Below are 72089 nucleotides of genomic sequence, written 5' to 3'. Positions count from 1 at the left end.
AAAAAAATGAGTACATGAATAAATTAATATTATTCTTTTTTATTTTCTGTTGGAATATAGCCAGTTAACAATGCTATGATAGTTTCAGACAGTCAGCAAAGGGACTCAGCTACACATATACACATATTCGTTCTCCCCCAAACTGCCCTCTCATCCAAACTGACACAGAACAATGAGGACAGATCCTTATAGTTATTCCGAGTACACACGTGCACTAACCTTTATCACTTCTTTCGGATGCTCACAGAAAAGAATGTAGTTAACACAGAGGGCATCAGAATATGTGTGAAGAACACATATAGAATATATGGGAACTCCTGCAGTAAGAGAAGTGTAGCTTTAATCACATCTCATTTACCGTAAAGTGTCTCCTGCTTGTGGATGGCTATCTTCATACTGTACTGCCAGTTTTCATAATGGTAAATCCAAAACCTTTTTACATTTTTACTTTCTCTATTGGGGCACATGGACAGAAAGTAATTCCTTGATTTCAAAAACTGGAGACATTTTTAAGCTGGGTGTATATATCATGAATGTATTCTAGAAAGTATCTTAACTTTAAAACTCTGAGTTATTTTAGAAGAATATTAGTAGATGATAAAAATTCTATATATAGGTTTGACTTGTTTCTAGTTCAGAGCGGATTATTCTCATATCATATGAGATTTCATATTATTCAATTTCTTGGCTCCCAGAATCCATTTATTATTGCTCCAACTAAGTTACAATTTTTGAACTTAATAAAATAATTAAAGTAGAAGAAATATTCGTAACTTTTAATATAGGCAGTTAAAAAAAATCATGTGAGTCAGTGAGTTCCTGGAAATTTACTAAAGAATAGCAATTCTTTTTAACAATAACCAAAAGGTCATAATTTATGAATTATATATTTATTCACATGTTCTTCTAAATATCCATGAATAAACAGAATACATAGGAAATATGGATGTCACACCAAAGTAAGACTTAGACAAAAATGGTAATCACTACTTATTTATCAGGAGTGTGGAAGAGGAAGGAGAGAACAAAGAAACTTACTGATATCGATGATTTTAAAATCAAACTGAAAGTTTTGCCCCAGGATCTTAGTAGGTCCCTCTAGGGAGAATGCTTGTATGCTTTTCAATGCTTAGAACAGTGAATCTGATAAAGATCATTTGCTGAGTCTAACAAAAATGTGGCTTCAGTTTTGTTTGCTAGAAGTTTAAATTTATCATTTCTACTTCCATTGCCTTTTATTTTTACTCCTATTCCACACTCCTGTTTCTTCTGCTTCAGCATGGTGATGTTTAAGGTAGCAAGATTAAAGTTTTTTGTACGTCTTCAGAATTATTTAAAGAAAATATTCATTTAGTGTCCTACACAAACTGGTTTTTTGATGATGAGTTAATCTAATGGTAAGAATTACAAAGAAGGGAGGAATTATTTAAAAGCATATATCTAAGAATTCACAATGTTCTTTTCTTCGTAATCCTGCAATATAGTTTGTACCTCTTCATTAATATTGTACCACTATTATTGTGGTATTATCTCCCAAAGGGCTTGAAGAAGTGACTACGCAACAATATGAGGATGACAAATCTGCCTTATTCAGCACATTCAATATGGAAGGCACTGTGCAGGAGAGATGAACTAATGACAAATGACTTTATAATAAATAAATAAATAAAGCAGATAAAGACTCATATCCATGTTATGGATATCCATATGGATATCCATGTCATATCCATATTCTTACAACCCCAGGATTAAATCCCACCAACAAAGACAAATAAGCTAACAAATAATTAAAGCATCCCCTCTGTGAAATAAAGAAATTCTACCTACTCTCCAAATCTTTGAAATAAATGTAGCTTTAAAAAATCAGAGGAAAATAAAGAACAAATGGGTTTATAAGAATGGAGTGCTCAATACCAGGATTAAATCATGGGGTTAGCTGTGATTTAGAACTTTATGTACAAGATAATATTGAGAAACCTGTTAACTTTTACTGAAAGACAACAAAAAATTGCTTGAGTACATACAGGTAAATTATATGTAGGTGATCAATGCTGCAAAAATATCAATTATTTTGAAACTACTATGTTGATATGATTTTAATTATAACAAGAAAGTACAAAATAAGGTTTGAATTAAAAATAGAGATTATGAAACTAAATGTACACTTTGACCCTTCTTTGGAAGACATGTATACCACAGCATGCATAGAAACAATGATAGCAAAATATTACAGGTGATTGCGTCTTAATGAGAATATCACTGCTGACTATTATACATATCATGTAGCATATTTAAATGAAGTGGTTACCTCATAGAGTTCTTGTAAACTTCATTGTTACAGTGAAGTTTAATGGAGTGTAAGTGTAAGTGGTCTATAAACTCTGCAATATTATATGAATATGAAAATTTTGAATTAGATTATATAAAAAATGTTAACCATTTGATTTTTCAGTGTTACTGATGATAATTGCCTTACTAACTCTATATGGTGTATGACTTTCTTCTCAACTTTTTTATCTCTTAATATTCTTAGAGTACTTGGAAAAGAGTCTGATACTTAAATAATATCTCATCTATCTTTCTTAGCAAATGGCTTCTCTTCTGCTTTATCTAGAAAAAGAAGCCCTCAAGTACCCTTCCACACCACACAATGTATTCTGTGAGACTAGGTTCTTGAGTACCAATTTATCCTCCCATCTTTTCTCTTTTTACATTTTAAAGGAAAGATAACCCCATAATTCACAAGGTTAACCTTCCAAATCTTTTTCTCAATAAATTTAGCAATGCAATATTTAATAAATTACTCTCTCTTCTCAGGAAGCTTTAACTCTTCATATCTTTTCTCTCACTTTCCCCTCAAAACAATATTTCTGTTTAGATTTAAAAATACTCAGTTCTTCCCTTTAAATAAATCTTTATTTCTCACTTTCCTCTGCTTTCTCCCTAAATTTGTAGTTAAATTCTTGAAAAGTGTTTTTTGAAAATATCGGTTTCCTTGATTTTCATTATTTGTCCCACTCAACATTAGTTTATTCTCTCATCCATCATGACCCTTGTTAAGATCACCAGTGACCCAGGTCTCTAAAATCATTGACCTTTTCCCTACTGTATATTAAAAGAAACTTTATTTTTAGCAACTTTTCCTGAATTTCCTATAATGATCGCATTTGGCTTTGATCATCTCTATATGTTGCTGCTTTTTCTAAATCCTGCTTGAACATCTGGAAGTTCACAGTTCACGTACTGTTGAAGCCCAGATTCCAGAATTTTGAGCATTTTGAGCTTTGCTAGTGTGTGAGGTGAGAGCAATTGTGCAGCAGTTTGGATATTCTTTGTCATTTCCTTTCTTTGGGATTGGGATGAAAACTGAACTTTTCCAGTCCTGTAGCCACTGCTGAGATTTTCAGATTTGCTGGCATATTGAGTTCAGCATTTTCACAGCATCATCTTTTAAGATTTGAAATAGCTCAACTGGAATTCCATCATTTCCACTACTTTGTTCGTGGTGATGCTTCCTAAGGCCCACTTAACTTTGCATCCCACAATGTCTGGCTCTAGGTGAGTGATCACTTCGTGGTTATCTAGGTCATTAAGAACTTTTTTGTATATTTCTTCTGTGTATTCTTGCCACCGCTTCTTAGTATCTTCAGCTTCTGTTAGGTCCATTTCTGTCCTTTATTGTGCCCATCTTTGCATGAACTGTTCCTTTGTTATCTCTAATTTTCTTGAAGACATCTCTAGTATTTCCCATTCTATTGTTTTCCTTTATTTCTTTGCATTGATCACTGAGGAAGCCTCTCTTATCTCTCCTTGCTGTTCTTCAGAACTCTGCATTCAAATGGGTATATCTTTCCTTTTCTCCTTTGCCTTTCACTTCTCTTCTTTTCTTAGCTATTTGTAAGGCCTCTTCAGAAAAAAAATTTGCCTTTTTGCATTTCTTTTTCTTTGGGATGGTCTTGATCACTGTCTCCTGTACACTGTCACAAACCTCCATCCATAGTTCTTCAGGGATTCTGTCTATCAGATCTAACTCCTTGAATCTATTTGTCACTTCCACTGTATAATCCTATGGGATTTGATTTAGGTCATACCTGAATGGTCTAGTGGTTCTCCCTACTTTCTTCAATTTAAGTCTGAATTTTGGAATAAGGAGTTGGAGCTCACGATCTGAGCCACAGTCAGCTCCTGGTCTTGTTTTTGCTGACTGTATAGAGCTCAACAGTCTTTGCCTGCAAAGAATATAATCAATCTGATTTCAGTATTGACCATCTGGTGATGTCCATGTGAAGAGTCTTCTCTTGTGTTGTTAGAAAAGGGTGTTTGCTATGACCAATGTGTTCTCTTGGCAAAACTCTGTTAGCCTTTGCCCTGCTTCACTTTGTACTCCAAGGCCAAATTTGCCTGTTACTCCAGGTATCTCTTGACTTCCTACTTTTGCATTCCAGTCCCCTATAATAAAAAGGACATCTTTTATGAGTGTTAGTTATAGAAGGGCTTGTAGGTCTTCATAGAACCATTCAACTTCAGCTTCTTCAGCATTACTGGTCTGGCATAGACTTGATTACTGTGATATTGAATGGTTTGCCTTGGAAATGAACAGAGAGCTCTCTGTCATTTTTGAGGCTGCACATAAGAACTGCATTTTGGACTCTTTGTTGACTATGAGGGCTACTCCGTTTCTTCTAAAGGATTCTTGCCTACAGTAGTAGATATAAGAGTCATCTGAGTTAAATTCACCCATTCCAGTCCATTTTAGTTCACTGATTCCTAAAACGTTGATGTTCACCCTTACCATCTCCTGTTTGACCACTTCCAATTTGCCTTGATTCATGGACCTAACATTCCAGGTTCTTATGCAATACTGTTCTTTACAGCATCAGACTTTACTTCCATCACCAGTCACATCAGCAACTGGGTGTTGTTTTTGCTTTGACTCTGTCTCTTCATTATTTCTGGAGTTATTTTGCCACTCTTCTCCAGTAGCATATTGGGCACCTACCAACCTGGGGATTTCCTCTTTCACATTCTTATCTTTCTACCTTTTCATACTGTTCATGGGGTTCTCCAGGTAAGAATACTGAAGTGGTTTGCCATTCCTGTCTCCAGTGAACCATATTTTGTCATTTGGATCACATTTTGTCCATTGGATCATTGAAAAAGCAGGAGAGTTCCAGAAATACATCAACTTCTGCTTTATTGACTATGCCAAAGCCTTTGACTATGTGGATCACAACAAACTGTGGAAAATTCTGAAAGAGATGGGAATAAAAGGGAAATATTCTTAAATAGATGGGAAAACTGTAATGGGAAACTCCAATGGGAAAACTCTGGCCACCTGATGTGAAGAAGTGATTCATTTGGAAAGACCCTTATGCTGGGAAAGATTGAAGGTGGGAGGAGAAGGGGATGACAGAGGATGAAATGGTTGGATGACATCACCAACTCAATGGACATGAGTTTGAGCAGGCTCCGGGAGTTGGTGATGGACAAAGAAGGAAGCCGGGAGTGCTGCGATCCATGTGGTCACAAAGAGTTGGACACAACTGAGCTACTGAACCGAACTGAACCTACCTGCCTCCTGTGAAATTTGTTTGCAGGTCAAGAAGCAACATTTAGAACTGGTCATGTGACAATAGGTTGGTTCCTAATCAAGAAAGGAGTAGATCAAGGCCATATATTGTTACCCTGTTTATTTAACTTATATGCAGAGTACATTATGTGAAATTCCAGACTGGATGAAGCACAAGCTGGAATCAAGATTGCTGGGAGAAATATCAATAACCTCAGATATGCAGATGACACCACCCTTATGGCAGATAGTGAAGAAGAGCCTCTTGATGAAAGTGAAAGAGGAGAATAACTAAGATCATATCCTCTGGTCCCATCACTTCAGGGAAAATAGATGGGGAAACAATGGAAACAGTGACAGACTTTATTTTGTTGGTCTTGAAAATCATTGTAGATGGTGACTGTAGCCATGAAATTAAAAGACACTTGCTCCTTAGAAGAAAAGCTATGACCAAACTAGACAGCATGTTTAAAAGCAGAGACATTACTTTGCCAACAAAGGTCCATCTAGTCAAAGCTATGGTTTTTCCAGTAGTCATGTATGGATGTGAGAGTTGGACTATAAAGAAAGCTGAGCACCAAAAAACTTTGATGTTTTTGAACTGTGAAGTTGGAGAAGACTCTTGAGAATCCCTTGGACTGAAAGGAGATCCAACCTGTCAATCCTAAAGAAAATCAGTCCTGAATATTCATCGGACAGACTGATGCTGAAACTCCAATACTTTGGCCACCTGATGTGAAGAACTGACTCATTGGGAAAGACCCTGATGCTGGGAAAGATTGAAGGCAAGAGGAGAAAGAGACAACAGGGGATGAGATGGTTGGATGGCATCACCGACTCGGACATGAATTTGAGCAAGCTTTGAGAGTTGGAGAAGGACAGGGAAGTCTAGTGTGCTGCAGTCCATGGGGTCGCAAAGAGTCAGAAATGACTGAACAAATGAACTGAACTGAACTGATGTTGCTGCTACTCGTTAGTTGCTCCTGTTGTGTCTGACTGTTTGTGACCCTATAGACTGTAGCCTGCCAGGCTTCTCTGTGAGGTTTCCCAGTGGAGTGGGTTGCCATTCACTTTTCCAAGGGATCTTTCCAGCTCAGAAATTGTACCTGGGTCTTGTGCATTGCAGGCAGATTCTTCACCTCTGAGCCACCAGGGAAGCCCCATCCCTCTGCTAGATACTTTCAAATCCATACCTTCTAACTTCTCTTTTGAATATAGAGCCATACATTATTTGCTCTTTTTGAATGTCCAAAAGCTATCACAAATGCAATACGTCCAAATTAGTGACTTCCTCACCCTACTCAATCACCACATTTAAGACTTCTGGTTATTTATACATTTATAAAAATTTTTTTTATAGTGTAGGATTTAAGAGCATGGGCTTCATCAAATATCTGAGTTCACAGGCTACTTCTAACACTTAAAAAAAGGAATATCTTAGATAACTTAATCTCTGACTTGATCCTGTCATACAAAAACATTCAAAATCATTTTGAGAATTAAGTGACTTCAAGTAAGAAGTGTTGCGGACATAACATGGCACAGTAAATGCCTAATGGATGTTAAGTATCATTGTTATTTCTTATCTCACGTTTCTCACACTTCTTAGCTAGTTTTACCTGAGAGACAAATCTCAGAGTCATGCTTGAATTGTTCTACGCCCACACCTCCATTCCAATTCTACCACCAGAGCTCAGCATTTAAGTTCCTGAAGAGTTCTCAAAGTGCCCACCTCACTCTGTTCCCATCAGACTGCTATAAATATCTTTATTCTACTTTACTATTGCCAAACCAGAGTTCTCATTTTCCTTACCAGAATCTTTTCTGAGGAAATAAACCCTGTTCAGTCTCCACTTCATTATTAAACGAGCTGAAGCATTCAATTCCAAAAGTTTATTTTAATGATTCTATATATTTGCAATATTTCACCTAGTTATAAGGCTTCCCTGGTGGCTCAACAGTAAGGAATCTGCCTGCCAATGCAGGAGACATAGGTTCAATCCCTGGGTTGGGAAGATCCCCTGAAGAAGGAAATTGCAACTCACTCCACTATTCTTGCCTGGGAAATCCCATGGACATTGGAGCATTGTGCACTACAGTCCATGAAATTGCAAAGAGTTGGACATGACTTAGCAACTAAACAAAAACAATAAAAATAAGGTCTACCGACAAAGAAAAACAAGAATTTTATGTTGAAGAAATTTTGGAAAATATCGTATACTATTCCCTTTCTTACAGATTTACCATCAGTTTGTTCTAGGAAAGACACTACCAATATTTGTGTAAGTTAGCATTTTCCAATGTTTTTCAGGGCATCATACTTCATTGTAAAGTAACATTAAGTACTATTAGCACATTTTGGGAAATGACATTCCACATAATAAGAATCTATAGATATTTTACTAGTGAAGTGACAGGAATAGAGCTGTGTTTTAAAATATAATTGGCAGTAACATGATGAACGGACTTGATGTTGTATGAAAAAGAAATATGTGTCTCCCTAAGGGCAGTATTCTATGATTTTCCTTTCATATTTTCATATAAACTACTAATTCATCCTTTTCAGATGCTAATGTAAAACATTCTCTTCAGGTCTCTCTAGTCCCATTGCTGTCACACATTATCTTCAGAAAAATAATTAAATAATATCCTGAATTCAACTTCTATCCCATATAGCATATCTGAACTCAGCTTTATTATATTAAAGCAGTTATTGAATATATAATTTCCCTACAAATGTCACAAATGTCTTTTCAAAATTGATCTGTGGGAGGAAGGAAATTGTGGGCTTTAGGTGAGAAATAAGATCACATTCAGAACAGGCAAAGGGCTTCCCTGATAGTTCAGTTGGTAAAGAATCCACCTGCAATGAAGGAGACCCTGGTTTGATTCCTGGGTTGGGAAGACCCACTGAAGAAGGGATGGGTTACCCACTCCAGTATTATTGGGCTTCCCTTTTGGATCAGCTGGTAAAGAATCCACCTGCAGTGCAGGAGACATGGGTTCGATCCCTGGGTTGAGAAGATCTCCTGGAGAAGGGAAAGGCTACCCATTCCACTGTTCTTGGGCTTCCCTTGTGGTTCAGCTGGTAAAGATTCTGCCTGCAATGCAGGAGACCTGGGTTCAATCCCTGGGTTGGGAACATCCCCTGGAGAAGGGAAAGACTACCCACTTCAGTATTCTGGCCTGGAGAATTCCTTGGACTGTATAGTCCATGGGGTCGCAGAGTTGGACACAACTGAGTGACTTTCACTTTCAGAAGAAGCAAAGTGTAAGGTGGAGATCCAGAAAACATGCAAACAAAATTCAGTGACTGCTAGGGAAATAGATGGGGAGACAGTGGAAACAGTGTCAGACTTTATTTTTTTGGGCTCCAAAATCACTGCAGATGGTGATTGCAGCCATGAAATAAAAAGACACTTACTTCTTGGAAGGAAAGTTATGACCAACCTAGATAGCATATTAAAAAGCAGAGACATCACTTTGCCAACAAAGGCCCGTCTAGTCAAGGCTATGGTTTTTCCAGTGGTCATGTATGGATGTGAGAGTTGGACTGTGAAGAAAGCTGAGCACCGAAAAATTGATGCTTTTGAACTATGGTGTTGGAGAAGACTCTTGAGAGTCCCTTGGACTACAACGAGATCCAACCAGTCCATCCTAAAGGAGATCAGTCCTGGGTGTTCATTGGAAGGACTGATGCTGAAGCTGAAACTCCAGTACTTTGGCCACCTTATGCGAAGAGTTGACTCATTGGAAAAGACCCTGATGCTGGAAGGGATTGGGGGCAGGAGAAGAAGGGGACAACAGAGGATGAGATGGCTCGATGGCATCACCAACTCAATGGACATGAGTTTGAGTAAACTCCGGGAGTTTGTGATGGACAGGGAGGCCTGGCGTGCTGCGATTCATGGGGTCGGAAAGAATCGGACATGACCGAGCGACTGAACTGAACTGAACTGAGGGAAATATCAGCAGAACTAGTTGCAAACTGTGACTTCCTAGAGGAAATTTTATTAAGTATATATCTCCAGTTACATTTGCCCATCTTGATTGCTGTCACCACTCCAAAGCATAGCGCGTCCATCCTCCTGAGGATGAACCGAGGAGCTTCTGAGGCTCATAAACCAATGGGTTCCATTGATTATAAGGTCAAGCAAAAATCCTTTTGCCCAACAATCAAGGTCTACCACAATCTAGCCATAGTCTAACTTTTCAGTTTATACTTCTACAGTGATATAGCAAAATGCTTCTCAGTCAGTTGTACTTGTTTGCAGAATACAGCAGATAGAAAAAGTTAGAACACAGCCACGTCCAGTACTTCTTTCTTTCTTGATCTCTTGGGTGATTAAACTTCCCAATGCTCTTGCAAATAGGCAGGTTATTGCAACAGCTGTGGCCACTGGGCTGAAGTTGGAAGTGATGTGTATCTCTGCTAGGCCAAGCAGTTACTTGCCAGGGCAATATCTTCCAGTTCTTTTTTTTTATTTATTGCTACAGAGACTAAGAAAAACACCTATTCTACACAACTTAGCTTCAAGATGGTGGAGCCATTGAAGTCTGAAGAGCAGACTTAAACTCTGTGGAGCAGAGTCCCCCAACTGATCCTTGCAGAACATTTAAGACTAGGAAGAAATGTGCTTGCCCTATTCAACCACTGAAATATGGTATTAGTTTGTTATCTCAGCAGAACCTAGCCTATCCTGACTAATAAAACAACTTTGTTAATATCACCTCTAAATTTTTACAGGAAACATAGCTATAAATTATTTCATCCTTCCCCTAGTAAAACAGGATTATATTAGAAGAAATAGGATATGTTAACTCAGATGAGAAAATTTAAGAAGTCACATTAAAAGAATTCTAAGATTACCTTGGACTTCCCTGGTGGCCTTGGGAAGTACCTTCTAGGAAAGGTCAGTCATCATAGAGGAATAGGTGAATTCTCTTTTTCTCTTCTTTCTTTCTTTTCCTTGGTTATCATACTATATGGCTATTGAGAGGACATCAATCTTAAGAATATCAATATTCTAAGCAATTAATTCTGCACATTTTATTACAGTCATTTCAGTTAAGGACAATGAATTGTTTCTCAGAATAAAAATTCCTAAAAGAAAGGATGCTCACAGGAGACACATCAGAAAAATATCAAAGAGCCAGACAAATGAAGAAAGAAGAATCCTCTCTGTGCTTACAGGAATAAATCTTTCACATTCTGTTTTGAGCTTTAGGACAGTTTAAAGTTAGTATCTTATTGTTATCAAGTATAGAAGCCTTGATTGTTCTCTGGTGATTTAGATGGTGTATTGTCTAACATGAAAGAGGTTTTTCCCTCTTATTTGTATTTACCTTCTTAGGGATTCTCTTTGTACTTAGCTATTTGACGTATTTGGGGCCACAGAGAATTGAGAAGGATTACTGCTCACTGTTTCTTTTCTCTGTCCTACGTGGAGTTCTCAAGTAGTAAAAGGGCTTTATGCCTTTCAATTATAGAAAGGTTGTCAACTCAACTTTAAATGTTGTGTTTTTTTATTCCTTTGTTTAATTAGAACTACTATTTCCCAGTTGTGTGGTTGCCATGACATTACATTCCACTCTTTGAGCTTCTAAGAAAACCAGTTGGATCATACCCTAGAAGAAATTGTTAGTGTGGGAAAGTTTTCCTTCTATCCTTCTAGGTTCTTCAGCTGATCTAATAATTAAATTGGCATAAGACAAACTAGGGGTTTCCCAGGTGGTATAGTGGTAAAAGAATCTGCCTGCCAATATAGGAGATGCAAGAGATGCAGGTTTGGGCCCTGGGTCTAGAAGATTCCCTGGAGGATGAAATGGCAACCCACTCCAGTATTCTTACCAGGAAAATTCCATGGACAGAAGAGTCTGGTGGGCTATAGTCCACCAGGTCTCTAAAAGTCAGACATACAAATGAACACACAGGGACCCTGCCTAAGACAAATTAACAAGAGAAAACCATGTTTAGTATTGTGCATACAGTATCCTTATGAACTATGAGCTCAAAAGCAGTCAGGCAATTGAGGTTTATATGCCACCCTGAGCTAAGGAATTGGATAGGGGCCTGGGGCTTCAAAGCAGAGCAGGGCCATTCACAGAATATAACAAAAGCACACATTTGATAGTCAAGTGTTTGTCCTGTGAGGGAGGTAGGTCTTTCAAATAAATATTATCCCTGGTCATACTCTATTTCTGAGCCAGGCTCCTATCTAAATTTCTATAGGAAATTAAGGAAGAGGTACTAGTTGTTCTTGAGACAGCTGGGTCTCGATTACCCTCAACTCAAAATAATCCACCTGTCCAGGTGGTACAATTTGGGGTGGCATATTTGCTTCCCTTCAAAATAAAGAGAGACCACTGCATGCTTCCATGGCTTCTCCTTTAAGGATACTGGAAATAGAGAAAGCAGATCATTACCAACAACATATAGACAGATATGTGGCAGTGGTTTCAACTTTCTTCTCCATATCTTGATCCTATTAATTTGCAAAAAAATTACAGCATCCCTCCCCTCACTCATCCAGGGAAAAACTGAGGTGAATTATTTTCAAAGGTAAATTGACCTCATATACAAAATATTGTAACAAAATTGGATCATTTTCTAAATTTTATTTTGCTTTAATAGCCTTAGGTTAAGAGTGAAAGGACCAATTCATTGGAAGGACTGATATTGTCCAATAATTGGACAATATCATCATTGTCCAATTGGAGCTGAAACATCTATTGTCCTATCCAATATCCATTTGGAGCTGAAACTCCAATAATGTGACACCCTGATGCAAAGAGCCAACTCACTGGAAAAGACTGAAGGCAAAAGAAAAATTGAAGGCAAAAGAAGTGGGTAGCAGAGGATGAGATGGTTAGATAGCATCACTGACTCAATGGACATGAATTTGAGCAAACTCTGAGAGATAGTGAAGGACAGTGGAACCTGGAGTGTGGAATCCTTGGCGTCGCAAAAAGTTGGACATGACTTAGTGACCGAACAAGAAAGAGTGAAAACTTAAAATATGGCCTTGGCTTGACCTATGCTTTCTTATTTCAGTTGATCTTTGTGGAAGGCTTTCAATAAAAGATGGTCATGTTAACTGTGTGTGTGCTAAGTTGCTAAAGTCATGTCTGACTCTGACCCCATGGACTGTAGGTTGCCAGGCTCCTCTGTCCATAGGATTCTCCAGGCAAGAATACTGGAATGGGTTGCTACGCCCTTCTCCAAGGGATCTTGCAAACCCAGGGATTGAATCTGCGTCCCTTGTGTCTCCTGCATTGGCAAGCAGGTTCTTTACCACTGGTGCTGTGCCACCTGGGAAGCCCTCATATTATTAAAGCCTTTTTCAAATGTCAGCTTGTCTATTTCAATTGTTCAGCTATTTAAAGACACAGCCATGTTTTCATTTGGGGGCCATCCATATGCATGACTAAATAGTATTCAGTTTCAAAATTGCAGCTCCATGGTTTTGTTTAAAACACAAACCATCAGTTAGAAAACTTCAATCTGCATTTCCTGTGTTCTTTGCTGTTATAAGAGGTAGCCTAGGCGATGAGGAAATAGTGGCTTCTTCGGGAAACAGAGGGAAGTGCTCAAAGGATGTGTGGAGAGAACACAAAAAGAGACTTTGCCTACTTCTCAGTTTTTTTGTTTTTTTGTTTTTTCTAGGAATAGTCCTCTCTACATTAACAGGGTTTCTTTTTATATACTTACAATATAAGTTGAAAGTCACTTAATAAAAAACTTCTGAAACAAAGTCCAAACTGAAAATTAACTCCATATTAAAGGAAACAGGACTATGAATGGTGCTGGAAGAAAAATAAGTTGACTTGAAAATACTTGGTTTGAGATTATTGACCAGAAATATTTATTCAATGTCCTCATGAGCACGAAGCTGCGGTAAGTTAAATATTGTGTGGGGGCAGAGGTAGGGAAGAACATATTTAGAATGGTTTTCTGAAGAATTTCCTTGAAAAGAGGAACCTCACAAAATTTTGCTTTTTAACCAAAAGGAAACAAATTAAATTATACAACTACAGTAATACTCTCAACTTGAGAATATTAAAGTTTTGGTTTTCTTTATTACATTCTGTTTAGAAAATAGCACCACCCCCCCCAAAAGAAAATACTCCCCAATACCGTTGCTTAATGCATAGAATCAGAAGACAGAGGTAAGCTGACATTGGGCCCTGCCCTCAAGGAACTTAAAGTAAACAATACCAACGGCAACTGCCAAGTCATCAGAAAAGGACTGCTATTTTCTGGTACATGACTCATATTGTATTACTGTGTTGTGAATTCTGGTATGCATCTTCTTTTAAAAAGTGTGATAGCCCAACCATTCTAAACCTATCTTACTTTATTTGAAAGAGCCTGATATTGCAAGATGGAAACACAAAAGAACTGTAATTTTGTAATCTTTCAAAGTGCTTTTCTTTCTGGGACTACAAAAGTGATCAACCTGAAAGTTAGAAATGATTTCTAAATGACTTCGTATCATACTCCTGTGTTCACATAATGTCCTGAGTCATAGAAAGGGAAATAAAATTTGTCAGAAAAAAAAATTCATATCTGTCAACATTGAGCTTTAAGGGTGCTTAAGTGAATTAAATTGTTTTCTATTTTAAGGCAGACATACATGCATGTTATGTGGTCACATCTGTAACTTAAAATGAAAGATATTTTAACATTAAAACTAAAAATGAAATAATTTCTTCCATAGGATTCTCAAATTTTATATAAAACATTATTTTATGACTAGCAAACAAGGCTCAAGGAAAATAGTTGGAGCTTTCTTCCTTATAACAGTATGGTATAAATGTTTGGTTCAAATTTATTTCAAGCCCATTGTATATTCATGTTATGTACTTGTATCCTATACACATTTATAAAATCATTCAGTGTGAGTGAATCTATAGTAAACTGTCATTCTGAAGAATAGCACTGTTAATCAGTTCAGGAAGGGTCATGCTTTGTTTGCTTGTTCTATAAATCATGCACACATTTCTTCTAAGTGGCTTAAAGATGTGCAAGGTCTCAATTCCACCAAGCAAAGTAACTGCATATTTTTGGATGAAAATCTTCAACAGCTGTAATTGAAGAAGTGGCATAGTTCACATTCTACATAAGCACAATGAATACTACCTTCAAGGGCAAAAATCAGCCTGTGAAAATGAAACCAGAACGACTGGAAACGGAAAGCACACACTAAGTTAGTCATTGATTGATTTAGTTGGGAGAGTCCCAGTAAAAAGCTGACATTGATTTATCTTTTAATCTAAGAGAATAACAACAAATCTTAAAGCAATCAGTTTTAATGGTCTTAATAACTCCAATCAAATTATTCACCTTCCACATTAATATAGGAGGTTGGCTTCATATTTATTCATCAGATTTGTCAAATAAATATCACTGTTTGCCAAACTAAACCCAAGTCCTTCAGTTCTAATAGATTCCATTAGCATTCAGTTTTAATTGCCCTCCCCTCGTAATTAAGGTGACCAAAGGTTTCAGTTTTCCAGGCACGGTCATGGACCTGGTTTATGCTTTTTGCACTGGCATAATTTTTAAAAGAGTCTTTCTATTTTTTTAAGTGTCCTGATTTCAAAGATAAAGCCTCCATGCTCATAACTGCTTTCATGATTCCCTGGTTCTTTAGGGACTATTAAAGCTGAAAGTCTTTAAGATCAGTATGAGCAAGTACTTGAAAATACCAGGACTGAAAAAATCTATCTGATATTTCCTCACCTACGCAAAGAATGATCTTTTCCTCAGCTACAACACATATCTGTGTCCTCAAAAATAGAAGCCTTGACAGGCTGTAAGCTTTTCTTTTCAAGGACTCTGAAAACCAAAAATATTTTGTCCTTCTGACAATAGAAAAAACGAAGACAGTCCTGGTGGGTGAATTTAGAAAAGGACCACTGTTTGATTTTGTTTATTTGACCTGAACTTTGCTGATATAAACTTGAAAAGTCTAAGATGGTGATGAAATGAAAGCAGAAGCACTGTTTACTAATATTGATTACATTTTGCATTAGTTTTAGGTACTGTAATTATAGGAGTTCTATTAGTGAAGAAAATGGTGGGCACACAGGTATCTCCAGGACACTGATGGAGTCATACTGATGAAACTTTTAGCATCTAAGTCATGGTTCTACACAGAGATGTACTACGCGGAGACAGAGCCTTACAGGCTCTCAAGGTGATGATAGGTGAGTAAAGTGGACAGACAGATGAGAGAGTCTGCTAAGGGGTATGGGCAAGGTTGATACTGGGGAAAAATGAGTCCGTCCACAGCAATACAACTGTCTACAGAGCTTCTAACCGAATAGATTTCTCATGTAGCTAGCCTGAAAATGTGATCCTGTGCAACATTTACTTTCTTTATTTAGATCAGGATTAAAACGGAACACCTAAAAAGGCCACATAGGGTAAAGAGACTGTGAGATGCCTTCAAAGGAATGAACATTTCCCAGTGGATATAAATAGATTGTTGTTTTGATCCCTTGAAAAGGTCATTAGTCAAATGTTCTGTTTCTTTCTCTCTCACTCTCATTTCTTTGCATCTCTATCTCAAACACAGAGGCGTGCTTTAGAAAAAGAAATTAATCAACAGGCCAACCCATCCCTAGCTCAAACAGCAAAACACAAAACTTAATTTTTTTAGAGTTTTTAACACTCAAGCTCCACATGCATTTCCTGTTTCAGATAAAGCAAGTTTTTTCTATTTAAGTAAAATGAAAATAAAATTCCAAAACTAGGAAATAATAAATTTAAAATCTCTCTCACCAAAGAATTTGAGAAATCATATTCCAACTTTTGCCCTCTTGCTAAAATCATAACCAGATAATGCTACTAAGTTGAAGCATTCTGCTCTTCTATTTAAAATTTTATATAAAGGATCTAACAAATTAATTATAGCTGATAATCATCAGGTTTTACCAGGTTTACAAAGCCAATTTTGAGGTCCTAGTAGGTCCTCATGGAGAAATCAGTCCTGAGTTAAATACACAAACCATTTAGGTTTGCAGTAGAATATTTAATTTGGAAATACAGTGCAAATTTCATAATCTCATTTATGACTTAAATTATTATTTAGCTGAATGCTATACAAATGATCTGAATACTATTTCAGACAAGATGAGCAATCCCCAAAACATAAAAAATATAGTCCTCAACCTTGACTTACTTATATTTAACTGGGAGAAGACACAAGCATAAAGCTATAAAGAATGATTCCAAGCAAATCACGCAACACTTAGATTTGCCTAGTGTGCATGACCTATGTCTTAAGGAAACAACATTTAATATTTAACAAATGCTTATTAAATACTCATTATCAGGCACTGTATTGGGCGCTGGGTTTATGCCAGCAATAAAGATACAGTCTTTCTTATTGATGAATTTCCCTGTTCTTAGGTGGGGTGGAGATAATGAATCTTGGAAGTCTTGCTTGTAGAGGTGACGTATATCCTGAGGCCAGAGGTAAGGAAGGGAATGGCCAGATTGTGAAAGTGTGAAAAGGCGGGGCATGTGAAATTTAGAATTTTTCAGAGGTGAGATGGAGCATTACTAATGCTACAGAGAATCTGACACATCTTAAAAATAGAATTGAAGGGACATAATCTGTGCCTTTTGCTTCCACTGCAGCTGAGTAAGGACTGTGATAGAAAGTACATCCTCAATGAAAACTAGTTTGAGTTAAGTATTGGTAAGTATTTCTATTTAAAAAGAAAAGCACCATGTAAGTTATATAAACACCTTGAAGTCATCATCAGTCTATTCTCCTCTGGAAAGTGGCATTTCCAAGTTCTCCCTCCTATTTGCTTGCCCTATTCTGAAGCCATGTTATTTCCTTGGATTCCTCTGCAAAACACAGATAGCCTCTTGAGTGTTCCACTGAAATCCCAAACTTGAAGGATCTGAGAACTGGGCTCAATATTTATTATTCCAAACCTATCCTTACCTTGCATCCCAAATGCTAGTGAAGACAGCTGTATTCACCATGAATCCTAGCAAAGAACTGGGTAATCTTCCTAGGCTCTTCACTCTCCCTTATCTTACCACTTCATTAGATCACCAAATTGTCTCAATTCCAGAGCCTCAATATCTCTAATTAGGTGATAAGATTAGTATGATACTACTTAGAGAAAAATAAAAATGCAAATAACTTTATTTAGAGAAATGTATATACATAATAAAATATTAAACCATAGATAGAAAAGAATCCATGCCAATATTCTGTTTCTTTGGATTTTCAGTTTCTCTCTGTATCTCTCTGTATCACTGTCTCTCTCTTCCTCTCTCTCTTTATATATATATATGTATATATATATATACACACATACACACACACATATATATACTGATATACATTATTTTGAAGAATAAGGAGAGGATATTTGAACTAACAGTAAAACTTGTAATAAAGATATAGTAGTATTAGCAGAAAGACACACACATATATATGCAGAAATATGCACATACATGTATAGACCTATCCTACAGCATACAGAGACCTGTATGCACATCATAAGATAATACCACTATGGACATATACATACATACATGCAGAGATACATATATGTATGTGATATGGATGTGTATGCTGCAGTACATACATGTATTTGCATATATATGTTTCAATATATATTTATATATGGTGGCTTCCTGATTGGCTCAGTGGTAAAGAATCTGACGGTGATGCAGGAGACACAGGAGACACGGGTTCAATCCCTGGGTCAGGAAGATACCATGGAGGAGGAAATGGCAACCTACTCCAGAATTCTTGCCTGGGAAATCCCATGGATAGAGGAGCCTGGCAGATTATAGTGAATGAGGCTTCAAAAGGATCAGACATGACAGCAACTAAACAAAAAAGTGTAAATATCCTTTCCTTCTTCAAAAACATCTTCACTGTTCTTTTTCATATGAAATTCAGGATTAAGTTATCACTATCTACTTTAAAAGATAACTCTGTCGGAAATTTTTTAAATAACTGCATTAAATATATACATTAACTTAAGAAGAACTGACATTGTCATGATCTTGATACTTCCTGGCTAATAGCATGGCTCTCATTTTCATTTAATAAATGTATTTCAATTAAGTTTTATAGTTTTCTCCTTCCAGATGATTTTGCATTTTGGGGTAGAAATACTCTAAAGAAATATGTTATTTGAATAATGGGATATCTTATTATTGCTATTATTTAAGATTTTCTAATTATCTGTGCTAATTCTGATGCTATTCATTTTTACATATCAATTTGGCTAAAGTCTATCATTAGGTCTAACAGTTATGTGGCTAGTTTGGATTGTTACAAAGGCATTCTTTTTTCTGTGAATGATAGCAGTTTTTTTTTTTTTTTTTTTTTGAATGATAGCAGTTTTATTTCATTCTTTCCCATCTAAAAGTCAGGCCTATCTTTCCAGAGGCATCATTCATAGCATGATCCTTATCGTTACTCATTGTGGCAGTATTGATTATAACTCTTTTTCATTTCTTTTCTTTTTTTTTTGCAGTGATAGGTTAGAGTCAATGATTCTAGATGCTGTGTTCTTGGTCTTGACATTAAACAGATTGCTTCCAAGGATTCACTACTATCAGTGATAAATAGCTATATGCATATTTTTAATTTAAAGCCTTCACTTGGTTAAGGAAATTTCTGTCATTTTCTGTTTTTCTAAATATCTTTTTGCAAAAATGAGTGTTCTACTTTGTCAAATAAATATTTTTAAGTAAGACAACTATCTATGACCCTTCCTTTTTTAATCTACATGAGTAAATGGACTACCTTAAAAGATGTTAAACCATCCTCATGAACCAACTGAACAATTTCCAGTTGGTCACGAAGTAAATTATTTTTATACATTGGGAGATTTAATTTGCCAAAATTTTTACATTTTTATTATTTAAGGTTTCTGAATATTTACTGTTCCGATTGGCCTATAATTTTCCTTTCTTGCACATTTTTGTTCCTGTCTCTGCTATTAAAGAAGCCACATCAAAGTAATTGGAGAGCATTCCCTTTGTAAATTTTCTTTGGAAATATACAATATTAACAAAAACAATAGATAAACTTTCAGTTCTCCCTATGTGCCAAGCATTATTCTAAGCTCTTTAGATATTTCATTCAATCCTTATAAAAATCCTATGTCATAACCTTTTATTATTCCAATTTTATAGATGAATAATCTAAGGCTCTGAAAGTTTAAACAACTTGGTCGAGATCAAATATAAGCAAATTCAGTTCTCCAACTCTAGGCAGTCTGGTTCCAAAATTTACATAACAGAGAAATCATTACCGATTGAAGTATACTCAATTTCCATAGAGAACAAACTCTTGGACACTGACTGTGTCACTTCCTACTTCTCTCTTTGAATATGCTTATCTTAAAATGATTGCATTTAATGGGCTTCCCTGGCAGTCCAGTGGTTCAGCCACCAGGCTACTATTGCAGTGGCTGCAGGTTGCACCCCTGGTCAGAAACCTAAGCTCCCACATGCTGTGTGGCCAAAGACAAAATAAATAAATAAAATGAACAATTTACTAAAAAAAAAAAAAATTACATTTGTCTTAGTTTCTGTAAAATAGATTATGGGTGTTGCAAGCTTGTCTGGCACTTCAGTTTTGGTTTTTTTTTTTCCTGAGGACATCAGAACTTGAACTTTACAACCTTGGCTCATGACTGTTAAAAAGTCAACTGTCATTCAAATTGTCTCCTTTTTATATAAGAATATCTTTTCTCTTTATCTTTAAGTACACTGACTTTGCTTCTATTTGATTTCTATGTATTTACATGTGAATTTCTTTTACTTTGTACTGCTTGGTAAACACTATGCTTTATATATTTGGATATATCTTTTTATTGTATAATAGTTCCAGTATTTGTTATTTTGAATATTTGTTCTTCCCGATTTTCTCTGTTCTTTCATTTTTTTCTGTAATTCCAATGAGATAGATGTTCATAGTGATTCTTAAAATTCTATTCCTATTCTTTAACATAATTTGGCCAAACAAAAGTAAACTCACTATGGCTGTCAAAACAGAAACAAAATCTAATTTGATGTACCTCAACAGAAATAGCTTTAAATGAGTTTTCTACATGTATGTCTTAAAACACAAAAAACATTTCATTTCTCTTGAAGCCTTTCTCATAGCTATGGCTCAACACTCCTGAATTTTTTGATTCTTTTAAGCAGCTCTAATATTACCTCCAAAGGCAGATCAAAAAAGTCTCCATTTTCTAATTTACTCTCTTTCTCTCACTGATGGATGCTTTGAAATAAAGCTTTGGGATCATGCTTTCAATTTTCATTATATCTAACTTTCAACATGTGATCATATTTTCTGTAGTATGAGTCAAAAGACATTATCTATCAAAACCAAATATTACTTTTTTCCTACACTTAATTTTATTTCATGAGGAGCAAAGCTTTCAAGTTCACTCTAAGTCAATGCTACTACATGTAAAAATTAAAATTAAAACAAGAAAGGAATATTTTCCTGAATATGAAAATATAAAGCAAGGAATGAACATTTCACTAATGATCATGTTGTGAAGAGCAGGAAAAAGGGTGTTTATCAAGAACACTATCACTCATTCTAAAATTCCAATTCCCCTTTGCTTCATCCCTTTTTTTTTTAGCTGACAACTCTTCTCTTGTTTTTCTTCCCTGTTCTTCATCAACCAAGACTCTTAAAAATATCAAGGGTTTCTCATCCCTATCTTTAGCCCAACTGAACAGACACAACCATCAACAGTGCCTTAGTATCTTCCCAGACCATTTCTCCATTCTTTTTCTCCAGTGGATCAATTTTTGCTTTCTCTTCTCCAATTTAATGGCCAGAGATTCTGCCTTCCGAATGAAGGAGTATATATGACAGTAACCATTGCTTTTCTAGGACATTGTAGACATCAACAATATCTTCTCATTTTAATGGATTAGTGAGTAAAGTTTTAGTACCAGAAAATTCTGTCTCCCAAAGAAGCAAGTGGTTAAATATGGTCCTTCCTCTCTTGATCCAGTAGGAACAACCCTGCTTCCCACTGAATCCCTTGTGTTATTTCCAGGCATTACCGAAACATACCTCAGAAAAGCCCACCAAGTTGCCAGTTTTCCAACATGAGCTTCCATCAGAAATCCACAGTATAATGTTATTGTTTCCTCCATGTGTTGCAAACGTTACCCTGAAACTGATTGAAAAAGACATCAATATCCCTGTCCAAAGCGGCCATTGTGAAAGTGTCAAATTCAAGGCCAACCAAGGCTACTCTCTATGGATGTTTTTAAACCATCAGCAGTCAGATGTCAGTGCAACATATATCTCCACATAGATTACTATGGAGTTAAAAAAAAATAATAAGACCTTATATTATCATTCAAAAAACACAGAATGTATATCTTAATTTGGTTTTATAATAGCCCTTCTGAGGCTACAGACAGGTTAAAGAAATATAGAAATTATGTGTATTTCAGCTAATAAGTCACAGGGTGGGGACTCAAAACCATGTTTACCATATGCAGCGTTCCAGTGTTTGTTTTGTTTTTCACCTTTTAGTAAACTAAAATTTATTGATAGATTCAGTTCAGTTCAGTCGTTCAGTTGTGTCCGACTCTTTGTGACCCTATGTACTGCAACATGCCAGGCTTCCCTATCTTTTATCAACTCCCGGAGCTTGCTCAGACTTATGGTCATCCAGTCAGGGATGCCATCCAACCATCTCATTCTCTGTAGTCCCCTTCTCCTCCTACCTTCAATCTTTCCCAGCATCAGGGTCTTTTCCAATGAGTCAGTTCTTAACATCAAGTGGCCAAAGTATTGGAGTTTCAGCTTCAACATCAGTCCTTCCAAAGAATATTCAGGACTGATTTCCTTTAGGATGGACTGATTGGATCTCCTTGCAGTTCAAGGCACTCTCAAGAGTCTTCTCCAACAGACAGTTCAAAAGAATCATTTCTTCGGTGCTCAACTTTCTTTATAGTCCAACTCTCACATCCATACATGACTACTGGAAAAACCATAGCTTTGACTAGATGAACCTTTGTTGGCAAAGTACTATCTCTGCTTTTTAATATGCTGTCTAGGTTGGTCATAGCTTTTCTTCCAAGGAGCAAGCATCTTTTAATTTCATAGCTGTAGTCACCATCTGCACTGATATTGGAACCCCCCAAAAATAAAGTCTGTCACTGTTTCCATTGTTTCCCCATCTATATGCCATGAAGTGATGGGACCAGATGCCATTGATAGATTAGATAACTATTTTGAAATTTGCATTTTAGCAAAATTGTTAAAGAAAAATTAGTGGACATCAATCAGTTTAAATAATATAAAATGATTGGATTAATATAAATTTAAATTTTTCAGTTTAATCAAATTAATGAAAATTTTTATGCCAACTAGCTAATAAGCTATTTTGCCCATGTAACAATTCTTTTGATCTGCCCTGTTCTGCCCGTAGTCCGAGTCCCCGGTCGGGAAAGAAGAATCCTCGAAACAATGCAACTCGCAATAGGGGAATTTATTACTGACTCAAGCCAGGGCCTCCCGCCCTCACCAGGTGTGTGAAGACGAAAGGCTCCGAGCCCCAGTTCTCTCGGGTATTTATTAGGTCAAAATAAGCAGCAGGTAGTTGGCGCAATCGGATTGGTTACACAGTGGGTAGTTGGTGTAAGCGGATTGGTTACACAGTTGCAAGGTAATTTTTGTTGTCCCAACGTGGGGCTTTCAGCTTTCCCCTGATAGGTTCCCTTTTCTCTGGCTAGGTATATGTTGATTGGCTGGCTCCAGGAGGCCTGATAATTATGTTACCCCGGGAAACCAGGCCTACTCCTAATCTAGGCTGCCTGCCATGGAGTTAGCCGTGACAGCCTCACATGCCTATAAGCTAAAATTAAAAAAAAATAAATTTCTAATATTATTATAATTTTCTCTTATGGTTCAAGTAGATAAATCACTTTAAATGTACAAAAATCATTTAAATAATTTACTAAGGAAAATAATTTTGAAAAATTTAAGTATCATAAATTGTTTAATATGAATATAAATGATACTTCTCTATTGAAAAGTACACAGAAAACTCAAAAAATTTTTTAAAAAGAAAAATTGAAAAATTGATTCTGCCCTCCAATGGCAAAGTGTGACCCAAACTTTTATTAAATACTTTTACACTGGAATAAAATATATATAGATACTTATACTACCTAATAAGATCAAAGCAATATGAAAGCTTAGGAGATCATTTCTAAAACAAACATACAGAAAAGGCATTAAAATACAGAGAGAAACCTTGTGTGGTATCACATTTTATTAAGCTGTAATTTATAGAGGGAGTAGAATATTAGATTTACTTCCAGAGTATAGGTATTAGAGATAATGACTGCCTATTGAACTATTTATGACATACTAAAGTTGGTTGTCTAAAATCATGAGAAATTGAAAAGAAAAAACACTTTATCCTCTAGGGATGACATGAAGGCATTAGAGAAAAGAGGAGAAAGGGAAAAAAAGGAATCCTGTTTGTTATAAATAACTAGGCTGGCAGTTGCATCTCTGTAGCAATAGATAAGAGGTATCACTTGTCCAAAAGTGATTCCCCATTGACTTGTCATATGGTCTGAAATCCCACTATTAGAAATGTATGTTTCTGGCTCTTAAAGATCTTAAATGGATTTTCCTATTTAAATAGAAGTATCCTGACCATCCTGGTGGCTCAGCTGGTAAAGAATCCATCTGCAATGTAAGAGACCCCGGTTTGCTTCTTGAGTCAGGAAGATCCCCTAGAAGAGGAATAGGCTACCCACTCCAGTACTCATGAGCTTCTCTGGTGGCTCAGAGGTAAAGAATCTGCCTGCAGTGCAGGAGGCCTGGATTCGATCCCTGGGTTGGGAAGATCCCCTGGAGAAGGGCATGGCAACCCACATCAATATTCTTGCCTGGAGAATCCCCATGAACAGAGGAACCTGGCAGGCTACTTTCCACGGGCTCACAAAGAATCAGACATGACTGAGCGACTAAACACAGCATATCCTGACTGTAATAATTTGACCTTTTAAAATAACTTTTCTAGGGGCTCAAATTATTTATTTAGGACACAGTCAAATGACAATGGACATTGTATATCAGTTAGGCAAGATGTCCTGACAGTTAATTGCTTCAAGTCCTTCCTCTGAACTCAGTTAATGTATTAACACTACCAAATGTGTATAAAGTGAAAATCAATATGCTAATACCAAACTAGATGAAGAAAAACACAAGAAAATAGTATGCCTTCCCAAGGAATTTACCTTCTTGTTGGAAAAATAAGACTCATACATTTGAAAACAACAAGAACATCTTACCAATCTTAAGCATTAACTGGCAAGTTACACAGATGTGCATGAAAAATAATGTCTTATAAGAAATGAAAGGCACATTTTAATTGCATCCAGCTGGAACACTTCATCAGAAATGAGAGAAACAAAAGTAATTCAGTGTGATTTCAATTAATTTAAATTGCAATAAATGAAATTATTTAGTATGATCTAGAAAGCTGTATATCTACCAATATAGATATTGATATCAAGATACACACAGGAATTTAGTATAGATATCCAGACATAAGAAGACTCCTGAAAGTCCTTTGGACATCAAAGAGATCAAAGCAGTCGATCTTAAGGGAAATCAACCCTGAACACTCATTGGAAGGATTGATGCTGAAACTGAAACTATAGTATTTTGGTCATCTGATGCGAACATCTGATTCATTGGAAAATTCCCTGAAAGATTGAGGGCAGAAGGAGAAGAGGGCGTCAGAGGGTGAGATGCTGGATGGCATCACTGTAGCAATTGTCATGAACTTGGGTAAACATTGGAATATGGTGAGGGACAGGGAGGTCTGGCTCACTGATGTCCATGGGGTCCCAAACAGCTGGACACAGCTGGGTGACTGAACAACAGCAGCATTCAGACATAAATGATGAAAACAAACAACAGTATCTATGATAATTCCTACATAGTCATGTTAATTCAAGGTCAGAAAGGCCCTGCTAAACCTGTGATGGCCTTGACTCACCTTTCTGGCTTGGAATCGAAATGAAATGATCTCCTATGTCCCCTTCTCCAGGGAAAAGTAATCCTTGAAAGAATAGGTAAGTATTATGTTTTTCAGGCTTTTAAACATGTTCTTTGTCTTTCTATTGTGAATGCTAGTTTAATTCTAACCTGTTTCCCAAATGAGATCTGCTCACAGGAATCAATTGATAAATGTTATTGCTACTGTTATCTATGAATGCCTGCATCTGGTGTGCTATTGAAACTAAGAAAATAGTTAATCATATATCAAAGCAGTAAAAGATGAACTGGCCCCCTAGCTAGTTCAAAATTGCACTGGATCTTTCCTTCCTATTTTGTCATTTCACAATAGGTATAAATCATTGCTGTCTGGTTTAATCAAATCCCATTCAAATATATATTGCACAGTTTGGGAGATGTGATATATCTTACAAAATTGAAACAGTTCAGGTCAAATTTGATGGCTTTAAGTGGAAAATCAGTAGTCACAAAAAGCAAAGCAAAATTGATCAACAGGAGGTGTATTTGATATGGACAAAATGATCACTGGTCAAAATAACTGATTTCCAAAGTTAAATTAAGCCAAAAGCTCAGGAGCTATTCTTGTTTTTTGTTTTTTTTAATTAATTAATCCTTCAGTTGTTTTCTTTCTATACTCTCTATGATTTTATCTTTCCAGTTGAAAATATGGCGATCTGTGGCAAAAAAATAAAAGCTCTAACTTGGCTTTCTTGGCATTTCATTCCCTAAAACTTCAGCCCATTAGAATATTGGGCCTGCCCTTTCTATTACAGACATCAAAGCTAATGGATGTGGCCGGGATTAATTCTTGGTAAAAATGCATCATCTAGGGATCGAGTATCTGACTTTTTGTTCTATCATATATGACCAAAGCAAACTAAGCCATAGATGAGTTCACATGAAGCACTGACATGAGATTCATCACCACAGTTCATTTAGCATGGAGGAAAAAAAGAGTTGAGCCCTAAATTGGTGATTCTGAAAGTGATGGGATATATAAAAATGTTACCGTGAGAAACTTTTTTTCTATTTTCAACATGGCAGCATAACTCAATGAAAGAATTATTTTAAACCTAAATTGTATTGTTTTGTTATAAGTTTTGTATCAGTAAAATGGGTCTTCCTTGGTGGCTCAGTGGTAAAGAATCTGTCTGCCAATGCAGGAGGTGCAGGTTCAATTCCTGGGTTAGGAAGATCCCCTGGGAAAGGAAATGGCAACCCAGTCCAGGACTCTTGCCTGGGAAATTGCATGGACAGAGGAGCCCGGCGGTCTTCAGTGTAGGCACTACGTGCTGAAGTGAAGTGAAGTGAAAGTCACTCAGTTGTGTCTGACTCTGCGACCCCATGGTCTGTAGCTGGCCAGTCTCCTCTGTCCATGGAATTCTCCAGGCCAGAATACTGGAGTGGATAGTCGTTCCCTTCTCCAGGGGATCTTCCCAACCCAGGTATCAAACCTAGGTCTTCCCCACTGTGGACTGATTCTTTACTGTTTGAGCCACAGGGAAGCCCTCAATCCCTTCAATTGTGTCTGATTCTTTGCAGCCCTACAAACTGTAGCCCGTCAGGCTCCTCTGTCCATGGAATTATTCTGGTAAGAATGCTGGAGTGGGTTGCCATGCCCTCCTCCAAGTGATCTTCCTAACCCAGGGATCGAACTTGCATCTCTTACATCCAAATCGTACGTTAGCAGACAGATTCTTTACCACTAGCACTGCCTGGGAAGCCTGAAAGTGAAAGTGTTAGTAATCACCGACTCTTTGAGACCCCATAGGCTTTAGCCTGCCAGGCTCCTCCGTCCATGGAATTCTCCAGGCAACAATACTGCAGTGGACTGCTATTTGTTTCTCCAAGAGATCTTCCCAACCCAGGAATTGAACCGGGGTCTCCTGCATTACAGGCAAATTCTTTTCTGTCTGAGCCACCAGAGAATCTCTCACAGTCTAGGGAGTCCCAAAAGACTCAGATATGACTTAGCAACTAAAAACAACAGCAATAAATAAGTAACCAGAGCTTACTGTAAAAAATCATGCCATGAAAATGAAAAAAAGTAGAAAAGAACAAACACATTTTCAAATATTTAAAACCCCCACATAGTATTAATATGCTGCCAAGATTGAAAACTAGACTAGTGGCTTAGGTGATTAAAGGACACATGTTGGGTGGAGAGAGAGAGAGAAGAATGTGCCTTTTTTTTTTTTCACTTTTGATGATATAGTCTTTCCTTATACTAAACAGTACAGGTTCTTGACCATAATTTTAGCATAAAAGGAAAAAGAGAGAAGGTTAAAGTTGATACAGAGAAGGTACCATTGGTGGAACAGTCTACCTGAGAAGGTAGGCATCAACATGAGCATCAAGAGATATTGGAATACTTGGTCTTGGGCAAGAGAATGAATACTCTTCTGATCGAGAGGGAAGAAACAGTATGGATTGAAGAGTAGAAATGGGGAAAAGCCATGAATTTGAAGAGGTTTAGCTTAGCAGTCTCATTTACTAAGAAAGCAAAGGCAAAATCAAGTGGTAAGAGAATAAAATAGAAGTTGTTTTAGAAGTCTTTAAATGAGTAGTGAAAACATAAAATAATTGTTGAAGGGACTGAGAGTGGGATATGAATAAAAGATTTTAAAGTCTTATAAAATAATTCATATTGCTATTTTGAGGGAAAATATGATAAATACAAAGAAATTTATCCTTGTCTAAGTAATATAATCAATGTTAATGACTGAGTAAATATTTAGTTTCTGAAACTTACAACATAATAGTAGAGGGTAGAAAAACAAGTGATAAAACTGTTCAAAGAAAAAAAAAGTGCTCAAAACTTGAATCAGGTATATCTGCTTTTTGTGTTTTTAAAGTTAATATATAACAAAAAGAGAATTTGTACAGTGGGAAAAACACAAAATTTGGATAGGAAACACCTGAACTTTTTACGTATTTTCTAATTTTCATAGTTTTGTAATCTTGAGTGGGTTACTTAGACTCCAGGATCTTCATGCTCTTAAGCTGTAAAATTAGGAAAATGTCTACTCTCCAGTCATTTTGTAAGGTTACATATGACAAATGTATCCTGCTGCTGCTGCTGCTAAGGCGCTTCAGTCGTGTCCGACTCTGTGCGACCCCATAGATGGCAGCCCACCAGGCTCCACCGTCCCTGGGATTCTCCAGGCAAGAACACTGGAGTGGGTTGCCATTGCCTTCTCCAGCAGTGTATCCTAGTGTTTCTCAAAAACTGAGAGTAAAATTTCTTTTTTAAAAAATATGTATTTATTTGTCAGAAGCAGGTCTTAGTTATGGCTCTCAGGATCTTCAGTCTCCGTTTCAGCCTGTGAACTCTTAGTCGTGGCATGTGGGATCTCATTCCTCAAGCAGAGATAGAACCCCGGCCCCCCGCATTGGGAGCCTGGAATCATAGCCCCTGGACCACCAGGGGAGTCCCAAGGGTAAAATTTCCTGAAGGCTCATTCTAGGGTGACTGATAATTTGATTTGACCTCTGCAACAGTTAGAACTGGACATGGAACAACAGACTGGTTCCAATTTGGGAAAGGCTGTATATTGTCACCCTGCTTGTTTAACTTATATACAGAGTACTGAGAAACGCTGCACTGGATGAAGCACAAGCTGGAATCAAGATTGCCGGGAGAAATCTCAACAACCTCAGATATGCAGATGACACCACTCATGGCAGAAAGCAAAAAGAACTAAAGAGCCTCTTGATGAAAGGGAAAGAAGAGAGTGAAAAAGTTGGCTTAAAGCTCAACATTCAGAAAACTAAGATCATGGCACCTGGCCCCATCACTTCATGGCAAATAGATGGGGAGACAGGGGAAGCAGTGACAGACTTTATTTTGGGGGGCTCCAAAATCACTGCAGATGGTGATTGCAGCCATGAAATTAAAAGACTCTTGCTCCTTGGAAGAAAAGTTATGACCAACCTAGACAGCATATTAAAAAGCAGAGACATTACTTTGCCAAAAAAGGTTCATCTAGTCAAAGCTATGGTTTTTCTAGTAGTCAAGTATGGATGTGAGAATTGGACTATAAAGAAAGCTGAGCGCTGAAGACTTGATGCTTTTGAACTGTGGTGTTTGAGAAGACTCTTGAGAGTCCTTTGGACTGCAAGGAGATCCAACCAGTCCATCCTAAAGGAAATCAGTCCTGAATATTCATTGGAAGGACTGATGAAGAAGCTGAAGCTCCAATACTTTTCACCACCTGATGGGAAGAACTGACTCGTCGGGAAAGACCCTGATACTGGGAAAGATTGAAGGCAGGAGGAGAAGTGAATGACTGAGGATGAGATGGTTGGATGGCATCACCGACTCAATGGACATGAGTTTGAGCAAACTCTGGGACAGTTGTTGATGGTGTATTGCAGTCCATGAGGTCACAAAGAGTCAGACATGACTGAGTGACTGAACTGAACTGATCTCTGCTCTTTAGTATTTGAAAAACCTACTCAAAGGATGAAGCAACTTCGCAAGTACAAAAACAAGCAAGATGCCCAGTGATTACTTAAAATATTTCTGATTATTAATAGTTTTGGAGATTACTTTTGGAAAGAATCAAACTAAATCAAGATAAAAGTATCCTTTATATCTTCAACAATTAGTGATATAAATAGTAATATCTTCCTGGGATAGTTTTTTGTACTTGGTAGAAGCTGAGAAATAGTTCAATTTTCCCCAAATATTATTTCCATGATAAGGAAGGAAGGCTCCAATAACTAACACTCTTGTTTTCCCACTCTGAGTTCTAAATCATGTGTTAAATGAGAAAAAAAATGAAGTAGGTAAGAAATAAAATAGCGTTTGTTACTCAGGAAGGCATGCCCATAAGACATAGAAACTGAGTTATGTTGCACATGGTCTTCCTAAAACCAAGTGGCATAATTTGATACATGTTTTCCCCACAATCCTCCCAGTCATAAGAAAGGATGTACAATTCATCCCAAATCACTTTGCTGATAATACATTAAAATTCTGGCATGGTGGAGGAGCACAGAAGCCACATTCCTGAATTGAAGAGAGGGAGAGAAAGACTGAGCTATCCATGCAGCTTATCTACCAAACTTATAACTGAAGTAAATCACTCTCCCCTCCCCTTTTCCCCAAGAGAAGTCAGGGCTATTACTGACCTGGACAGTAATGCTGTCCCCTGTACATGAAAAAGCTGACCCCTATACATGAAAGAGTACATTGTGTGTGACAAATAAGTATTGTCCTCAAACAGGAAAGCTCTTCAGGTATCAGTCAACCCTAAACCATGAAGGCATGGGGTTCCCAACACAGCTGTAGATTATTGTTTTGTCTCCTCTCAGCAATTACTGAGCAAATATTTGTGGACACAGGGAGAGGAAGAAGGGCCTCTAACCCCAAAGCAGCTGAGTTAGCTACAATCACCAAGTGTAACCACCTCTCCTGGGGTTTGCATGATTTGAGAGAACAGCTGCTATGCTTATTCTAATATTGGTGTCAGAACATGGGTTTAAGGGCAAATCAAGAAGGTTTTTCTCATTTTCATTCTCTAGGGAGAATGCATAGTTAGCATCTTCCTAAACCCAGAATGAGGGAGCTTCAAACTGAATTAAAAAAAAATACACTCTACATATTCCTATAAACATGTTTCTAATATTTGAAAAGAGCTTCCATTTTCCCTTCTACTGTTTAACCTGAACATTGTTTCTTTACATTTGAAATTGTTACTTTAAAATTCTGCCTTAGTAACTATAGTAAACACATTTTTATTTTTCTAATAGTCTAAAAAAAAAAAAAGTTTTATAGCCTTGTGGATTACCATCATGTATTCCCCTAGACATATCTTTGCTATGATCGTATCTCTCCTAAGCTGCTATCCTAAGAGGTCCTCTAAACTTTGCTAAGAATGTTTGGCAAAATACTCTGTTTTGAAACACAACATTTATTTGTCCAGGCTCTATGTAGCTGTTTGATTGTTGTTCAGTTCAGAGTTACACGTGCGTAGGTTTATATCATGCAGTAGAAATGCTGCACAGAGTAAAAGGAGTGATGAAGACCAGTTAGACTCGGAATGAAGCTGAGGATTGTGGAAACCAAGAGAGACCTTTCCAAATGGTGTTTTGGTTTCTGTTTTATCAAACCTGTAGGGTTATATTAAATGAACAGCTCAACACCATTGCCCTAAGGAATACAAAGACTAAAATAGAAGATAAATATCAGATAGAAGGTGACAGATTGCAATTCTTAGCCAAGACGTGTATATGGAAGGCTCTACCAGTACTAGTAATCATCTCCCTAAGCAAAACCAGACATCCACCTCGGAATTGTCTTGGTTTATTCCCTGAAGACTTTATCAGTGAGCTCAGTATCCAGCCACCATCCCCTCAATTCCCAGGCAAGCATTAGCTTCGTTCTGCCTCATGGAACCTAAACAAATTAAGCATGGGTCTCTAAGATCCTTAGCTTGACAAATGTTTCTAATCCTGAAGGGCCTAGCAAAAGGATAGAATTCTGAAAATGTGCAAAACTAAAATAATCAGTATTTCAGAGAAAGAAGAGCAAGTTGGACATAAGCATATTTAATCTTAAAGGGTAAAAATAAAAGATGGTGAAGGTAAAAATTCTAACTTTTTAATTGACCACAAAGAAACATTCATCTATAAATCAAAATTATTTTATAAGGCTATTTGAAAGAATATAATAATTCTAAAGTAGCTGCTTCATAGATAGATCAACATAAAAAGCAATTTATGAAGATTCTTCTCATGCTTTTGGAAAACAAGAAACCAATACTTCACATCATAGAAAGTTGAAATTAACCTAATTGATTTTATTAGAATACCTAGAATGCAGCAAAATCAGGAAAGAGCTTAGCTAAAGTAGCATAAAAACAGACTATCAGAAAGACACTTGCCAACTTGAGAAATGGCTACCTCAAAAAGGAGACAAGCTTAAATAGGGATAGTCCAATGCTTTGAAGATGACATTTGAAGATGGTTCCCCATTGTGTTGTGCTGAAATTAATGTGTGTTTGTCAACTGCACAGTAGAATTGTGCAAGACCAGTTGATGTCACCATGATAGCTAGAAATAAGCCAAAGTCATTTGCATTTTAGGGAAAAAAATCCTATAAATCTGGGCCTATTTTATTCTTCAATAAAACTGATTTTAAGCATTTACCAGAATAACAATGGAACAACCACATCCTAAAACAACAAACTTTACATTCAATAGGAGAGAGTATAGTCCCTACAATATAACAACTACATTAAATAGTTAACATATATGTTTTGGTTAGCCAAAAAAGAAATATTTGGTTCAATCTGAAATACCAGCACTAAAATTGGCCCCATTCAACCAGTGAGCAGTAGTAAATCATGTAAGAGTGTAAGCACAAACCTAGCTAAATGTGTCAGAAAATAGTTGACTGCAACTAAAGTAGGAAGAATGGTACCCAGTGGGAGTATAAATAACACAGTGTGGAAATGTTACAAGACTTTACTTGTGCCCCTCCCTGAGGGGTGATGAAAATGTAAAAAACAAATACACCTGCAGGTGAAACTATTTGATTTTACTGTTGTTAGAAATTAAATAATGCTGAGTCTAAAGGATTGCTTTATCTGGATTTTATCTCATATGTGATAGAAACAGAAGATGCTTTGTAAAGTAAAAATACCACAAAGTTATTAATTTATAAGAACAGTGGCATAGAACAAATACGGCAGTGTTGACTCAGAACAAATAACTTTCATACGATGTTATAAAAATTATCCAGGAATATTTCACATCCCAAAAGAAACCTAGAAAACACTAGAAGAGCTTGTAACTTCAACAGCTTACATACACTGTCAAATAATGACTAAAAAAACAAAATGCTGTGATTTTATTTATCTCAACTGAACTGCTATGTAAAAATGAAATGAAGATTATTAGCAGGCATAACAAATATATCTTTCAAAATGAGAAAATATTATGAGTGTTTTCAATTCTCTTTTAAAAGTTATGATTTTATGGACAAACCCATTTATGAATAAATTGAAACTTGTCCCCAAAGAAGAAATAAAATGACTATAGGAACAACATATACTTTGAATCAATTCATAACAGATCCACTGTCAAGTATCTAGTAACAAACAATGTAAACTATTAATTGATTAGACTCTATGCCTAGTATGTGTTATTAGAGACCATTAAATTTACATTTATTTTGGTTAATGTAATCAGCATATTCTGATGAAAATAAAATGAAATAAAACAAAGAAGAATCAAGCAATATGGAGGAGCATGAGAAAATAATTTCAAATCTCTTCATTTTGAGATTACAGTGCCCTTGTTTACTTGAAGCAGTTTTGTGCACATAGACATATACATGTACTTTTACATAAACTATTGTATATAATTTTTCCATGTGGGAATTAATTTTATATAATATTTTAAAGTATTTATCTGAATAAAACCTCGGTTCCTAAGTTATAATATAATATAATATAATTTTCTAATGAATAAGAGATCTAAATGTAAAATATAAAAAAATGAAAATTATGAAAGACATGAGCAATTATCAAAATATGCCAATGATGCAAGAAATCATACAAAGATACGCTTGACTACATAAACTTTAAAAGCCTTTGAACAACCAAATATTGTGATAGAAGTAATAACATATAAAAGAAAAACTGAAGGAACAGAAATAAAATACAGTATTTTTGTAGGGGTTTAAGAAAATCCAAAAAAAAAAAATCCTACAATTAGTGAAATATAAAACTATCAAGATACATTAAGTGAAATAACAATAAGGTTTAGACCAGTCTCAATTTGTATACTATAATTTGTTCTAGAAAGAAAAGAGGATATATATATGTGTGTGTACATGCATAGAATATGTATGACAGTCCGCCCAAGAAACTATAATGGCTATTACCTCTGAAGACTAAGACTGTAGGTATGAGATGATGGAGTACCTCTCTTTTCATTGTGTATATTGTTAAAAGGCCTTTAATATAGTTATATTTTAAAACAAAATATTACAGCTGCAATATAATATCAAACAAACAGGATATATCTATTCACAGACATAGAAATTAAATGACTGTGTTGATGATTATATGATAAAACATACATAATCACATACATTGTTGGAAATTTATATTGGCACAAGTAACAGACAGAGGGGTAACAATAGAATCAATAAAACACTTTAAAAACACCCCTTCCTCCAGTAAACCAGACAGTAACTGAATTAATTTTTTCAACAGTTATATTTATCCATGTATTCAAATACATATACACATTATTGTATAATATCACAGCACTGATCATGATTTTTAAAAAAGTAACAAAACAACTTAAGAATCCATGAATAAAAAGGCTAGTTAAATTTACACAAGGCTGCTAAAAAGAATGAGATCTTCCTATATTTAGTGAAATATAAAACTGTCAGGATATATTAAGGGAAATAACAGTATGATATAGGCCAGTCTCTATAAAGATGCCCTAATATCATGAGAAATGCTGGGCTGGAGGAAGCATAAGCTGGAATCAAGATTGCCAGGAGAAATATCAATAACCTCAGATTTACAGATGACACCACCTTTATGGCAGAAAGTTAAGAACTAGAGCCTCTTGATGAAAGTGAAAGAAGAGAGTGAAAAAGTTGGCTTAAAGTTTAACATTCAGAAAACTAAGATCATGGCATCAGGTCCCATCACTAAGATCATGGCATCCGGTCCCATCACTTCATGGCAAAATAGATGGGGAAACAGTGGAAACAGTGGCTGACTTTATTTTTTTGGGCTCCAAAATCACTGCAGATGGTGACTGCATCCATGAAATTAAAAGACGCTTACTCCTTGGAAGGAAAGTTATGACCAACCTAGACAGCATTTTAAAAAGCAGAGACAGTACTTTGTCAATAAAGGTCTGTCTAGTCAAAGCTATGGTTTTTCCAGTGGTCATGTATGGATGTGAGAGTTGGACCATAAAGAAAGCTGAGTGCCAAAGAATTGATGCTTTTGAACTGTGGTGTTGGAGAAGACTCTTGAGAGTCCCTTGGACTGCAAGGAGATCCAAGGAGTCCAACCTAAAGGAAATTATTCCTCAATATTCATTGGAAGGACTGATGTTGAAGCTGAAACTCCAATACTATGGGCACCTGATGTGAAGAGCTGACTCATTTGAAAAGACTCTGATGCTGGGATAGATTGAGGGAAGGAGAAGAAGGGGACGACAGAGGATGGGATGGTTGGATGGCATCACTGACTCAACGGACATGGGTTTGGGAGGACTCTGGGAGTTGGTGATGGACAGGGAAGCCTGGCGTGCTGCAGTTCATGGGGTCACAAAGAGTAGGACACGACTGAGAGACTGAACTGAACTGAACTGAATATGTGTTAGAAAGAAAAGAGGAAGCATTTATATGTACGTGCAAAGAACATGTCTAACACTATGCCCAGGAAACTACAGATGGTCTTTATCTCTGGAGACTGGGATTATGGCTATAAGAGGAGTTTGAGCCTCTCTTTTGTGTTAAAAGTTGACTATGCATAAGACACAAAAATGATTTAAGAATAACAATCACATAATAGTTAAAATCTAAAATACCATGGTATATTTTAGTATGACATGGCAATAGCTAGTATTTATTGAAGTTTATTGTGATTGCCACTGTTCTAACAGTTCATGTATATTCATTTATTTATTGTAAACATAACTTTTAATATGATTACTTGCAACCAGTCATTGTATATTTTATAGTTGGGAAAACAAAGTACAGAAAAGTTAAATCATTGGTCAAATAGCTAGTAAAATTTTCTAACTTATGCTGTAAAATCCAACATTGAAATCCTTAGCCACTAAGCTGATCATTGAGCAAATTCCTGGCATATGTTAGACTGTCAATAGGCATTCACTTGTTTGTTTGAGATTCTGTCTTTATTTCATGATTGAATTGAGTCATGGATCAATGTCAATCTAGAAAGGGAAGTATATCACCAAGCCACAGTACTATTCAATTTAATACTTGTATTAACTACCTGGATAAGGGCACAGAGTGCAAGTGGGTTATTTAATGGAAAATATTAAAGACATAAATGAAAGTAAGCTTATTCAAATTATTAAGTAATGAGATATTGCTGAGATAGCCATGTGCAACGTCATAAGGAATGTAGAATTTTGGTAAGAAATCTTGGGTTAACAAATATATCTATACCCAAAGTCACAAAAATCAGATTTTGACTTTATTTACATAACTTTGGCAGAAAGATTTAAGTGTAATCCAGACATAGAATTTAAATAATCTCATTAATCACTCCAGATATTTTTGGTAATGGTAGGAAACATTTCAAGAAAGAAACATTTTTCCAATTTTCAAAAGTTTTGTGTGCTTCATAGTATGTAATAAAAGCAGAATTTGTTTCTGTTCTAACAGTGTGATATATTGAATTTGAATTCACAGTATAAAAAGATTCAAAATCAAAACTGTATAGAAAACTCAACAAATTTGATTTGATAGAGTTAAAATAATTCTGTAAGACCCAATTAGGAAATGTAAATTAAAAAAAAAAAACTGTCATCATAACCACATTATTATTCTAACATTCTATATTTTTTGCCAGTAACTGAAGGGGGTCAGATACCAGCTCAATTTGGTTTCTTTTAGACAAGTCACTCATCTAGAAAGTTATATTTCAAATAACTAAATTTTAAAGAAATATTTAATTTAAAATATTTTATTTTTATACTACCTATCTTTTGCTTTTGCCTTTTATATATAACATAAGCTAAAATTAATGATTTACTATCCCTCTATGAAAGACCATTGAAAATAATAATTAAAAAAAAAAAAACAGGTTAATGATTTTGTACAGAGAAGGTCAGATGCCAGAAAATTTTTATAGCACTTTCTTAAAACAACTATATATCACATCAAAAGAGAGTCAATGAAGCCAGACCATAAATTTGCAAGGTGCCTAGGTTCAACAGACTGAAAATCAATAAAGCCATTGAAATCAATACACCATTCTCATGAACGCAGCCTGTTAACTAATCAGGGTCTAAATGATCCTTCCTGCTGGAATATAAATGTCTCACTGCTTTGGATATAATATTCAGATCAAGCCTTTGTTCATTAAACATTCCAGCTTCCTTAGAAATGACCATGGATTCCACCATCAGTAAACTATATTCACAAATTCCTGAAAGGATTATTTATTAAAGTCCTCTATTATAGATATACTCAATGATCTCTGGCTATTTAGATAATTGGTAAACTGAAGGTTTTCATACTTTTAAGTCCCTAAAAGATGGAGAAATAATTTAATACTGGGTTTTATGTCTTCGTAAAAATATTTTTTTCTGATTCTAAATTTAACAACTGTTAACTGCTGAACTGTTTTAATATATATGGGAGGTCATAAGAGAATAAAAGTTTATGAATCACTCCACTATCTTCCACATAAACACATATGCATACTTCTTATGCCTAAACACATAGATGTTTATGTGTGTATGTGTGTATGCATTTGTATATTTTTAAACAGAAATTAATGCTTATTTAAATTTAACTTTTAATTGCATAAGTTTACTTTAAGCATACAAAAAGGAGACAGAATAGTGTAAGGGACCCCATGATATGCATCACTCATCTCCAGTAATCATAACATTTTTCAAATATTGATTTATCTAGCTCTCTCCTTGCTGACTTTGATAGCATATCTTATAATGGAATCTGGATATTGTATCATTCAAGATATCTTTTAATGGGACAGATTTTTATGGCCATTTTATTATCAATATGTTAAGTTCATTTTTTTTCTGTAAGGAAATATTCTTATACAGTGTAATTTCAAAAAAGTTGCAGTGTATTTAAACTTACAACTGTCATATAATTTACGTAGCCCTTACCCTATTGGTCATTTCGTTTGTTTACTTTTCTCTATTTTAATTTTAGTTTTGATCTATATTCTTTTCATTAGACCTTTGTACATATTCATTATGATTTCCTTAGAGAAAATTTCCTAGAGGCAGGATTTCTGGTCAAAAGGCATACTAACTCTAAGGAGTTTTTTGATATATATTTGACATAAAGCTATATTTAAAATGAAAAGGTTAATATTAATAGATTAAACATTGAATTATTCATTAAAAAGAAAATTCTGACAGATAATTTTTAGATTGAATAGCTTAGCTTTTTAAATACAGCATCATCTAGTGTTTTGAAGGGATGTTTGCATTTCCTTTATGATGTGTGCATTGCTATGGGGAAAAAAAAAACCTGAATTCTTATTATATAATTAGCTTCACAAGTACTAACTAATTAGTTTTCTCAATAAACTTATTTGGTAGGCAATATTATTACTAGTCTCCCATCTTGAAACTATGTTAATGAAATAGTCAAGTTGAGTGTCCTGGAACCATCTCCTACAGATCTTTTAATGCAGATGATCAGAGCACAGGGATAATTCACATATGAATAAGGACTTCAGAACCGATTTTTAGATAGGCTTCCACAAAAAGAAAAAACAAAAAGAATAGTCAGAGCAAGAAAATGAAATTGGAATTGGTTATTAGATCATGATGAATCGACCATAACTAATAAATATTCAGAGTGACTGAAGCCTAGTCAAGCAATAGACCACAGGAGAACATAAGAAATGTCCTCACAGCTTAAAACATAAATAAATAAAAATAAATAAAATATAAATAAAACTATGATTTTTGGTAGCATTAGCTTCAACAGTAATTGATTAATCAAAGTAATTTTTAATAAAAATGTAGCATTTCAATCTCCATAATGTATATGCAAAATGCTATGAGGAAATAGTTTTAGAAATTGGCACGGCTTTCAAAAATCCAGTTTTCCACTTAAAATTTTAGGTATTTTTTATGTATTAGTCAGTATTTGGTGACATGTTTCAGAACAATAACAGAATGAATAGTTTGTGTTACTCTCTGTTCTTTGCTAAACTTTTCTACAGATTTCTCACAATTGCAAGTACGTCTCCCTAAAAAGCAATTAAAAAGGAAAAAAACACCACAGAGACGGAATGTTCTTTGCAAAATTTGGTGTACAAGTCATAGGGAGCAGGTGGTTGATTCAAAGAGCCTTACACTTGAGTATTAAACTATGCAGTATTGAAGTGGGAAGTAAACAAGTTTTGTCCAGGAAGAAGGGCTTCTGGAAAGGCAAGGAAATAATTTCCAAGAGGGAGTCAAAGCCCTCCAGGGCAGATGACTTTGTAAGTATCTTTTACTGCCTTCTCTTAACCACAAAGGATAGAAATCAGCTATTTATGAATTGAGATGAACATAATTCTTTAACCTTAGGAAATGTGGGAATTTAAAGCTAGAAACTCATTCATTTTCTACAGCCCATACAAGAACAATGTGACAAGAGGGAAAATCTAATCAGTCTGAGAGGAAAGGGCCAGAATTTGACCATAGCTCTGATTCCTCGAGAGAGACTGGAATTATGGATTTTTTTTTCATGCAAATATAACCTAGCTCATTATAAATATCTTTTGGAAATGAACAAATCTCTATGAAAACATTTTAAAGGACATAAACTGCATCATTATAATAAAAATATCCTAATTACTTTTATCAATCTCATTGCCACTCAGTGTGGGTGGTGAAAATAAAAACGCGCTGAGAATTCAGATTTTATTGAACAGAGATGACTACAACCTTACTCAGAAATACCAGAAATATTAGACATACAAAACTGGTACTTAATATATCATTGTGTCTAAACATCATTTGATTTTTGTTAAAATCATCTGAGTAGATCAAGAAGGGGCAGTGCATACAGGAAACTTGAACTACAAAATAGAATAGAAGCACATTGAATGTGTTGAAGTTTCCGTGTTAAAACTGGACTATAGGCATCCCAGAAATATTTCATTTCAAAACCATAAATAGAGACACAGTATAATATCTCCCAGATACTACCAGCACAAGTTGGAACTTACACTACGTCTCATATGGACTATTTCAATAGCTGTGGACTTTACTCTGCTTCCATTGTCTACATATTGGTCAGAAAAATCTTATGGAAAAAAAATTCAGATCAGTTAAGACTCTTATTTAATGTTAGCTACCTCACAGAGTCGCTGTCAAGATTAATTGGGGTAATATGTAAAAAGTGCTGAACAAGGTGCCTGGTACACAATCATGGTTGTAGTCACAGCTGCAGAGAAAGGAAGAACTACCATCATTGTCATCACCATCATCACATCGTCATCATATCTAACACTGACTAGTGGCTGATCATTTTAGGTTGAGACTGGGCTTCCTAGTATCAAGCAATGTGCGGAGTCTGAGGTTTTACCTTACTTACAGCTAAAATGCCTGCCCATTCTTGGGTAAGAGACTAAAGACACAGACATTGATCACAGCAAAAGCAGTAATCAGAGCTTCATTTTTGTTTGTGACAGTTCCCCTTACCTCTGTTCAAATTTCACAGGACAAACACAAAGGGCTGGTATTAGTCTGGTGGACTAATACTACAGGTTGTGTGGCTTAAACAGCAGGAACTTCTTTTCTCATATTTTTGATGCACGTGGAGTCCCAGATCAAGGTGCCAGCAGGGTTGGTGTCTGGTGAGAACTCTCTTCTTGTTTTGTAGATGGCTGCCATCTCCCTGTTATCTCACATGTGTGGAGAAACAGAAAGATCTCTCTCTTCCTTTTCCTGTAAGGGTACGTTTCTATTGAATTAGGGGCCCATTCATATTCTTTCATTCAACCTTAATTATCTTGAATAGAGTTGACTTTCAGATACAGTCAGTTGGGGCTTGGGGCTTAGCATAAGAATTTTGGAGGGACACAGCTCAGTAATGGATGTCTGCACATGTAGTGTGTTGCATTGTCAGAGAGAACTACTGATTATTAGGACTCCATTGCTTTTTGGATGAGTAGAAAAGGGCCTGCTCTGTGCCTGGAGGTAGATAGCACTCATCCTACAAGGCTGCTCACTGCAAATCTAGATAACAGCCTTAAGAAATGGTCCAGGAGAAGAGTGTAGTCAGGACATGGCATCCTTGGCAGTCACAGCAAGAATAAGAAAAGAAATTCGAGACCTGTAGCAGATTACATTTTCCAATACCAAGATGGAACTGAGCCACGCTGCTTGTATTTCTGCCTACCTAGGACTTTCAGTATAGGCCTGGCTTCCCTTGAAACCATTCTGTCAGCAATGACTGTCTTTGGTGTTTATTGAGGAAGGAGGAAAAGCATTCCCCCAAAACTAATACTTCCCAGCGCCAAACTGTTAACAGTGGATCAGTGAACAAAGGATGACTCAAACAGAACACGGAACTGCAGGAGAAAGAAGGGAGTGTTCACTTTAGTCAATTTGCCCTCTGAATGGAAGGTTTCTCTTCAAAGAGAAACTGTTTACAAGGAGGAGGGGAGATATCTAACCCAGAGTGGCAACTTTTGCTTGTGACATTATTTATTTTTCTTGGGTGTTTTATGTGAGTAATAAAGTTCCTGATCTCAGAAACAAAAGTGATCATTCCAATCAGAATCTGACAGTCTTGAAAGTAAAATCACAGATATACCTAAACTAATGTCTTGGTAGAAAAGACCAAGTATTTTTGAATATTGTGATTTTATTCTTAGTAATGCATTAAAAAGCCATAAGATCTGCCAGTGTTATACATTAGTTTGAATGTTTTTGAAGACATTTTTAATCCTAAAAATCGTTTTTTTTAATTCAAATTTTTTTTCAATAACAAGGTGTTATTGGCATATCTTTAATAAATGTAAAATATTATTTGTCATTTGTTTACATTTTTTATGCTTTTGATGCTTTTGTTGGAGAAGACTCTAAAGAGTCCCTTGGACTGCAAGGAGATCAAACCAGTCAATCCTAAAGGAAATCAGTCCTGAATATTCATTGGAAAGACTGATGCTGAAGCTGAAATTCCAATACTTTGGCCACCTGATGGGAAGAACTGACTCATTGGAAAAGTGAGTCAGTTTCCTGATGCTGGGAAAGATTGAAGGCAGGAGGAGAAGGGGACGACAGATGATGAGATGATTGGATGGCATCACTGGCTTGATGGACATGCGTTTGAGCAAACTCGGGGAGTTGGTGATGGACAGGGAAGCCTGCAGTGCTGCAGTCCATGGGGTCTCAAAGAGTCAGACATGACTGAGCAACTGAACTGAACTGAACTTGTTTACACACCAATCTTAATTTAGATGGGGACAGATTCTTAGAATAGACTATGAAAGGGTGTTGAGAAGACTCAAGCCTCCTACTTGGTACCATCTATTTTAAATCTGATGCTTTTTCTCGTATTTTTTATATTTAAACATGCTAACATTGGGCTTCCCTGGTAGTTGAGTTGGTAAAGAATCTGCCTGCAATACAGGAGAACTGGGTTCAATTCCTGGGTTGGGATTATCCCCTGGAAAAGGGAATGGCTACCCACTCCAGTATTCTGGCCTGGAGAATTCCATGGATGGAGGAGCCTGGCAATCTGTAGTCCATGGGGTCACAAAGAGTCAGACACGACTAACAATGACAGAATCATACTAACATTATAAACATTTAGTTTGCTTTTTTACTAGTTAATAGGAAATTTAAAAATCCATTATAGTTGTGTTATTAGCTTATCATAAGTGATGTGCCAATAACATTAATAAAACAATTAATCTAATTTGTTTTACTTTTGATCCATTATTCCTAAATTGCATTTGCTATTATAACATCTCTAGCTTCATTGATCAACATTTGGTTTGTATGCTTATTTTTTTATACATTGTTCATTCAATGTTACTCGAATTGAGAATTTCTAGTTCTAGCGGTCATTCTATATGTTGTTGTTATTGTTGTTCAGTCACTAAGTCATGTCTAACTCATTACAACCCTATGGACTGCAGTATGCCAGGCTTCCCGGTCCTCCACTATCTCCTGGAGTTTGCTCAGATTCTTGTCCATTGAGTCAGTGATGCTATCTAACCATCACATCTCTGCCACTCTCTTCTCCTTTGGCCTTCAATCTTTCTCAGCACCAGGATCTTTTCCAATGAGTGGGTTCTTTGCATCAGGTGGCCAAATTATTGGAGCTTCAGCTTCAGCATCAGTTCTCTATATATAAACAGGAAAAAAAACTCTGATTATGTGTAAACTGTAGTGTTGGTTTGTTATTTTAGTCACAAAATATGTATCCAAAATAATTTCCTTTTTTTATCTCATCATGAAGTGTTTTTCCATGTTTCTAGAACAATATTAAAAGAATTAAGGTTCATATTCCTCATTTAATTTAATCAAAGTCATTAGGGAAACAATATACTGCTGATCACACAGAGATTAGATGTATGGATACGGTAGAAGCATGCAATAAACAGAAGTTCATTTGTACAACTTAATAGAGTTATAAGTATTTTTAAGTTAATTAAATGTGAGAAGTTATGTCCATAAAGATTCATGCCCACTGATTACAAGTTTACTTAAAATAGATATACCAATGTACCTTTAAAAAATAGTGTTTATTAAATTCACAAATATAGCTTCTGTATAAATATGTGTAAATAAAACATAGATATGTGTTACATTTCAACTATATCACATGTTTAGCAAAAAAGTTATCAAGTAATATTTCAGCTATATCAGAAAAAATATTATTAAATTTAAATATGATTATTTCTTTCTATGTATTCTACAGTACTCTCAAACTACACATTTTATTATCTAGAGAAACTACACACACACACACACACACATGCACACACACACAAATACAGGAAGAGACAAATCAATGAATTAAAGTTATTAAAATAAGACAAAACAAGGCAGAAAATGAACAAAGGAATGAAGAATAGTAAAGGGACAAAGAGAAAACTATGAATAAAAATGATACATAAATCTAATCATATGAGGAATTGCATTAGATGTAAATGGTCTAAACACACTAATTATAAGACAGATGTTTCAGATCAGATAGAAAAGAAAACCAGATCCATCAATGTGCAGTCTATAAAAGCCCACTATAAATATAAAGATGAAGGTTACAAATAAAGGGATGCCAAAAGATTTATCATGCAAGCATGATTTATTTAAAAAGAAGCTAAAGGCAAAGCAGACTTCAAAACTGAAAAACAATCACTATGGGTGAAGAAAAATATCACGTAAGGATATAAAGGTCAACTGTCAATTTTTCACGAAGACATATGTATCCTAAATGTGTATACATCCAATGACTGAACTTCCAAATACATAAAACAGAAGAACCTGAAGGACTCAACAGGCAGGAATTATACTTAGAGACACAAAGTTACCTGTCTCAGTAACCAGAAAAAAAGGTAGAAAGAAATCACAGAAACACACCCAGAGAAGCGAATGTGGCTGGAGTGAGGAATTGCTATGAAGACTCAATGGGGGAAAACGGTCAGTTTTGAAAGAGTCTTAATACTAATGAAAATGGAGAATCAGGACACCATTTTGAACAGCCACATGGCTGGTAAGAAAAAGTCCTCACAGAAGGTAAATTATTAGTGCAAACTGATGTTTAGTGAGACACTACAATTAGGAAGAGAGGCTCAGAGAATTTGGTAAACACTGAACAAAGTAAAAGTGAAGTCGCTCAGTTGTGTCTGACTCTTTGTGACCCCACGGACTGTAGCCTACCAGCTTCTCAATCCATGGGATTTTTCCAGGCAAGACCAAAGTGGGTTGCCATTTCCTTCTGCAGGGGATCTTCCCGACCCAGGGGTTGAACCCAGGTCTCCTGCATTGCAGGCAGATGCTTTACCCTCTGGGCCACGAGGGAAGCTGTGTTTCGGCATCTCCTGTAGAGGCACGGGTCAGCAGTGGACTGCTGCAGGGGCAGGGGTTCTGAGCTCAGCAACTTGGGTATGGCTGGGTGCAGCAGACTTGGGTATGGCATAAGCCATCTTGGGGGAGGTCACCATTAACCCCACCATAGAGCTTCCAGAACTCACACAGGACTGGGAAATAGACTCTTGAACGGCACAGACAGAACCTTGTGCACACAAGGACCCAGAGAAAGGGGCAGTGACCCCACAAGAGACTGACCCAGACTTGCCTGTGAGTGTCCAAGAATTTCCAGCAGAGGCATGGAAGGAGGTTGCCATTATCTTCACTACCTCCACCATAGTTTGGCCCCAGGTAAATAACAGGGAGGGAACACAGCTCTACCCATAAACAGAAAATTGGATTGAAGATTTACTGAACATGGCCCTGCCCATCAAAACAAGACCCAGTCTTTCACATCAGGAAGCTTACATAAGCCTCTTATCCTTCTCCATCAGAAGCAGACAAAATGAAAACCACAATCACAGAAAAATAACCAATCTAATCACAAGGATTAGATTAGCCTTATCTAACTCAATGAAACTATGAGACATGCAGTATAGGGCCACCCTAGACAGATGGGTCATGGTGGAGAGTTCTGACAAAATGTGGTCCACTGGAGAAGGGAATGACAAACCACTTCAGAATTCTTGCCTTGAGAACCCCATGAACAGTTTGAAAAGGCAAAAAGATAAGACACTGAAAGATGAACTCCCCAGATCGGTAGGTACCCAATATACTACTGGAGATCAGTGAAAAAATAACTCCAGAAAGAATGAAAAAATGGACCCAAAGCAAAAATAACACCCAGTTGTGGATGTGACTTGTGATAGAATTAAAGTCCAGTGCTGTAAAGAGCAAAATTCATAGGAACCTGGATTTTACATCCATGAATAAAGGTAAATTGGATGTGGTCAAACAGATGTCAAGAGTGACCATCGACATTTCAGGAGTCAGCGAACTAACATGGACTTGAATGGATGAATCTAACTCAGATGACCATTATATCTACTACTGCGGGCAAGAGTCCCTTAGAAGAAATGGAGTAGCCATTATGGTCAACAAAAGACTCTGAAATGCAGTACTTGGATGCAGTCTCAAAAATGACAGAGTGATCTCTGTTGGTTACAAAGGCACCATTCAATATCACAATAATCCAAGTCTATGCCCTGAACAAAAATGATAAAAAAGCTGAAGTTGAATGGTTCTATGAAGACCTACAAGACCGTCTAGAACTAACACCCAAAAAAGATGTCCTTTTCAATATAGGGGACAAGAATGCAAAAGTAGGAAGTCAAGAAACACCTGGAGTAACCAGCAAATTTGGCCCTGGAGTACAGAATGAAGCAGGGCAAAAGCTAATAGACTTTTGCCAAGAGAACCCACTGGTCGTAGCAAATACCCTCTTCCAACAACACAAGAGACGACTTTACACATAGACATCATCAGGTGGCCAACACCGAAATCAAATTGATTATATTCTTTGCAACAAAAGATGAAGAAGCTCTATACAGTCAGCAAAAACAAGACTGGGAGCTGACTGTGGCTCAGATATGAACTCCTTATTGCCAAATTCAGACTTAAATTGAAGAAAGTAGGGAAAACCATGGATAAACCATTCAGCTAAATCAAGTCCCTTACTGTGGAAGTGACAAACAGAGTCAAGGGATTAGATCTGATAGACAGAGTGCCTGAAGAACTATGGATGGAGGATTCTGACATTGTGGAGGAGATAGGGATCAAGATCATTCCCAGGAAAAAGAAACACAAAAAAGCAAAATGGTTGTCTGAAGAGGCCTTACTAATAGCTATGAAAAGAAGAGAGGTGAAAAGCAAAGCAGAAAAAGAAAGATAAACCCATTTGAATGCAGAGTTCCAGAGAATAGCAAGAAGAGATAAGAAAGCCTTCCTAGGTGATCAGTGCAAAGAAATAGAGGAAAACAATAGAATGGGAAAGACTAGAGATCTCTTCAAGAAAATTAGAGATACCAAGGGAATATTTCACGCCAAGATGGGCAAAATAAAGGATAGAAATGATATGGCTCTAACAGAAGCAAAAGTTATTAAGAGGAGGTGTCAAGAATACACAGAAAAACTATACAAAAAAGATCTTCATGACCCAGATAATCACAATGGTATGATCACTCACCTAGAGCCAGACATCTTGAAATGCAAAGTCAAGTGGGCCTTAGGAAGCATCACTGTGAACAAAGCTAGTGGAGGTGATGGAATTCCAGTTGAGCTATATCAAATCATAAAAGATGATGCTGTGCTAGTGCTGCACCCAATATGTCAGCAAATTTGGAAAACTCAGCAGTGGCCACAGGACTGGAAAAGGTCAATTTTCATTCCAATCCCAAAGAAAGGTAATGCCAAAGAATGCTCAAACTACCACACAATTGCATTCATCTCACATGCTAGTGAAGTAATGCTCAAAATACTCCAAGCCAGGCTTCAACAGTATGTGAACCATGAACTTCCAGATGTTCAAGCTGGATTTAGAAAGGCAGAGGAATCATAGATCAAATTGCCAACATCTGTTGAATCATCAAAAAAGCAAGAGAGTTCCAGAAAAACATCTATTTCTGCTTTATTGATTATGACAAATGCTTTGACTGTGTGGATTACCACAAACTGTGGAAAATTCTGAAAGACATGGGATTACCAGACCATCTAACCTGCCTCTTGAGAAATCTGTGTGCAGGTCAGGAACATGAGTTAGAACTAGACATGGAACAGACTGGTGCCAAATAGGAAAAGGAATACCTCAAGGCTGTAAATTGTCACCCTGCTTATTTAACTTATATGCAGAGTACATCATGAGAAATGCTGGGCTGGAAGAAGCACAAGCTGGAATAAAGATTGACGGGAGAAATATTAATAACCTCAGATATGCAGATGACACCACCCTTACGGCAGAAAATGAAAAAGAACTAAAGAGCCTCTTGACGAAAGTGAAAGGGGTGAGTGAAAATGTTGGCTGAAAACACAACATTCAGAATACTCAGATCATGGCATCTGGTCCCATAACTTCATGGCAAATAGATGGGGAAATAGTAGAAATAGTGACAGACTTTATTTTCTGAGGCTCCGAAATCACTGAGGATGATGATTCAGTTCAGTCCAGTTCAGTCGCTCAGTCGTGTCTGACTCTTTGGAATCCCATGAACTGCAGTTCGCCAGGCCTCCCTGTCCATCACCAACACCCAGAGCTCACCCAAACCCATGTCCATTGAGTAAGTGATGCCATCCAACCATCCCATCCTCTGTCATCCCCTTCTTCTCCTTCCCTCAATCTTTCCCAGCATCAGGGTCTTTTCCAATGACTCCATTCTTCACATCAGGTGGCCAGAGTATTGGAGTTTCAGCTTCAGCATCAACCCTTCCAATGAACACCCAGGACTGATCTCCTTTAGGGTGGACTGGTTGGATCTCCTTGCAGTCCAAGGGACTCTCAAGAGTCTTCTCCAACACCACAGTTCAAAAGCATCAATTCTTCAGCACTCAGCTTTCTTTATAGTCCAACTCTCACGTCCATACATGACCACTGGAAAAACCATAGCCTTGACTAGATGGAACTTTGTTGACAAAGTGATATCTCTGCTTTTCAATAGCTGTCTAGGTTGGTCATAACTTTCCTCCCAAGGAGTAAGCATCTTTTAATTTCATGGCTGCAATCACCATCTGCAGTGATTTTGGAGCCCAGAAAAATAAAGTCAGCCACTGTTTCCACTGTTTCCCCATCTATTTGTCATGAAGTGATGGGACCAGATGCCATGATCTTGGTTTTCTGAATGTTGAGCTTTAAGCCATGTTTTCCACTCTCTTATTTCACCTTCTTCAAGAGGTTATTTAGTTCTTCTTCACTTTCTGCCATAAGGGTGGTGTCATCTGTATATCTGAGGTTATTGATATTTCTCCCATCAATTTTGATTCCAGTTTGGGCTTCTTACAGCCCAGCATTTCTCATGATGTACTCTGCATATAAGTTAAATAAGCAGGGTGACATATACAGCCTGACATACTCCTTTTCCTCCTTTTCCTATTTGGAATCAGTCTGTAGTTCCATGTCCAGATCTAACTCTTGATTCCTGACTTGCATACAGGTTTCTCAAGAGGCAGTTCAGGTGGTCTGGTATTCCCATCTCTTTCAGAATTTTCCAGTTTATTGTGATCCACACAGTCAAAGGCTTTGGAGTAGTCAATAAAGCAGAAATAGATGTTTTTCTGGAACTCTCTTGCTTTTTTGATAATCCAGCAGATGTGGGCAATTTGAGTTCTGGTTCCTCTGCCTTTCCTAAAACCAGCTTGAACATCTGGAAGGTCACAGTTCACGTATTGCTGAAGCCTGGCTTGGAGAATTTTAAGCCTTACTAGTGTGTGAGATGAGTGCAAATGTGCAGTAGTTTGAGCATTCTTTGGCATTCATTTCTTTGGGATTGGAATGAAAACTGACCTTTTCCAGTCCTCTGGCCACTGCTGAGTTTTCCAAGTTTGCTGACATATTGAGTGCAGCACTTGCACAGCATCATCTTTCAGGATTTGAAATAGCTCAACTGGAATTCCATCACCTCCACTAGCTTTGTTCACAGTGATGCCTCCTAAGGCCCACTTGACTTCACAGTCCAGGATGTCTGGCTCTACATGAGTGATCACACCATCGTGATTATCTGGGTCATGAAGATTTTTTTTTGTACAATTCTTCTGTGTATTCTTACCACCTCCTCTTAATATCTTCTACTTCTGTTAGGTCCCTACCATTTCTGTCCTTTATCAAGCCCATCTTTGCATGAAATATTCCCTTGATATCTCTAATTTTCTTGAAGAGATCTCTAGTCTTTCCCATTCTATTGTTTTCCTCTATTTCTTTGCATTGATCACTGAGGAAGGCTTTCCTATCACTCCTTGCTATTCTTTGGAACCCTGCATTCAAATGGGTGTATCTTTCCTTTTCTCCGTTACTTTTTGATTCCCTCCATTGCACAGCATTTTGTAAGGTCTCCTCAGACAGCCATTTTTCTTTTTTGCATTTCTTTTTCTTGGGGATGGTCTTGATTCCTGTTTCTTGTACAATGCCACAAATCTACATCCATAGTTCATCAGACACTCTGTCTATCAGATCTAGTCCCTTAAATCTATTTCTCACTTCCACTGTATAGTCATAAGGGATTTGATTTAGATCATAACTGAATGGTCTTGTAGTTTTCTCCACTTTCTTCAATTTCAGTCTGAATTTGGCAATAAAAAGTTCATGATCTGAGCCACACTCAGCTCCTGGTCTTGTTTTTGCTGACCGTATAAAGCTTTCCCATCTGCAGCCATGAAATTAAGAGACGCTTACTCCTTGCAAGAAAAGTTATAACCAACCTAGACAGCATACTAAAAGCAAAGACATTACTTTGCCAACAAAGGTCCAACTAGTCAAAGCTCTGTTTATTTTTTTTCCAGTTGTCATGTGTAGATGTGAGAGTTGGACTATAAAGAAAGCTGAGCACAGAACAACTGATGCTTTTGAACTGTGGTGTTGGAGAAGACTCTCGAGAGTCCTTTGGACTGCAAGGAGATCCAAGCAGTCCATCCTAAAGGAAATCAGTCCTGAATATTCATTGGAAGGACTGAAGCTGAAGCTGAAACTCCAATACTTTGGCCACCTGATGCAAAGAACTGACTCATTGGAAAAGACCCTGCTGCTGGGAAAGATTGAAGGCAGGAGGTGAAAGGGACAACAGAGGATGAGATCGCTGGATGGCATCACTGACTCAATGGTCGTGAGTTTGAGTAAACTCTGGGAATTGGTGATGGACAGAGAGGCCTGGTGTACTGCAGTCCATGGGGTCACAAAGAGTGGGACATGACTGAGTGACTGAATTGAACAGAACTGAACAAAGTGATAAGGCAATGAACTTGAAAAAGGGCTGCAGGGATACATAAAGCCAGTTTGCATTGCTGCCCAGCATGGTGGACACTCTGCTAAGTGTTTTCATGCATTGTCATCTTAATCATACAAACAATTGGAGGAAACTGGCTCACAGAGATGTTACATAACTTTCTTAAACACACATATCAATTATGTGGATGAGCAGAGATTGGAACCAAACTCTGTCCTTCAAGATACTTCTTCTAAAGTGATAAAGTAGTATGTAAGTAAGTAGTTTTAAAGTGGAAACTTGAAGAGTTTTAAATGACTAGATTAAATCAAGAGGATAGGTTTTTGTTCAGTAGCTAAGTCAAGTCTCACCTCTTTGCAATTCCATGGATTGCAACAGGTGAGGCTTCCTGTTATTCTCTATCTCCTGAAGTTTGCTCAAACTCCTGTCCTTTGAATTAGTGATGCCATTCAACCACCTCATCCTCTATCACCCTCTTCTCCTCTTGCCCTTAATCTTTCCCAGCATCAGGGTCTTTTTCAATGAGTCAGCTCTTTGTGTCAGGTGCCAAAGTATTGGAACTTCAGCTTTAGCATAAGTTCTTCCAGTGAACATTCATGGTTAATTTCCTTTAGCATTGACTGGTTTGATTGCTGTTGATGGCTTATGGTGAATGGTGTTGGTTTGGTGATCTCTGAAGAACATTTAACTTCGGCACCAAGGACCAGACTTGATCAGTCAAGAGTTTTTGTATAGCAGAATTTTATTAAAGTATAAAAAGGGACAGAGCAAGCTTCTAACATAGACATCAGAAGGGGGATGGGGAGTGACCCCCCCCCTTCCTAGTGTTAGCAAGGAAGTTATATACTTTTTTAATTAGTTATTACAATAAATCAAAAGAATGTCTCAAGTTTGTAAAAATTTTACCAGATCCACTCCCACAATATGCATTCTAAGATATCAGGGTTAGTCAGAAAGTTTTCAAGAAGGAGAAACTACTCTCAAGCAGGATACATTGTTGTTATATTATCCTTAGTGCAGAGTTTAAACTGAGTTGTTTGTTGTGTAATTATCAGTTATGGGCTTAAAAAAAAAAAAAAAGAAATGTTTTTATGTGAGCAAGACTGAGGAATGTAGAAGAAAAATAAAGGCATTTGCCCTTTCCTTCTCCTTGAGAATTCCAGACCCCTATCTCCTCCTCGAGAGCCCCAGACCCCTATCTCCTCCTCGAGAACCCCGGACTTCTTATCAATCTGTGGAGGAATTGACTCTCTCACTGTCCAAGGGACTCTCAAGAGTCTTTTCAGCATGACAATTCAAAGGCAACAGTTCTTCAGCACTCAGCCTTCTTTATGGTCCAACTCTCACATACAGAGTTGGACCACAAAAGGATCAGAAAAGAAATCAGATGATTAGATAAAAGAATAAAGGAGAGGAAGAGAAATCAAAAGAACGTGAAAGTTTCAAATTAGCACTCAGAATTTTCTTTTAAAAATTCAGATGTGAGGAGTATGGGCTGTGACTGTTGGCAGAGACAAAGGAAATTAGTAGCTTGATTTTGGATATTTGAATGTATATTAACATAACACCTCAAAATGAAGATATTTAATTCACAATTATATACAGAGAGAGCTAGAATTTAAAGAATACTGATATTACATGGCTTGACTTACCTGTGTCTCCATGGCAGAGAATAGGTGTTGCTAGTTTTCTTTACATTTATATCTCTAGCATCTGGCTTTGTAGCCCCTATACCTGCCTCTTAGTAGATGTTCTGTGAAGATTTGTTGGGAAAATATTACTAATTTTCTAGCAATTTTTATATCATATTTGATGTTTATAAATATTTGAGTATATGTGCTCTTTCGGAGAAGGCAATGGCAGCTCACTCCAGTACTCTTGCCTGGAAAATCCCATGGGCAGAGGAGCCTGGTGGTCTGCAGTCCATGGGGTCACGAAGAGTCGGACACGACTGAGGGACTTCACTTTCACTTTTCACTTCCATGCATTGGAGAAGGAAATGGTAGCCCACTCCAGGATTCTTGCCTGGAGAATCCCAGGGACGGGGGAGCCTGGTGGGCTGCCGTCTGTGGGGTCACACAGAGTCGGACACGACTGAAGTGACGTAGCATCAGCAGCATGTGCTCTTTAGTAATGATAAAACCCACTGGAAACATTTAACTGAAAATATCTCACACCTTCAACAATAAAAATGAGGGGTGCTTACAGATTCTTTGGGGAAAAAAAAAAAAACTCTAAAGATTTGTAGATGAGAGCTACCACTTTCTTACACCACTGTGACTATTAAAATCATTGAAGATGAAAGTGCTTTTCCAAACAAAACACATTTATTTCATAACATGATTATGTATAACACTTTCTTTGTTTATTCTTAAAACCTCTGACTAATTCTTTATAACACTTGTTTGGGAAAGAAGTATTAATATAAGATTTTGCTTTTAACACTTTATTGACACCACAGAACTTTTAATGCACCAGATTAGCACTGAAGGGTTTCCTGAAATTATACTAGAGAACAAGTGTAAATTATTTTGCACAATTTTTCTTAGTATTTTACTTTAAAAGATATTACACATTATAAAAGGGTGCTTTATTTATTCAGCTTTCTTCCCTGTGGATGTTAATTGGTTTAAGCGTTGTGCCAAATTATATGCAGGAGAAAATATCTGTTCCTTCCGCAGTTAAATTTATTTCATGGCATCACTTGGACACTAGAAGAAACTGGGTCATTCTATTAAGTATAAAAACACCCAAAGGACAAAGCTGGTAAGTTCCCATCATGCCATTTTCTAAAGAGTTTTCAGGAACATCAGGAAATGGATCTTCCTTCCTCAACTTCTCTCACATCCCCAAAGGAGAGCTAATTAGCTAACCAGTCATCTGGAAATTTTCCAATATTTCTTCTCTAAGGCAGTCCAGCTCTGGTTGTGGTTATGAGTGGGGAAGCTATGCTAAACAAAGGCCTCACGAACTGAGAAAACATATGATGACACTTAAAGCACGTTTGTGTCCTTTTAATTGGATTTTTCTCTTTGTGAGTGACAGGCATTACTTTGGTGCAGATCAAATTAAGTCCCCCCCAAAACAGGCTAGAGTTACCTATCCCAGAGATGACCTAAAGAAAGCAATTATTAAGCATTCCTGCATCTGAATACAACTTACAGTCTTATATTTCTTTGGAGGCTTCGTTGTGGTTTTGATCTAGGCTACAAGTTTTTCTTTCTTATTTAAATTGACCTTCTCAAGATGACATCCCATGATGATATATTACATTACATAGAAATATTTCTACTGACCTTAACTTGATGAAAAGTAAACATGTTGATTTTTTTCATCTGGTTTAAATATTATGTATCTGTCCAATAAGTTACATTATTGGCACATCTCTTTTTTCCATGGCAGTAGGCCACATCAAATCAAATTCTCTCTTTTTATACCAGCAGATGAGAGGAATAAATCACATTTTAGATGAATCCAAGAGAAAAATTGTCAGAGACAGTTTTTTGAATTTTTTCAAAGATTTGAAAACCTATAAATGATCAAGCATTTTGTTTACCAAATCATTGTTCCTAGGATCACTTCTATTTTAGTTTTATTTTGCTTGTTTTCTTCTTTGTGTATTATTCATTAAACATTTTATTATATCAAAACATATCTATGAGTATCAATCTTTTTTACAAATGATTTTGTACAGGGAAAACTACACATTCCAGTATTCTGGCCTGGAGTATTCCATGGACTGTATAATCCATGGGATCACAAAGAGTAGGACACGACCAAGCGACTTTCACTTTCACTTTGTACTGGGAAACTGAAAGTAAAGTTTTATTAAAGCCTAGTTTTAGCAAGCCACATTGACTATTGGCTACTGCTTAATATGATTATTTTAATTATATTTTTTTCAAAAGGCATATAGCACTGCCATTTCTGAATGTAAAATTAGATCAAGTTCTTAGTTTCCCAGGACAATTACATGGCATTCCAAACTGGCGGCTCAAGAGTTAAGAATCCACCTACCTGTGCAGGAGACTCAAGGGGCATGTGTTCGATCCCTCGGTCAGAATGATCCCCTTAAGGGGGAAATGGCAGCCCTCTCCAGTATTCTTGCCTAGGAAATCCCGTGGACAGAGGAGCCTGGTGGACTAGAGCCCCTGGGGTCACAAAGAGTTGGACATGACTTAGCGATTGAGCATGCACACATCAAAACTGAGATGAAAAAGTGGACAATAATCTTGTGTTACAAATATTAGAACACCACAAAGAGAATAGCATTAACTATTAACCACTTCAGATTATTGGTGTGACATCCGGGGAAAATAAAATGCAAACAGAAAGACTATAAGATATGCTAGAGATGGTGGCAAAGAAGACAGAGTGGAAGAGGAAGAAAAAATAGAAGGGGAAAAAGGGAAGCAGAAAAATGATTGTTATCATCTTAATGTTTATGTGTTCACATCCACTGTGCCCGCCTATGAAAGATTTCTCACTCTAAGCCTAGTCCAAATTTTGAAACTTTGTTATCATCCTGAATGCATTTCCTTCCATATTACATATTCCTGTCCCCAAGTGCTAATATTTCTATCACAGAAAATTCTGTACAACTGCCCTTCTTCTACCTTTTGCAACTTGTCTCAGTTTCAGTTCTCATGAGCTATCACTGCAGGCTTCTAAGTGATCGCTTTTCTAGTCTCTTGTAGGTCAGACTCCATCCCTTCACCACAACTATCTCTCAAAAAATATGCACTTGATCATGGGATTTCCCAGATCAAAAGATTTTGTGAACTTACCATCACCCTGCTCACTCTTTCCATCTTATTTCCTGTCATTTCCTTTGTCCCATATGTTTTAGCCAAACCACAAAATTTCAGCCTTAAAGCATTTGCTGTCCCATCTGACCAGCAGGCTTGCCCGTATTTGCCTTCACTGGAATTTCCTGGACAAGTTTCACCATTTAGCTTCAGTGTCAACCTTTTGCTGAAAACTTCCTTGGACTCACCCAGTAAAATCAAATTCCTTATTTTGTACCTCAAATCACTGGGGGTTTTCCACTAATATATTTTTTCACCACTTGGTAAATTTCACTTCATCATCAGTGTGAACTTGGATAAAGTATAAACACAAAACATTTTTCTCTAATTATTGACTTCCAATTGCTCTATGTCATATGTTCCTTTCCCATCTATTAACAACATCTCAGACATCGTCCATGCTTTTTTGGTCATTTTTGTTGTTAAAAAAAAAGAAACTATCTTGTCCAGTCCAATTCTTCAAAATTTTATATGATTTAATAGCTACCTGCACCCCTATCTCTCTGCCAGATTGGCTCAAGGGAACTCAGATGAATTTCAGAGCCTGGTCTGTTTCACTCTTGTCATCTCCTGCTTTTTAGGTTCTTGTTCCTCCTTTGTGATCTAGACCTATCGAAAAGGATGAGATGAAAAGGCCAAATAGATGCTTAATCAGTAATTATAATTGCAATCCTCCATTGGTTCATATTGCTCCTCAGCTATTATTGACTTGCTGATGATACCCTTCTTTAGGGAAATCTGTGGGGTCTTTCCCATGGCATGGCTCCTTGACAAGTGAGCTCTTCTTGACTTTATCTCTTAATCTTTCCCTCTGACCCAGCACTAAATCTCTTGAGTGGGATATTGAAAGCCTAACCCAAGACTCTCCACAGGGAAATATGTGTGTCCTTATCATGCCAAAGGACAATGCAGAAGTGGAAAGGGCTGACTGCTCCTCTTTAGACTTCTCTCTTTCTTACTCCCTCTCTCTCCAGTTTTCTAGTTCTTTCCAGTTTTTATATAGGCTCAGATCATTTTTATATAGGCTCAGATCATTCCACATGAACAGCTAGAGCCTGTAATGCCAATCTCTCCTATACCCTTGAATACATAATCTTTATAAATGGTTTTCTTGCATACCTTTCACTGGTTTTTGGTAGAAGCACCTCTTTCCCTTCTCCAAACTCCTAGCACTGCCTCCAGCTCAATAGTTTAGAACCCTGATACTGTTTTCTAATCTGTATAAATTCTTAGTCTTCTGATTTAGATAGACAGGGCAAAGAGAAGATACAAGGATTGGGGAATGGTGGTGTGATGGTCTGGGTGAATTTTAGGAAATGTTTTTCCATCATTAGAAACTAGAGTATTCCACCTTCTGCTCTTCCAAATTTAAATTCTATTTTCCATTTCTGGGGAAAGAGGAAATTTACCACTCAACATCCTCATTGTAGGAAATGAATTCATAGAATACTCATTTGTTCTCTGAATGAATGAATTAGCTATTAATCAGACTTCCTTCTAACTTTCAGTTCTTAGAATTTACTTCTGCAGGATGGTATTTACCATAGGGAATTAGGAAACTCACCGAACATCTGAAATGGCCAGAGAAATGAGCTTGGAGGCTACACAACTGGGAATAGCATAGACATTAAACAAGCACAACTACCTTCTAAAACTTGTCCCATTAGAAATCTTGCTACCAATCTGTAATATCTAGCACAAAGAAAATATTTGGCTGTTTATATGTGTGTGTGGTGTGTGTGCTCAGTCACTCAGTTGTGTCTGACTCTTTGAGACTATATGGACTGTAGCCCACCAAGCTCCTCTGTACACCTATAATCCTATTGTAAACAGCAAAACAACCCTAATGAAAGCCATGTGATCCTGCCTAATTCTAACTATTCTGCATAGAAAAGAAATGTGTTCACCTCTCATCAAAAGAGTAGATCCATAATCTCATCATTTACCTTATCCTTTAACACTGCTGCTGCTGCTGCTAAGTCGCTTCAGTCGTGTCCGACTCTGTGCGACCCCATAGACGGCAGCCCACCAGGCTCCCCCGTCCCTGGGATTCTCCAGGCAAGAACACTGGAGTGGGTTGCCATTTCCTTCTCCACTGCACACATGCATGCTAAGTCACTTCAGTCATGTCCGACTCTGTGCGACCCTATGGACAGCAGTCCTCCAGGCTCCTCTGTCCACAGGATTCTCTAGGCAAGAATACTGGAGTGGATTGCCATTTCCTTCTCCTATCCTCTGCTAGGTGATATTTTTTTTCTGACCATAGTTCAGTCATGTTCTTGGTTTGATATCTTCTAGTTCATGTACTAAAGTATATTTAACTACTATCCTCATAACCTGTATAACATAATAAGAAAGTAGGATTGGGAGAAATTTTCATATACCTCAGCATACATATAACCAAGGAAAGAAAAAAATATGGGTATCTACCATAGCTTTAATTTTTGGAATTGTCCACAAAGCTGTGGTTTGTGTTCAATACGTCTTTCCACTTCTATTATCCATTCAGATTCTTTTTGCTCTCAGGCAGCATTACTTGCTAACTAAAACAAGACTTTCTCCCCATTGGTTCATGCATCCAGAGATGTGAAAGCCAAAAATGGCTGGCTGATTCTCTCAAATACTTGTTCAGTATTGGAGGTATTGATTCTTGTTTACGACTTCTAAATCAACACTGTATAAAGTCACTAGAACAGAAAGCAAAAATTTACAGAGTGGAGCATTTTAGTACTATAGCGAAAGTATCACTCTCTCTTCAACCCCTTAATTCCCAGGCTCATGCATTCTGATTATGGGGAAAAGATTGCCAATCATTGTTTGCAGGCTAAGTAACTATTGTGTACTTTATAGGACAGTACAAGACATTTTAATGCATTGTTTCTGATCAGGATCCCTATATACTATTAAATAAATACAATATAAGACAGTTGGCTGTCTGATTGAGAGAATGCATTCTTTTAAATTAAAAAAAAGTGAGTACCAAGAGCACTAAAAAAATTCTGTACTTATTTCATGATAAAATGAATTCCTTGATCAAAAGTTTTGCTTTTTGTTTGTTTGTTCTGTTGTGCTTTGTTTTGTTTTTGTTTTGTTAATGGAGAATAAAAAAAATTAGTAAGTTTATAAACAATATTGCAGAAAGAAACAAGTAAGGAAGAAAGGAAAAGTCAAAATCAAAATCCATAATAAAAGTCAATTCCAGTGAGGTTAAATCATTGCCCTTTCAAAATGGGAGGATTCAACACACTTGACCTCCCAGATTCTTGGTTGAAAAGTGAAAGTGAAAGTCGTTCAGTTGTGTCTGACTCTTGTGACCCCATGGACAGTAGCCCTCCAGGCTTCTCTGTCCATGGAATACTTCAGGCAAGAATACTGGAGTGGGTAGTAATTCCCTTCTCCAGGGGATCTTCAAGATCCAGGGATCAAACCCAGGTCTCCTGCATTGCAAGTAGTTTCTTTACCATATGAGCCACAGGGAAGCTGGTTCTTGGTTGGTCCCTCCAAATTGTGGTTTATATTAAGAGTTCTGTCTATGTCTCCACTCAAAAACAGTAATATAAAGGATATATAGGAGAAGAAGGGTTGTATATTCTTAAACCTGTCTGTTTACTTAGCCCTGACCATCATGGCAATTTGCTCATGACCACACAGAATAAGAACTGGGTTTCTTATTCCAGAGGGCACTTCCTGACAAAAAACAAAAAAAGTAAATCCTCAAGTGATCACTCTTTCCCCCGTAGACAGGGCCATCTGCTGATCATTCACATGGGGCACAAATATTTCAAATTTGGGACACATGTACATATATTTCCCTCAAACCTTGTTATTAATCTTCCCAATATATCCTTCCAAGTGCCTGGTCCTCTGGCCAAAATCTAGCTACAGAAGATAGGTTCAAGATAGTGGACTAGAAGGATGAGTGCTCATCTACTCCTGCTAGAGCACTGAAATTGCAACCAGCTGTTGAAGGACCATTGACAGGAGGACACTGGAAGCCACCAAAAACTAGTTACAGCTCATAAATTTAAAAAAAGCCATGCCCTACTTATCACTGCTTCCAATCAGAGTGGAAAAATCACTTGTACTGCTCAGAGTGTTACCTACGGGCAGGACTCCTTTACTGCACTGTCTTTCAGGGCCGATGGTGAGTTGTATTTCTAGAGGATGCTACTCTGAATCAGGGCCAGAGTTATCTACAGCTAGGTTTCAAGTTTGCCATCTTCAGTTATTATATGTAGGGAACTCCCTGAAGCCATAAGTATAGGTTGAGTAGGAGATAGCTATCCAGCATTAGTTGGCACGGGGAGAAAGATATCACCTGTCCATTAGCCTAATACCTTTAGAATTTTCTTGAGTTTCATCTCATATTTGCCACTTAGTTTTGCCCAAAATTCTGATTTTGTGGATTAAATAACAGAGACCATAATGAGAAGTTCAGATCACATGATTACTTGGTGTTTTATTAATGGTCTTAGAGTATCCAAGAGAGACAAGAGTTATTTCTCAAAATCGTGTAGTACTTGCCTCTGTGATTCTATCACTGAGGCTTGTTGTTGCTACATTTCAGCATCCCAATTGGTTGCAGACACAGCAAATGTCACTACATCTGTTGAGTCATAAGAGCTAAGTGACAAAACTGCTTACACTGCAAACTGAATAAGGTAGAAAGTCTTATTTTGTGTTTTTGTGCAATTAAAACCTTAAAGCCTAATTATGCAATAAATAGGCTGAGATTACACATAGAACAAATGTCATATATATATAGCCTCCAAAATTCAAATAAACTTACTTTTCTAATACCAGAGAAAATACAGTTATACTTTGAAAATAAAATTCCAGTGTGCTCTAGACTCTTGTGTCTTTTGAAAATTTGCTATATTTTTGAGGCTGAATTTCCTGAGTTTATCTCCTATCCTTATATATACATGTGTTTTATCAAATCATCTAAGTGCCTGCTATTTCTTGCTCCCTCCACTTTATTCACATGTGTCATCAGTGAAAAGGACAGATTTGATGTTCTGGGAGATATTGAAATGATGAAATTCTCTGAAGATGAAATTACAACCCAGAGGTAAATAAAATGACATATATTATTGAAGTTCGACTTGGAAGGCTTTACATTTCTCTGGCTATGTGAAATAAATTATTTCTAGTATTTTCCACTTATTGGAATAAAAAGTTGGCCAGATCAATAATTGCATATCAAGTGACAAGGTATCATGGTATGTTTATTTGTTTTATTAAATAATCACATAGCTGATTCATGTCAATGTATAGCAAAAACCACTACAATATTGCAAAGTAATTAGCCTCCAATTAAAATAAATAATTTTTTAAAGTAGTGAATGAGGCAAAACAAAAGAATCACATAGCACATAAGATATTAAAGGCATGATTTTACAACAATCTATTCTCATTATTTAATACCAATATGTCTCCTACATAGAAAAGCAGTTGACCTGAATTATGTAAAATAGATCAAGATGTCTGCATCTTTTCAATCAAGACTAAATTTCATTTGTTACCTTACTCTCCTTAACTGTCCCTGAACAAGGAAAAAATGACTTTCTTGACATTAGCAATAATTCAGTGTCCATTGTCCAATAATAGTAAAAAAAAAACTCTAGTTATATCCCTTTCCCACTAAGCAATTACTTTGACAAATGATCATAGGTTGCTTGAGGAATTCTAGAAAAGAATCTTATTTTATGTAATTGTGATGTTGCAAACATCTTCCTCAAATAGATGTGGCTTTGCATTCTGTCTGATAGCATGTATGTCTAAACTTATTCAGCTCTTGGAACTGAGTAGTTGGTGAAATTGACTATTTTGCAACTCAGTTCAAGCCTCTGTCTCTTGCTAGACCTAAAGTTGTGTTTAATTTCCATTTCTTTTTTTCTTTTAAGCGAAGGAGGCACTTTTAGAAGTCAAGTAGGACTTCAGGAACTTATCCTTTTATTTTGGTACCAAAGACTCCATGATAAATTAGAGGTCAACAGGGACCTGGGTGGACCAAAATATTTTGATTACCATTCTTTCTCTGGTGCCCATCATTATAATCAGGCCATCTTGTCTGGCAGGAGAATACTGATGTTTAGCCTCTTCCACTATGAAATAAGAAAACCCACTTCAGTGGCATCTGCCCCCTCATCCCAGTCTACAAAGGACAACTGCCATAGTACTCTACAAAGAAGCTGTTGCTCTCCCAAGTGCCTTGAAGAGAAATATCCTTTGGGATGTCCTGAGGACTGTATTTGAGGGTAGATGAGTGGGAGGCACATAATAAATTCCTTTGTCCAAGTTATTGCATTCCTTTCACTGCATTCTGTTGTTGTTGTTCTGTAGCCAAGTCCTGTCCGACTCTTGGCGACATCATGGACTGCAGCATGCCAGGCCACTGCATTCTACTCTAAGTAAATGTTATTAATTAAACTTCATTGGGCACAAACTCTTCCTGAGGCCTAATAGAGGCCAACTAACTAAGTAAGCAGAACCCCTCCCAGTTATTCTCAACACTTCTCAACACACTGAGACCAGAATCCTTGGTAAATTCCCTATGTAAATATGAAGTGAAGTGAAAGTGTTAATCTCTCAGTCATGTCTGACTCTTTGAGACTCCATGGACTCTAACCTGCCAGGCTCCTCTGTCCATAGAATTCTCCAGGCAAGAATAACTGGAGTGGAGACTATTCCCTTCTCCAGGGGGTTCTTCCCAACCCAGGGATCAAACCTGGGTCTCCTGCATTGCGGGCATATTCTTTATCATCTGAGCCACCAGGGAAGCCCTATGTAAATATATCTATCAGTAATTATGCTTCTCCCTCTTTGCCTCAAAATCCATTCAAACTTCTATTCAGCAGATTTTTGCAGTCTTTCTCAAATTGATAGTCCAGCTTTCACAAGGCTGTGAACTCAACCAACCAACCATTATAAATTAGCACAATAATAAAAATTAAATTTTGCATCTTACTTTTGGTCATAGTAATGTTGCAATTTTGAGAAAGAAGAGATTTCTTTCTCTTCTATTCCTGTTTTTTTGGGAGAAGGAGAGGAGGGAGAGTTCAATCCTGAGAAACTATCTGATAGTTATTGAAACAAATATTTAAAAACTTTAATCATGTCACTTTTTCCACTAAGTTCCCTAATGTATTCAGAAACAGCCATGTCATCTCACAATATTTTCTTCTTTTATCCTTTTAAAATTATCTGTCACAGTATCCTTTCAGTCTCCTAAAGCTTTGACTTTATGAGGAAATTTATTCAACATGATGAGGAGGATAATTTAAGTAACTTTGTGACCTTGCCCATCATGGACTACCAGTATCTCATTCTCTAGCGCTAACTGAATTTTCAGTTTCAAGCTCAATCTAGGTCAGAAAACCAGTTATAGGTTTTATATCTTTGAGGTTATGGCACTTGAAAGCACTTATATTTTTGTTAGAGTTGGTAGTTGCAGACAAAATTATTCACTCTTGACTTTGTTTAAACTAGCTAGATGTTGTTAAGAAGTTGTTTTTTTTTTTTTCTTCAAGAAATGTGTTAGATGCCTGGGAAAATTAACTCAATTTCTACATATCCAGAATATTTAAAACTATTCATTAGTCCTGTAATCTGTTGTTTAGCACCTATACCACTAAGCTTGGACAGTAGAAATGCTAACAAACTGCCCTCAAGTTTTCCTTCTCAAGTACATTCATTTATGTGCCTACTTGACTAGGCTAAGATACCCAGATATTTGATCAAACATTAGTCTAGATGTTGCTTTGAGGACTTTTTAGATGTAATTAATGTTTACATTTAGTTGATTATGGATAAAAAGATTGCCATCCATAATATGTGGATAAGCTTCATCTAATCAGTTAAAAGCCTTAACAGCAATGACAGGTTTCCTAAAGAAGAAGAAACTCTGTCTCAAGGATGAAGTATCGCAATTCTCCCTGAATTTCCAAACTGTTCGGGCTCAATAATGCAGCAGCAATTCTTACATGACTTCCAATTTGCTAACTTGCCCTACAGATTTTGAACTTTCCAACCCCCACAATTGTGTAACCCAGTTTATATATAAAGTATTACTGGCTATTGGTTATTTTACTTTGGAGAACCCTGAAAAAAAATTAGGTGTAGCTGCCATATCACACTGCTCACCTCTGGCTTTCTATCTCTTACGAGTTTGTCTACTCGTAAGGATCAAAAAAATCCTAGAGTTTGTCTACTCGTAAGGATCGAAAAGATCCTAAATTACATGCAGAAACCTAGCTGCATAGAAATCCAGAAAATGTATCTATTAGCTTCCCAGCCTCTGAGAAGAGAAAAGCATGTAGAAAGAGATTGAAAAATGGTATTCAGTGAGTCAGTCTACAGAATCTGCCACATGGATGGGATTATTTGTTTGCTCATATATTGGCCTCCTCTGCTAATCAATTAGCCTTCAATCAATTGCTGTAGTAACTCATATCATACATCAAGTCATGTCATATATTCTTTAGCATGCAAATAATTGATAAGATATATTAACCCCTGACATAATTTTGTTGTTGTTATCGTTCAGTCACTCAGTCATGTCCAACTCTTTGCAATGCTATGGACTACAGTATACCAGGCTTCCCTGTCCTTCATCATCTCCCAGGGCTTCCTCAAACTCATGTCCATCAAGTCGGTGATGCCATCCAACCATCTCCTCCTCTGCCATCCCCTTCTCCTCCTGCCTTCAATCTTTCCCAGCATCAGGGTCTTTTCCAATGAGTCAGTTCTCCACATCAGGTGGCCTAAGTATTGGAGCTTCAGTTTCAGCATCAGTTCTTCCAGTGAATATTCAGGATTGATTTCCTTTAGGATTGGCTGATCTGAGAGGCCAAGGGACTCTCAAGAATCACAAAGAATTTAAACACTTAGTTTTAGGATTTTTACTTGCTTGATGATTTTAAATACATCCATAAGAAAAAGAAAATGAATAAAAGAGTTTAGAATCTCTATTTTCAGGAAACTTAAGGCAATAAGGATGAACAATACAAACTAAGTCATTTAACAATTTAACTTAAGAAGTAAGAGCCTGGTTTAAAGTGCTTTTAGGTTCTTGATTACTGCCCATTCCGCTCTACTATGCACAAATTAGCATTATAATCCACAAGGAAATATTCACCTAACTACAGCCTGACTTGCCCATGTATAAATAAACCAAGGCAACAGGAAGAAATGTGGAGTTGAAACAGGGAAGATGGCAAATACACAAAAGCTCTCTGGCCAAACCTCAAACTTCGGTCTTTTTCATAAGGATGAAACCCATACAACATATTCTTTTCCTTGAATGTTTAATTTGTTATCCTTTTATATGTAGAAATTAGAAAACATTCCAAAAATCTAACAGCAGTCTGTGCTCTTTCACTGAATTCAAATAGTCCACTTTTATTGAACATTTTACTAAGCTTAGATAAATCAGAGAGATTATCCAAAAGCATTCAGCTCATTGTAAAAAACACCAGAGAGACCTTTAAAAGGATTGTAAAGACTCTCAATCAAACTAGTTCTCACAGAAAATGTATAAAAGGACATAGGACACAGTTAAGAAGCTGGAAGCAGGATCCATTTCCACAGCTACCATTTAAATTCAGGCCTTTGTTAACTCCATCTAGAATTCTTTAACAGCACTCCAATGGTCTCCTTTTTCCAGTCTTCCACTCCAATTCTACCTGAAAACATTGCTTCCATATTAGTGCTGGAAAAATTATCATGCCATTCTACTGTTTAGGCAAAGTGATGGAGGTATAAAAGCCCAAAATCTTGGCTCTGAATTCCTGCCCTGCCACCTAAAATCTGGTCGTGGGCAAAATATTCTCTATCTGAATATACTTTTCTGACTCTCTAACTCTGTCTTTCTCTCACATTAAGAAAACTGTTAATAATCCCTACCTAATACAGAGTTCATATGGCAATCAAATGAAGTGAATAATTTGAAAAAATATTGGAAATTTTTAAATATTACAAATAGAAAAATATTTTGAGGCTATCTACCCAAATACTCGAATGGTGCTCCTGGTGGCTCAGAGGTTAAAGTGTCTGCCTGCAATGCAGGAGACTTGGGTTCAATCCCTGGTCAGGGCCCTGGAGAAGGAAATGGCAATCCACTCCAGTACTCTTGCCTGGAGAATCCCATGGATGGAGGAGCCTGGTGGGCTACAGTCCATGGGTATAGCAAAGAGTCGGACACGACTGAGCAACTTCACTTTCACTTTCACCCAAATATCTTAGATCAAAAGTCAACAGACAGGCTATACAAATTTAATTGTGACCTTACTTATATTCTGATATCATTTTCTTTTGTCAATGAGCAATCTGTGAAAATAAAATTAATCTTGCCCATTTTTAAGTAAAACATGGTTTATTAGCTTAAGGTCAAATTCCTCAAATTATTTACCCATTATAGTCACCACACCTACATACCTTATTTTTAGAACATCTCAGCCATTATTTTAGTGTTTGCGTTTTTCTTTTTTTTTTTTTAATTCTCTTCCCTAATGCACAAATGAATGCATGCTTACACACACAATCATACCCAATAGGTTAACCATAGAACATTTCATTGAACAGATAATGATATCATAAACTAATCTGAAAAACAACAGTAAGAATTCTTTTCAAATATAATTTTAAAAAGGACACTTGCTAACTGTTTTATAACATGATAGGCTTCCCTGGTGGTTCAGACAGTAAAGAATCTGCCTGCAATGAAGGACACTTGGGTACAATCAGGAAGAACCCCTGGAGAAGAGAATGGCAACCTACTTCAGTATTTTTGCCTGGAGAATCCAATGGACAGAGGACCCTGGTGGGCTACGGTCCATGGGGTTGCAAAAAGTCAGACATGACTGAAAGACTAACACACACACAGATAAACACGCTCATATACCATGATATTTAAATAATTTCAAGTATTTTAAAGGATGAAAATGGTTGCACTGTCTTAGAATTCCATAAATCAGAGTAGTATTCTTCAATAAAATAGATTGTTCTAAGGGCATGCTACAAGTAGCTTTATTATTTCTCCTCTCTTCTTACTTTTCCTTGAAGAGTTTGAGCCATATCAACAATTTCTACAATTAGGAATACAGTTTTGGACATATATTTCAGGTAGTTATTTATTACCACGTGAATCAAGGTGTCAGTATATTTACTACCCCACTCTACCTACCAAGTTAAGTAAAATAAGAAGCTAAGATTAACACCTTAGAGTCATATCAAATTGATTTATAGTAATAATAATTCAAGATAGTGACAAAAATAAATGTTCTATTTTAATAACATGCTCTTACTTTTATATCATGCTATTCTTTCCAACTTTTGCACTTTTTCTTAAATAAGATAAAAATATGTTTATCAGATTTACTGTTTTTTATTGATATGTAGCTATAATACATTTTTCATAGCTGAATAGTATTTCCTTGCATGACTATACCACAGTTTTACTGACATTCACCTATTGATAGATATTCAAAGCATTTTAATTCTCATCCTGATGAATTTGCTCATGAATATATTGTAAGGATCTCCTGGGGCAACTGTGTAAAGTACTTTCTAGGGTAAACATCTAGGCATAGAATTGCTGGGTCATAGAATATGCACATGGTCAGTTTAATAGACACTGCCAATTGTGTAAATCCTGCCTTGTATTACAAGCTTGAAACTTTGTATTAATCTCAGTAGAAGTTACATGGGGTATGGCAGAAGCCCTTGAATGTGAAAGAAGACTTTGACGCTTGCTAACTCCCAGAGCTGCCTATATATATATATATACATATATATATATATATATACTTATTGATTTCCTTACATTTTCTTACCATAGGTCTATTTTTTAAGTATGTCTATTTGTCCAATATGTTACATACTTCATTTGGAGAGTTTGAGTTTTATTTGTTAATTTGCTTAGTGTATTTCTAATCACCACGCTGAAAATAGAAATTTAATTATATTCTAATCATCTTTTCTTGATTTAATTTTATCTTCTATCATTGTTTTCCATTACAAATCATCTGGCTCTCTATTCCACTCAGTTTTATGTTAAAAAAAAATCACCCTGTTTCTCTCAGATTCCATTTCTAATTCTCACTTTCTTTTCTTTATTGGTTCAAATGGCTTACATTTCTCTTTTATGTGCATTATGGAAATTGTAGATTTGCTGTAACTTCATTAAAGGAACAACTATCATAGATTATGTGGTTATAATTGGCAGTGACAGAAGAAGAGTCACTAAAAACAAATATGGAATGTATTAGAATCCAAATAGGAGATAGAAACCACATAATAATTTGAACAGAGAAAATTTAATAGAAATCATTATTAACTATAACAGGGCACTGAAGCAATGAAAATTGGTTCCTAAGGAGTACAGAAAACTCTTAAGAATGAAGGAATAACAGAAACAAGGATTAGCCACTACTAGCGCTATGATAGCATGCCCAACGCGGAGGCCCCACACCCGTAAGCGAGCCCCAGAACTTGTTAGAGAAAGTATGTCTGCAGTATCTAAACAGCAGAGAAGCTACCCACTGGAGGGATTGCTAGAAATCTGGACCTTAGCAAAAATCCTCCTTCTGTGGTACAGGAAAATCTCCTCTGGGAGAAATGTCTTGCTGGAGGCATTATGCTACAAAAGTCCCCAAAGGAGGGGCAGGCGGAAGCTGTTTGCCATGGGGGGCTGCTGATTCTTGTGCACTGAATTTTCCAAAACCAGTTTAGTTTGCTAGATGAGCCTAAACTCAAGAAGAACAGAATATAGCCTGCTCAACAGCAAGACTGTAGCCTTATAGAATCCCAAGCAGAGGACTAGGTGAAGCTGGACCCAAACTCCTGATCCATGGAAATTATGAGATAACATACGTATGGCAGTTTCATCTGCTAAATTTGTGGTGATTTATTGTGCAGTTATTTTGCCAACAAAGATCCATCTAGTCAAGGCTATGGTTTATCCAGTGGTCATGTATGGATGTGAGAGTTGGACTATAAATAAAGCTGAGTGCCGAGAAATTGATGCTTTTGAACTGTGGTGTTGGAGAAGACTCTTGAGAGTCCCTTGAACTGCAAGGAGATCCAACCAGTCCATCCTGAAGGAGATAAGTCCTGGGTGTTCATTGGAAGGACTGATGCTGAAGCTGAAACTCCAGTACTTTGGCCATCTCATGCGAAGAGTTGACTCATTGGAAAAGACCCTGATGCTGGGAGGGATTGGGGGCAGGAGGAGAAAGGGACGACAGAGGGTGAGATGGCTGGATGCCATCACCGACTCGATGGACATGAGTTTGAGTAAACTCTGGGAGTTGGTGATGGACAGGGAGGCCTGGCGTGCTGCGATTCATGGGGTCACAAAGAGTCAGACACGACTGAGCGACTGAACTGAACTGATTGTGTAGTTTCCCTGGTGGCTCTGCCTGCCAGTGCAGGAGATGCAATGTTCCATCTCTGGACCAGGAAGATCCCCTGGAGAAAGAAATGGCAACCCACTCCAGTATTCTTGCCTGGAAAATTTCAGGGACAGAGCAGCCTGGTGGGCTACAGTCCATGGGGTTGCAAAAGGCTGGATATGTCTGAGCAACTAAACAATAACAACAGTTGTATAGAAACACTGCAGAAGCAGTGTTTCTATATAGCAGCAGTCTATATTGACCATCTAGAGATGCATAATTCTTACAGCATTTGCTAATTCTGGCTACAGCAAGTGAATAAGATCCAGGTTTTCCAGAGCAGAGGAATGCTACTAGAATGAAAAATTGATGATGTGAGGGCATCAAACACATAAACAGTTTTTCCCACAAGGCATTGATGAAGTAGGAAGTTGTGAAGACCAGAGGCTAAACACCTCAACCACAACCCTCTACAACTCTGTTCATCATCGGCAGCAGTATTTGATATTAAGAAACAAAAAACCGTCAAGTAGAGGCCTCAAAACCACAACATGCTATAACTTAAAGCTGCAATTTGGAAACAGGGGGGAAAAGATAAAGGTGTTTTTTTTAATAGCAACCTAAGTATAACTCAGTTTAATCCCTGATTAGGTTGAGACGGTCAGTCCCCCATTCTACCTGCTTGGAAAGTGAGAGTGTAAAATTCCCTCTGGTAATGTTGTATTGCAAGATCTCTCTATATGTTTTTATATGTAATGTCTAGAATTCAATTACAATGATCAAAATGTTTTAAATCCCTGTAAAAAGAAAGCACAGAACAATTTTAAAAAATAGAACAGATCTACAGATGATCCACATTAATAAACATGGATATAATAATAATTAGCTAGTTCAAGGTAATATAGGCAAAACAGATATAAAAGAGAATTAGTGAACTGGGAGAAAAGTCAAAAGAAAATATTCAAACTGACAGAGAAAAAAGGAAAATACAGAAGAGAGTGAGACCAACAAATATAAAAGAGCTAAAGTATTGAGTTCCAAGAGAAAAGAAAGAGAATTGGACAGAAGAAATATTTGAAGAAATAATGAGCTTTAAAAATGCTAACAAAAGGTATTAGATCAGAGAACCAAGAATCTCTGCATATGCCATTTAAGATATAAAATAATCATGTTGAATCAAATAACATACTTAGGGACATCATTGTCAAAACACTGAGAACCAAAGAAAAAGAATATTTTAAGAGCAAGCAAAGGAAAATAGGTACAAGCCATCACACTAACTGGCACCCTATAAAAAGAGAGAAGCCAGAGAAAATAGAGTAGCATCTTTAAAGTACTAGGTGCAAACATATAGCCCCACAAAAACCTATGCACTACTGTTGTGTCTATGAAATATAAAAACAAATTAAAGATAATTTCAAATCATTAAAAACCAAGAGAAATTATTACCAGATCTGAATTTTAAAAATGCTAAGGGGAATTATTTAGTCAGAGAAAATTTAGTCTGGATAAAAATGCTTCCACAAGAAGACAAAAATACAGAAAGAAATGGAGACCAACAATATAAAATTGAAATTGACTATATAAAAAAATAAGTAAGCATGTTCTATAGATTTTTAAATATAATTATTGATAAAATTCATGAAAATAACAATACCAAAAAGTCATGATGGTAAATGGAATTGGTAAAACAGATTATTTATATGAAATTATAAAAAATCAAGTATATATATTATGATATCTAGAATAAAAATAGTTACTAAGCAAACTAAAATAATAGTAAATAATGTTATACTAACAATGTAATAGAGAAAAGTTGTATAATAATAGTAATAATAAATTTTGTTATACAAAAGTAAGCAACAAAAGAGATAAAGAGGAATATGACTCCCAGTCATAATAGGAAACTTTTAGATATTTGTATCTAAATATCTAAAAATATCTAAGTATCTAATTTAGGTATTTAGATACAAACCCAACTACATCAATAAATTAGATATTAGATTAAATTATCTAAATATACATCCAGCAAAAACTTATATTAAGAATGTATAAAATATTATAGCAAATCAATAAAGACTATAGAGACAACCCAATAGACAACTGGGCAAAAAACTTGAACATGAACTTCTGGAAAGAGCTGATCCAACTAGCTATAAACGTTAGAAAAACTACTCAAATCATTAGCCATCTGCTGAACACACACACACACACAAAAGTCAAAAATTGCACAATGTAATATCACTACAAACACATACACCCATGGCTAAAATATAAAACACTGCCAATACCAAGGATTGGTGAAAGGAACTACCCACATTTTACAACCAGTTTGAAAAACTGTTTGACAGTGTTTAATAAAGTTGAATATATGAATATCCTTTGACCCAGCAGTTTTGCACCTAGGTAAATACCCAACAGAAATCACTGCTTATGTTGACCAAAAGACATATATGAAACATTCATACTAGTAAAATAATCTGCATGATAAGATGTAAGTTACCTAACTATGTCATTGAAGAGGTCTAGAGAGACAGTCATCAAAATCTCAAAGG

Source organism: Cervus elaphus, chromosome 26, assembly GCF_910594005.1.
Source record: "Cervus elaphus chromosome 26, mCerEla1.1, whole genome shotgun sequence".
Classification (NCBI taxonomy): Eukaryota; Metazoa; Chordata; class Mammalia; order Artiodactyla; family Cervidae; genus Cervus; species Cervus elaphus.
This window is presented reverse-complemented; position numbering follows the sequence as displayed.